The sequence below is a fragment of the Phragmites australis genome, chromosome 12 (assembly GCF_958298935.1).
Source record: "Phragmites australis chromosome 12, lpPhrAust1.1, whole genome shotgun sequence".
NCBI classification, from domain to species: Eukaryota; Viridiplantae; Streptophyta; class Magnoliopsida; order Poales; family Poaceae; genus Phragmites; species Phragmites australis.
Window position 1 is genome coordinate 20,030,690 of NC_084932.1, and position 72,089 is coordinate 20,102,778.

Consider the following 72,089-nt stretch of genomic DNA (forward strand, 5'->3'; position numbering starts at 1 on the left):
TCAATCATTTTGCATCTTTATCTAAAATCTTAGTACAAGTAAGTTATATTTATGTTAGATTTGATACTAAGTTTGCCCGATATACCGCGAGATGCTACAGATCTAATGTAATTGTATGGAATTCGCATGCTTAATTACATAATTAAGGTAATTATTAATGAAGAATGAATATTTTTACATTGTAGATGGCGGACAGAAGTTGTATGTACCTTGAGACCCGGACTTATCCGGAGTACCTGAACGGGGTGAAGTACTTCATGAGTGTTGCTTTGGCGGATATGAAAGATCATGGTAAAACAGCAATGTATTGTCCATGTCGTGATTGCAGGAATGACAAGAAGTTCTCAAAGCCAGACAGCATCCATGCACACTTGGTCATGCATGGATTTAAAGAGAATTATAGATGTTGGAATAAACATGGCGAGGAAGGCCTTAACGAAGGAGAGATGGATCGGGACCTCCATACCGATAGTGTGGATCGAAGACTTACACCCGGTGATATGGATCACGATCAGAGGGACGAGAACATATTATGTTTCAATGAAAATTATCTCATGGATTTTGTGGAGAATGTGGACCAGATGGTGCGGGATGTCAAGCGGGACGACGAGTACAATATTAGTGAGTTTGCTAAATTCCAAGAATTTGTGCGAGATTCTAAGGCACCCCTTTATCCTAACTGTAAGGAGAAGTACACACGGCTATTTGGGGACCAAAGCTACTACAACTGAAGCCAACCTATGGTTGGACTAGCAAGAGTTTCGATGCATTGAGGATCTGCTAAGGGACATGCTATCGGAGATAATTTGTCCTTTAGGACTATAAATAGAAAAAAAAATACATGCATGTAAGCATGATTGTATCTTGTTTTGTAGAGAGTATGCAGAGCTGGATCAATACCCCATTTGTGGAACCCATCGATATAAGCGTAGAAATGATGGTGATGATGAGGATGGAGGCAAGAAAAGTAAAGGTCCTTCTAGGAAGGTGGTATGTATTTTCCTGTAATTCTCCATCTGAAGCATTTGTTTGCTAACAGATTGAAGGCCCAATTGGTGGTTTGGTATAAGGAGGGTCGTAAGAACGACGCAATGATACGGCATCTGGCAGATTCTGCTCAGTGGCAAACCATTGATTCTACATTTAGTTGGTTTGTTGAAGAATTGAGAAATATTAGGTTTGCTATGAGCACGGATGGCATGAATCCATTCGGTAACATAAGTACCTCATATAGCACCTGGTCTGTTGTATTGTCGATCTACAACCTTCCACCCGGGCTTTGTAACAAGCAGAAATATATTATGTTGTCGATCTTGATATCAGGTCCGAAACAACCTGGCAATGATATTGATGTGTATCTCAGGCTTTTAGTTGATGATCTTAAGAAACTCTAGTCGGAAGGTATCACATCGAGGTTGCAAGAAGCCAGGTGCTTCCAGATGTCCATATCTTACATACGGTCCTGATATGTGTTGGCTATGTCGTGGTTATGGTGGACATGGTACGTAGCAATACCACCCATCATGTGTTGGAGCTCCCCCCGCCCTAATGATGAAGTCACAACTCTAGGTGAAGCTCTTTGTCAAAGGATCCAGTGGAAGAGGGGCGACATCGTGGTCTCCAATGCATCTCAGTCTGGACGAGCTTCAAGTGCACATTGCCACGCCCCTCACTTCCAAAGAAGATAGCTTCACTGCCTTCTCCTCCTCCAGAGAAGCTGGTTGCACTGCCTTCTCCTCCGCATCCGGCAGCCTCACTTCCTGCTCCAGTTGTCTGCCCAAAGAACCCAAAGAAGAAGGAAAAGGGAGTCTGTCGGAGGGTGAACTCCTAAAGCAGGGATCGGGAGGGACCCCCTTTGAGATTCGGCCAGGGGGATGATTCTGAATCTGTCTTACGGGTGAAATAAATGGACGTAAATGCGATGGCAGGTGGAATGATCCGATGCAGGATGCGGTAAATGCGCTGGGAGGGATTTTTAGACAGGTTTGGGCCGCACTGAGCGTAATACCCTACTCCTGTGTGGATGCTATAAATGCACTGAGAATGTCTCTCAGGGATGTTGCTGGTTACAAGAATATTTGTCTATCCTAGAGCTTCGGGCTTCTTGTTCTTCGGTGGTCTCAGATTCTGTGCTTGTACTTCTTCTGTCTTTGATCTTCGTCCGGATGTGTCAACTCGAGCGGTCGGATCCCCTCTCCTTCTCGTGTCCGCCGGCTCCCTTTAAATACTCACCGGCGGTAGCGTGCCCCGAAAGGGAGGGCACAAGTTCCAAGGCGCCATAAATGGAAAAGCAGCCATCATGGGCTGCTGCGTGAAGTGACGAGGGTGTTGAAAACGCGCCCCCGCCCGGTCTCGGTCGTCATGATGACGTTCCATAACGGGCGCGGCAAAGAGGGCCCACCAGGCAGCCACCGAGCAGCCCGGCGTGCCCGCTCGGTCTTGTACGCCTGACACAACAGGGCGGCAGGCGGGGCGCCTTGGGCCTCGCGATGCTATCCCAAGGTGCGCCGGATGACGCGGGATGGGACCCGTGCATTAAATATCCCCACGCCTCCCTGCCAGGCCGTGGCAGGGACTGACACTGAGCGTGGCTGGAGCAGTTGGAAGTGACGGGCCACGCGCCCTCTTAAATGCGGCATCGGGCCTTTCACTGGTTGACACCTCACCGCTGGACCTCTGTGGGGGCCACCGATGAAGGACTTTTGAGGCCGTTGGGGAACCAAGTGCTCGGGGGGCCACTGTTCATAGCCCCGAGCACTCTCTCCCAGAAATGCCCTTTCTTGGTCCTCGGGGAACCGAGTGCTCGGGGGCCACTGCTCGTGGCCCCAAGCGCTCTCTCCCGGAATTGACTATTCGGGTCCTCGGGGAACCGATTGCGCGGGGGCCGCTGTTCACGGCCCCGAGCACTCTCTCCCGAAACTAACTCCCTTGGGTCCTCGGGGTACTTGGGTGCTCGGGGGCCACTGCTCGCAGCCCCGAGAACACCCTTCCCGGTACTCGGCTTTCGTGGTCATCGGGGGACTTGGGTACTCGGGGGCCACTGTTCACGGCTCCGAGCACTCTCTTCCCGGCACTTGGTCTTCTCGGATCATCGGGGAACTCGGGCACTCGGGGACCACTGTTCATGGCCCCGAGCACCCTCTATTGGGACTTAGTCTTCTCGTACCTCGCGGAGATGATCCCTGTGGGGGGGGGGGGGCCACGTGGCAAGTTGCTGATCTGACCTCGGGACTCGGGGACCCCTGGTTCTTGATTCACCGACAGAGTCGGAAAGAAAGGCTCTAAGAAGCACCTGCCGAAGAAGTCGAAGACCATTATACCGGCGAAGAAGTCCACGAACATTGGAGCAGCGTGGACTAGATCCCACACGAAATTCCAATATGAGAAGCCCCTGATGACGGTAGATGACCTAACAAGGACGGGACAAGCATGTGTCGACCTACATAATTACTACATACAGACTTCTAGAGACACCAAGGCTCAATCCATAATCATACAGAACAGACAACATTACTTGAAGATGGCTACTTTCTTGTGGGTTTCAATGTCTTATATGACCTCTTCAACCTTGATGCCATAGACATATTGTTGTTACAGATCTTCACATTGTAAGTCCCTTGAAACTGGACATTCATTAATTAATATCACTAAGTCTTGAATCTAACTATATTCTTATCTGTAGACACTTGATCAAAGAAACAAAGAAGAAGAAGGAGCCCATTAGATTTCTTGACCCTGAGGCCATTTCAATTTCGGTCATCAAAACGCATGGCGACTACGTTGTGGACTATGTGACCAGGGCAATGCAACACTATTCTAAAAAGGACTACATGTTGGGCACCTATAATATCGGTGGTCATTGAATCTTACTGGTCATTTGCCTCAAGTAAAACTTGGTATGGTACCTCGACTCATCAAGACCAGTATGACCAAAAGGCAAACATAGAGAGCGTGATTACTTAGAGGCGGTTGACATAAAGAACCGCTTCTGAAAATCATCCGTATTACCAGAAGCAGTTCACATAAGGAACCGCTTCTGAAAATTGGTTGCAAAAATTTATAACTTTTTTATATGAAGTCAGATGGGAACAAATTTTATATAAAAATTGTAGCCCTCGACGAGATCCACAATTTTCTAGTTGAAAACTTTGTAGTCATAAATAGCCGCTTGTGAAAATTTGTTTCCACAGGCGGTCCGAAACGCAGGGGTCTGCTCAGGTGGTTTATTATTTTAGCCGTCTATGAAAAGATACCCTGAGTATCTTAAAAAATAACTTTTTATAGTGTTTGTGACTGAAAGGAATTGCAAATCAAACTGCTTTTGGCGAAAGTGCAAAGAAAAAATAGCTGTTATTTTTTCTTTTTCTATATAGCAGGCTATTGAATAAGTTCAATAGCGTCACTTTTTTTTTTTTTGAAAATTCAAACAAGATCTTGTTGCATTAGAAGATGAAATTGTACGGAACAGATATGTGATTTTGTTATCTCTTTTGCAGCCTGTGCCTTCTCGGGTTCGTTAACAGCACAAGCATTCATGTGGCCGCTTGCGCAAATAAACGATCTTCTCTTGGGATGCAAATAAGTGGCAAAATCTACAACTATATTATCTCATCATTTTTTTCTACCACTGCAATACACGAGTATTTAACTAGTTCTTTTAAAGTTGTGACTACCAATATCTTTCAAAATATAATAGGTTGCAAGTATGAAAATTGTATCAGTAAATTTATTTTCAATTGCACTTTTATAATATCATAATTTTATTGAATCTTATGACTATATAATAAAAAATAGTGATCGAAGCTACTCTTCCAAAAACGTGAAGACTGGATGGATTAGCATTTTGCGTGCTTACCACATTAATTGGTTACTGTTTCACGTCCCTGTTCTGACAGCTGCCTTCTTCCAACTCGGAAACTTCTTGTTTCAGACAAGTCGTCTCCCCCGACCCCCGAGCAATTTCACAATGAGTGACCTTTCGCTATTTAGTTGACAAAAAGATGCATATAAACGTATGTACACACGGTGCAGTGAAGCTGGTAATATTTGACCGATGAGCTTCACCCGGCTTTATTGAAAGCTGACTGCTATAGACTGATCGAATATTTTATCCCATCTATTCGGCGCCTTTAGCTTCTCCAAAAAAAGTTTCTCCCTTAATTCGTGAAGAGCAAAAGGGCACACGCCTTCGCGCACGCATACACACCATTCTACGCGCGATACTGCGAGGTGCAGGCTGCAGGGCATGGTTGGCGTAGGGGAGATGCTGGCCTCGGCCATCGTGAAGGCGGCCGTGAGCAAGCTGCTCTCGCTGGCCTTGTATACCGTCCAAGGTCCGGTCAAGAGGACCCTTAGCTTCAAGGAGGACCTCAAGGAGATGCAGGTGACGCTCATGTTCTTGGAGGCGGGTATCGCGGACGCAGAGAAGCGGTCCGTCAACGACCAGGTCGCTCGACTGTGGCTGAAACAGCTCAAGCAGGCAGCCTACGAGATCTCCGACATGTTTGATGAGTTCCAACCAGGCAAGCTGCAGGCCCCTCCTACGCGGTACGAGGTACGCATGTGTTCTTGACTGACGATCTCGATTCACTTGTTGATTTCTTCTGTGCAGCAGTACGTTTAGCTTGCCGTTATAATTGAACAGGATTGTTTCATTGTCTGCGTCTCGTTTTTGATTTACAGTAAGCTCAATCTCTGTTGATATTATGGGTTCTGTTAGCAGCATCTGTATAGTAGTACATTACTATAACGAAATGATCGTATACTCAATACAGCCGTGTAATAAGTCTGTCCGCGTAATTGCGCAGGCCAATTTGGCTAGTTATTAACGAGGATCAACGGATTTGTAGTTTTCTAACGTTAGGTCTAAATAGCATACCTTTATTTATTTTAAAAAACTTAGTAATAGTAGCCAATAGTTTTTCAATCCTTGAATAACTTTTAAGGCTTTCTAGCCAGGAAATCGTCACGGCCAAAATAGGACTGAAGGCGTGAGGTCCCTCACCATAGAAATCAGAGCAAAATTGGCTCTGGAACATGTACTAGTGCGGTTGGTGCGCTTTGAACCACTTGTGTCACTCTGGACCATTCATGTCAATTGAACCGTGTTTAAGCATTGAGCTTTGATTGCTGCTTGTGTGACGAGTCGACCGGACCTTCTCAACCCAGTTGTACGAGTGATGAGGTCCGATCTAAAGTCGCACCTATTGCTAAAGTGTTTCTTTTTCGGTTACATGAAAGACGCACACATATATAACTACGCTATTACACGCATACAAGATTTTACCACTAAAAGCACCAAGAGATATAAGAAATAGAGTGGGTACACTTCGTATTCGTGTACAAATGAACAACGTCAAGACAACAATACAACTTGTGATTTTGAACACGCATTAGGAAATGAGCCTGCTTTAGAGGAATCTGAACTGTTGGGCTAATACCACGGTACATTCAGACTCCGTCACTCTGTTAATTGATGACACTCTGATTTATTTGAACTAATTGCTGCTGGTCGCGCATATAGGGGCAATGCTCCTCAAAGTGCAACTACCAGGAGCGCGGTCCTCATGTCCCCCCCCCCCCCCAGGGATGGAACATGTAAAAAGTTTCTTTCACAAAAAAAAAACAGTGATGTCATGAGAAAAGGGGGAATTGTTCATGTAAATCAAATAATACAAGTAGCAGAAATTAAATAATAATAACTAAATTAACTAAAAAAAGAAAGCCTTTGTAACTATCCATTTGAACAAGAATGATGAAAGTACGGCTAGAGGTACGTCAGTACCATGTAGCTAATAGTTCGTGCACTGGGATTTTACTAAAGATATAATGAAGCACAAGAAAAAACAATAGATTAGATTATGAAGGTCACATGGGAGGCACACCGGTATAGATCCATCCTCTGCGAATCTTCGGTCCAATATAGATGAATCAACGTTGTCGAACCGTCGATCTTACGAATACGTGAATGGAGTAGGGGATACTCCATGTAGCCAAACCATACGTCAAAACACAGAGATTTATATAAGTTTAGACCTTCCGAAGGATAATAGCTCTACATCCTATAGTCTTATATGGATCTTCAAGACATATTACAAATAGGGGTCTTGGGATCTAAACCTAGCTGATGGCTCTTTGTGTGTAGTCTTGGCGAGATGTCAATGTAGATCGCGAGTATAGAAGGCTCGGGGCTTGTAGTGCGCTTGAGACTTCTGTATGCTTAGGCAATAGGCTTGTGTCTTCTCTTCGTAGGGTTCTTTGGCTCCGTATATATATGGGGACTGCCATGTGGTCTCCAGATTCCTCTCGGAATAGGATTATATTATCCTTAGTGATAAACTTCCATGTTTATGAGATATTCTGATACCTACGAGCAGTTTTCATACGTCTAAGGATTCTTTTTTTCAGATATGAACATATGTTTGAGAATACAGGATACCTAGGAGATCTAGATATATATAAGATACTCATATATAGTAGTTTTATACAACCATCGTCAAATGTCCTTCGGCGTTTGCTGCAACAGCGCTTCCCAGCTCTATTAAGTTATTTTTACGTAAATAGAAGGGGAAGTTCCTACTGGTATTTTTGTATTAATCTATGCTAAGGTTTTACACGGAATGATGCCTTAGGTGCGATGGTTATGCCGTTACTCCCATACAAGAGTATTCCTCTTATATCACTGTGCTCCCAATCACAACTTACCGAACCTATGGATCAAGCTATAGCTGTATCATCCTGGTCTACACTAGTATCACGCTACATGGTGCCGAAAGGCCCCCCAACCCTTATTCGACTACTCAGACATTGCAAGAATGATAAAAGCAAGTGTTAATAGAAAAGGAAAACATAATTGAACATCTCCGAACAATGGAGAAATCAATAATATAAAGCAAAAACGATGTTCCTCGAACAATGGATTCTATGGTAGAATGGTGTGGCGGTGAGGAACCCTAGATGTGGCGGTTGCAAATAGTGGTGGTGGCATCGGTGTGGTGTTTCTTTTCATCTCTGAAAATTAATTTGGCGTTACCTCTGGAAGGAATTTAGCCTTGGGCCCATAACGAAAATTGGAGTCTTCCATGAAGCCTTCATATGTACCTTCTTCCATGAAGTATTCAATATCTTCCCCAATTGAGTGTGGTTTAGTTATAGTAAATATGAGTATATATCATACACCGCAAGTTGTGAGAAAAAAGAATGTATATGAAGGCTTTAACAAAATAAAGCTAATTTGGCTCTTTTGCAGAAAAGTAGCATTTGTTTTAAAACACTTCAAAAGCAAGTAATTAATTAAGTGAACAATAGTAAATAACATTTAACCTCAAGATTCCAACTATCTTAAACATTAACTGACCATATCAACAAGGGTTCTCATCACCAAGATCGACCAAACCAAGCACCTTAATCATGGCTCCCATCGCCAAAGTTTACCAACTATCAAACCACCCTAACTACGGCTCCCACCACCATGATTGATCAACACAAACATCCTGAACCATTGTTCCCACCACCATAGTTGACCATACTGACCAACCATCAAGTTATAATCATGTAAAGGTTCCTTGCCGCTCTTGACCGTATACTCTACAGAGGTTGTACACTTTAACCACAAGTCATGATTTCTTGTTATGGCCGTGTCGGCGAAACACCTACACACTTCCGAAGTGTGCGGCTAGGAATCACTACAAAACATTTACAAAGTCACTCTCAACACGTGTCTACCCACTAAAATTTCACTGCTGTGAGTATACCCTCCACTCTGGAAACCACCTCTTGCGCCTTACGGATCCCAGAAAGTACACCCTTCCATTCTGGACCACCAAATGATCTACACCATACTGAGGGTAAAGAAAATTAATTGGCTAGGCTCGTCCCATAGCAAACTTGTGATTGTATTGTTAACTCGGAATAATTGCTCCACAAACTGGTCCTTAGATTTCAGCAAGACCACTACAAACCCAACTGTACAACCTATACCGGTCTCATCCAAACTACTTTCTCAAATCCTAATTTCATCATCTTTTATCATAGTTGCATAGGATCATTATCATATTCAGTTGAACCATTATCATTATCACCATCCCAAAGCAAAGCTAAATATCATCTACCCTTCCATAACCAATACCATAACCATGGCAATAAGAATGTTAAAGGAGAACTAGGGTAAAGCCTAACTTTGGATTCCCGGTAATATTATTAGCATGCATGCTTGTAAAACAAAATATTTTAAAAACTAGGATCAATATGGTCAAGAATACAACTTGCCTTCGTAATACTCAGTTGGGTTTTCGACGAAGTCTTGGTCTTGAAGTCTTGGTCTTGAAGCTGAGATGGCACTAACAGGCTACGAGGTGGCAGGATGACGTAGCGTCGACTGGTCAGACACATCAGTTGGTGAGGTGGCTCTGACACATGGCATAAGGGCTAATGCAGTCCACTGACATGGTTGGCTCACTGGGTCTAGGGTTGATAAAATCGCTACGGCCGATTGAGAAACGAACTCGAACAACTGATCTCTTACCTCCTTAGCCTCCGGCGTCCAGAACGACTGCGAGCTCTTCCCCGCAGCGGCGCTAGAGCTTTGGCTGACTTGCAATAGCGCCAACGACGGCAGAAGATGGAGGGCTCAGAGCTCCGTACCTAGGGCCTTTTTATTTATTGTATTTATTTAATTCCTTTTGTATAGAAAATAAATTGTTTAAAGGTCTCAAATTTGGGCTGTTACACAAGCCAAGATAACTCTTTTTGTCACTGAGTTCCTTGCCGCGACTTGGTTGCCTTCGTAGATATCACCTTTATATCCATATCCCATCCTGTGAATTTGTAGCCCAACAATAGAATGAAGGGAGACGAACCGATGCATTGCATAATTAATATACACCAAAGTGTTTTCCTGTTCTACACTTAAACTAGTTATCCTCAAAGGAAGCAATTGACCTTCATCAATTGGGTTCATCCACGAGACGAATTTGGAATGTTGTACTCCTTTTTCATTTGTTGACTTTTATTGTATTTGGTTTTCTCAAAATGAGAACTAAATGTAGTACGAAAATGATGAGAAATCTGGCCTATGTACTACTTAGATACATAGATGATATTTTTTGCGGGTTAAGAGAGAGCTTTATTTCTTACGTAACAGAGTTATCACAATCCCGAACGAGTAGCTGATGGAGTTTATTCACTGTGGTATATATATATATATATATATATATAACCACTGGGTTTCTCTATTTGCGTATGAATGCGTTCACTCCAAACTAGACACTGTGACTTGATGATAAATTGTTTCAGCAGGTATTGTTGAGTGGTGACATGGCCAAGAAAATGAAGAAAATGAATAAAAAGTTGAAAAACATAAGTGAGCAGCGCAAAAGTTATGGGACTGAGGGGCGGATATCTGAGTCCGAGCAAGATAAGATAAGTATGAGAAAAGAAACAACTTCAAGAATGGGATCAAACGTGATTGTCGGCCGAAGAGTTGAGAAACAATCTGTCATTAATATACTGCTCAGCTCTAATAACAAAGCTTCTGCAACTAGTACAGTTAGTTGCCCTCAAGAAAGTAGTAACTATACTGTTATTTACGGGCTTGCTGGTGTTGGTAAGACGGAACTAGCGAAACTGGTGTTCAACGACGAAAGAATCCAGGAGGCCTTTCCTCAGAGGGCATGGGTTTACTTACACCAAAATTCTGGCATAAATGACATTGGCAGAGCTATAATAGGTGAACTTGAAGGTGGAGTTTGTAAGCTTGAGAACCAGGAATCTATGCACCAACATCTTAAGAAGGTGCTCAGCGGTAGATGCCTCATTGTGTTGGACAATCTTTGGTATTCTGGTCAGTTGTCAGGATTGGAGGGTATACTAGGCAGCAACGACGTCACGATCTTACTTACTTCACGCACAGCTATTCACTTGAATACGGCCAAAGCCATATTATTCCACTTGGAAACTTTATCTGACAAATTTAGCTTCGATTTAGTGAAGCAAGTTGCATCCTCGTATTTTGGTGAATCCGACATTCCGGAAATTGCAATGAAAGAAATCGTGGAAAAGTGCAGAGGTGTACCTTTGGCTCTTAAAACAGTTGCCTCCCAGTTGAAGCCAGAAAGAGGTGTTAAGGAATTATTAAGTATCATAAAAAATATCTTTCAGCCCAAATCATATGGAATCATGGGTATCGAGCAAACTGTTACTGAATCCCTTAAGCTGACTTATCACCTAATGACACCGTGTCTCAAGTTATGCTTTGCTTATTGTGCAATATTCCCTAAAGGCAGTGAAATTGATCGGGAAGACTTATATCACCAATGGATTGCTCTTGGGCTAATTGAGGGATCATGTGAGCAGTCACCAATAACTAAAAAGATGTGCGCAGAGTACAATGTTCATCAATTATTGGACATGTCATTTCTGCAGGATTCAGGGCCATTTTCTGTGAGTTGTTTTCTTTTACATAATGTGTTACTCCCTGTAATAGTTTCCTGGTTTCTTTCTTAGAGTTAACGTCACCCCAATAGGTTAATTTATATAGTACCTCGATTTTCTCATGACCATTCATATAAAGATTGAAGACAAACTGGCCATACGCTCATTACTTCTCACCGGGAATAAAATAAGGAAAAAGAAAAAGGCAGTGGTACTTTACAACCATAGATTGTTCTTGCAGCAGAATCCATAAGGAAAAAGAACATCTCTTCTGTATGCTGAAAATGGCCTTTATGTCTTCATTGTGATCCGCTTCGTGGGTTTCTGTCCGGATTTTGTTTTGAGTACAAACCATGACGATTTTATTTGCAGCAAATAATTAAAAATGGAAAAATTATGTGGATACCATTATAAAAAATACCTATCTTGGAAAATACCATTGGGTATAAAGATGACCACATGTCATAAAGACACCAATGGTATTTTTCAACTTAGGTGATCTTTGCGATGGTATTGTCCAAATTCACCCTAAAAATGTGGTATTGAGCAGCTTAATGGTATGATAGTGTTGTGCATTGCCAAGTATGGATGAAGGCAAAGAATAAATAATGAAGAAATTCATGTAGGTGATTATTCTGTGTGCTTTAGGGATCCATGTCAGTTGAAGATAGGCTATTGATTCAGTGTTGATTAACATTTGCTTACCTTTCCTGTCCTCTTATATTAGAAGAGATTTGATATAAGGATATTCTTACACTTAAACGTACCTTGTCTCACCATATTGATTTAGCGTTTGCAATGTTAGAAGATGAGTATACTAGTTAAATTCTCTAGATTTAATTTTTACTAGGATTTGAATTACTAGTTTTAGATATATAGAAGATCCTTATAAAAGCAATTATAAGATGAGAGAATTTGCTCAGTAACTCTGGGAAATGTATAAATTGGAAAAATAGCATCCACTGCGAGGATGACATGGGCCTAAGTCTACATGTCAGTGTCACATTTGATGTTATTTTCCAATAATGACACCAAATTTTCTCAAAATTTGAAATTATTTGGCATGGAGAGGAGCGTAGGCACATGCCATGCCTTGGGTATACTGAAAGATATATTGGGCCTGTGAGACAGAGAAAGCAACAGAAGATATTGCATTCTTGTGAAAGAAATTACAAACATTAATTTGAACAACAATTGCAGTATGTAAATTTGATACACAACTGACAGACTTGAGCGTGTGATTTCATTGATCTGTTGTTTTTACTTCTTTTTTTCAGGTTACCAAGAGGAGCACTGGAGCTCCTGCCAAACTTAAGATGCATGACTTGGTACACGACCTTGCTGTGTCAGTTGCAGATGATGATTTGGTTGTTATCAATGGGGAGAATACAGAAGCTAAATTGTATAGATATCGTTATGCCATGCTTGTTGCTTATGAGAAGACAAACTTGCATAAGGATCTTCCAGCTGGGCTAAGGGCTCTGCATATTAAAGATTGTCCTAGACTGAAGTTTAAGTGGTATAATTCTTCATTGGTCAAATGCTTGCGGATCTTGGATATTAGTGGGTGTCGTATTGAAAAAATCCCATCTTCGCTTGGAAAGTTGATGCAGCTCAGGTACCTTAATGCTTCAGGAACACAAAGCAAAGAGCTTCCCAAAGCCATTGGCAGCCTTTCAAAACTACAATATTTGAACCTACATGGCAGTTGCATTTCTGGACTACCAGAGTCACCCACCAAACTGGGCCAATTGATGCATCTAGACCTATCAGACTGCGTGGATTTGAAGACATTACCCAAATCGTTTTGCGAACTCGAATGCCTCAGTCTGCTGACCCTAGAGAATTGCTCCCAACTGTCTTCATTACCTGACGATCTTGGCAGACTCAAGAATTTAGACAACCTAAATTTGTCTGGCTGCTCCTGTCTTGACATGTTGCCAGAATCCCTTGGTGAGCTGGAATCATTAAGACAACTGGACCTATCAGGCTGTAAGAAACTCACCATGCTCCCGTATTCTTTTGCTAGGCTTACTTGTCTCCAATACCTGAACATCTCAAGCTGTTCTGAGTTAGACATACCTGTTGATACTCTTAACAATCTTGTCAAATTGGAGTATGTAAATATGTCGTCTTGTCCGAAACTTTTAGGTCTTCCTCAAGAATTTTGCAGCCTTCAACATCTCCATACACTTAATCTATCGGATTGTAGTAAGTTGACAAATTTGCCAGAAAGACTGGGCCAAATGAAAAGCATCAGGTTCATTTTGCTCGATGGTTGTGCAGAATCGGTGAGGAAACCCATTCTACAACATGGACTGGGTGCTGGTCTGCAGTCTTTGCCAGCATTTGTCATTGAAACAGAGGTTGACAGCATCCGGAGCAATATTTCTCAACTTGAGCACGAGAAGTTCTCTGAGCTGGAACTATATCGCCTTGAAAAGGTGCGGACAGTTGATGAGGCTGAAGCAATAAAGTTGCCTGCCAGATCAGGACTACGTAGTTTGGGACTGATGTGGACCATGAATATTGAAAGATTCATTGAGGACGAGACACTGCTTCAGACGCTTGAGCCACCTGAAGATCTTCAGAAGTTTAGGGTGCAAGGTTACATGGGCGAAAGGTTCCCTACATGGAATGTGGAAATTGGTTCCTGCCGTCGGGGTCAGCTTGACGAAATTGCGTTCATGCATTTTCCGATGTGCAACAGTTTGCCGCACCTCGGGCAGCTTGCAAATCTCAAGAACCTGCACCTAAGCAGAATGCCCAAAATCAGGAGATTGGACAGAGAATTGTGTGATCACACTGGAGCACTCCGGACATTAGAAAAAATCACTTTGGAATACATGGAGAACCTAGAAGAATGGTACACTACCAAGCCATCAGGTAGTGGCCAACAGAAGCAGGAGGGATTCATGTTCCCTGCTCTTCAGGAACTGAACATATACCATTGCCCTCGGTTAACAATGCATCCATGTCCCCCAAGAAGCATAAAATGGGAAGTACGAGCGAGTAATAGACCAGCGCAGCTTCTTCTGAAGAAGGATGAGGTTATGCGATGGCTGGCGGACTACATGGGCATGCAGTGTCCCTTTGGTTACACCACTGAGTTGCATGTTAGTGGCTCCAGCAGCAGTTCTCCCAGTACTACCGATGGATGGAAATTCCATGGTTCTCTCATCACTCTAAAGGATTTGCCATGTGATAGTTGCAGTTTGATCGACACATTGCTAGGCAAAGGTAGCAGCATGCAATTTTTAGTTTATCTAGAGATTTCAGGTGTTGAAGACACGAAGAGCTTGCAGGAACAAGTCGACACAGTTGCATATTCCACCCGATCTAGCCTTGCCAAATCATGGCCGGATTGGTTTTCTCAGCAACCTAGTATAAATAACGGAGCATCACCGCATTTTATGGTAACAGGTTATGCCAGTTGTGTACTCCATGGTTGGATCGATGAAGTGACCTCCATTCTTGGGAACCTTATACGGATCAACATGGACGAGCTGCCGATGTGCGACCGCCTACCGCCACTAGGTCAGTTGCCAAAGCTGCAGGAGCTGCGGCTGAAAGGGATGCCTAAAATCAAAAGAATCGACAGGGACATCTGTGGGAGTGACTGTTTATCATTTGAATTGTTCTTCCCAAGGTTAACAAGGTTTGTCCTGAATGGTATGCCAAACCTAGAAGAGTGGGCCACTAAGGTGCCCAGTACTAGTGATCAATGCGGCCAAGAGGAATTCATGTTCCCTCGGCTAGTCAAGCTGACAATTTGGAACTGCCCCAAGTTGAAGCTGAAGCCATGCCTCCCAAGAGCAACGGAGTGGGACATAAATAACAGCGATCAGGTAATAGCATCATCCTATGACATAAAAAGCGGAGGTGAGCTAGCGACTACGCTGCAAGTATTGCTATGCAAGGTGCCTCCCAACCGGTGGAAATTGCTTCACCATCTCCCCGGGATCCAAAGCTTGGCGATTGTTAGCTGCCATGGGATGGAAGCCTTACCAGAGAGTGTTCGAAGCCTCTCCTCCCTCCAATCGTTGACCATAAGTAAATGCCATGTCCTGAAACACCTACCTGAATGGTTGGGCGACCTCACCTCTCTTCAGAAGTTGATGGTTGTGAGCTGCCCGGTGGAGTTCTTACCAGGGGGCATGCGGCGCCTCTCTTTCCTTCGCTCGCTCAGTTTGAACTGCTGTGATAGAATGACAGCATTGCCAGGGTGGTTGGGTGACCTCAACTCACTCAAGAAGGTGACAATTGAAGGATGCAATAGCCTTAAATCTTTGCCTCAGATTTTTATGCTGGAAGATCTACTCATTCGGTATAATGATGAACTAGAGCAGTGGACCGAATCAGAAGTGAACAAAGCTAAGTTTGCTCAAATCAAACGAAAGGTATATTCCCTGGCTGCAGTCTGCCTGTATGAATTTATGTTTCCAAAATATAGTTCTGCAAGAAATTCAGCTTGGATTGTCTTATTTTTTCACAATGCCATGTGTATTATTTCATTGTATTCCGTTTGTTTAACTCCCATGATTCATATTGCTTTACTTGTCTTGAAACAACACTTTTGCTCGTACACAGGGTTTCTGGCTGGAGAGTCATAGTGGGAGCAACAGCTACATCCAGCCAGCAAGATCGTTGCATGTCCTTTGGGGACATGATGACAGATACTGGAGGTTGCGTTCAATTCCTGAATCTAGGTATGATTTTTTTCAGAAATTAAAGGCCTGAATAATTCTCAAATTAGGTGCTTGGGTGCTCCCCACAAAATGAAAATCATAAAATTTTGAAGCAGACTGAGGCTTGCAAAATGAACAGACTTCAGTTATCAATCTCGGTACTTGTATTTTGATTTAATGTTGACACATATGCATGCCATTGCTTGTTTGGTTTGGTTATTAGGTTTGCGGTATCCATGGAGCTCTTAGAAGTCTGGTGGCTGGAGATCGAGGGCAGTGTCCCAGCACAGGCCCTCCCAATTAACACCAGCTACGATGTATACCTTGTCTACAAGCTAGCAGATGAGCACGATGGCCTCAGATGGGGGCAGTCATACGTCCATGTCAATGGGGTACACGCCAATGGTGTCCATGTTTCATTTGTCGATGAAGATGCCGTGCATTTGGATGGCGTGGCTTACCCGGTTACCCGCTCTGAAGGTTGGATGGAGCTCAGGCTCGGTGAGTTCGACAACAATTGTGGTGATAGCGAGATCAAAGTGGGCGTCACAGAGAAGACGAATACCTACGCCAAGAAAGGGCTCATCGTTGAGGGCATGGAGATCAGAGTGAAGAGCCTAGCTACTAGCTAGGTACGTACGTATTAATAATAAACTTGATGTTGGGGAACCCATCATACATTTCCCCTGAAAGTATGTTTTGCTAGGTTTGTTTTTTCTTTCGTTTTGCAGTTTAGCTTAAAACTGATGGGTGTAGTAATCTCATAATCTGTTCTGGTGTAGCATAAAACTCTATAACTCATTCAAGAAAAAAAGTGTCTAATATCCCTTTTGTGAGGGCGAATTGCAGCGGGTTCTTGTCAACCATGGAATAGTACACTATACAGGTCCTCCTGCAGTTACCTTAAAGCACTAATACAAGAACAATATCTAAATTCAGGAATTGTAGTACAATTGCAGTAAGATCTAACTTCAGGAATTGTAGGGAAATCACATTTACCACCCGGCCCCTTTCCCAATTTTTTCCCAAATCCGAAACCCTAGCTTTGAATCGGAGGGAATCGGGATCGGAAATCAGTACCTGTGAGCCTTGGCGTCGCCGGCGCTCCACTAGCCCTATGCAGTCGCTGCGGCCATCGCTGCTCGCGTGCGCGTGCGCGCTCTGCCGCTTCCCACGCACCGTCTGTGACGCGTGCGCCCGCTCTGCCGCGCCCGCCACCCCGCGTGCGCCCGCTCCACGCGCGCCATCTGCGGCGCATCCGCCTGCTCCGCCGCGCCTGCCGCCCCGGTCGTGCACTGTCTCCGCGCCGCCGCCGCCGTTAGCACCCGAGTCAGGCAAAAGTTAGCTTTCGTGATTTTCTCGCGTTGATGCGGTGGCCGAACAGAATGGGTACCTATAGGATTTTTGTGGGGTGGCGCTAAGTCTTTTCAGCCGTCCGATCGGATCGAACGGTCCGTGTGCGCGCACCGTTGCCACCACACCCATTAACATACTCAATGCTATTTTGACAAACTAGAGTTTCACCAGTATTTTCTATTTTGGCAATTTGTCCTTCTTTTTAAGGCTGGGAACACTTTATTGTGCTGGGAGTGGATAGTGGGCCGGCGAATTATTTAAGTACGGCCTTCGGACCGACATTAAAGTTAGAGTTTTTTTATTTTTATATTTTTTTAGTTAAAATTTAAATAAATAGATTCCCGGTGAAGATATTTGTAAAACTATGCGTTGCAGCTCTCTCAGGGGGCTGCAGTCCTTTGAGAGGGCGGGTACGGATCCTAACCGCCCCCTGATAGGGCCGAAGGCCTAACCGCCTCCACAGAGGGCGGGTGGGGCCTTTCCGCCCGGCCCAGAGGCTTACCGCCCCCTGAGGGGCGGGTAGAGCTCCTTACCGCCCTCTCAGGGGGCGGTAAGGGGTCCTCCCTGCCCGCTGCGCCGCACCGCCCGCTCGGCGCCCTCTGCTATAAAAAAGCCAAAAATTGACAAAAAAATCATAAAAATCTGAAAAAAAGAAAATGTTGAGAAGAGAAAGGAGAAGAGAGGAGATGAGAGGGGAGGAAGAGAGGTCGGCGAAGCCATGCTGCATTTGGGCCGCGGATTTGAAGGAAAATTTCGGGTAAATCTTTTTTTCCTTTTTATTGTTGTTAATTAGTGCAGTAGTAGTATATGACATAGATTTTAGACATTTATGACCTAGGGTTTAGAAAATTGTCAAATTTAGTTAGAAAATGGTACGATAGCAGTTCAATATAGAATATTATTTTTAGTATATTATTTTCAGTATGTTATCTGTAGTATATTATTTTTAGTATATTATTTGTAGCTGCGGACGTAGGAGGCAACAGTAGATGATAATTTGCGAACCTAGGGTAGCATTTAAAAATTATCTTATCCGATAATCAGAAATATAGTTTGTTGTCTTAATATGGGTTATGTTTGCGGGTGTTTCCAGGGATGGCAGATAAATTAATTTTTCAGATATATTATGGTGAGGGTGAAATTAGGTACGGTCCCAACGGTGTAGATCTGTCTGGATTTCGTCATGTCATGAAGGGGCTTAATAAAGCTAATGAGAGGACTATTGTGGGTGTGTGCAAATGGCTTATGCGGTTTTTCCAACTAGATCTGCAGCAACATGAGCTGAAGTTGAAAGCTGTCCTGAGCCGTGCTAGTCATGGATACTTTGGTGAGCTTGTTCCCATCGAAGCCACATCAACTTGGAGGCAGTATGTAGATATATGCTGTGAACGTGGCCTGCCGCTTGTTTTGTTAGCTGAGGCGTACCTGAAAGATCAAAATGAGGTGAACTCTGCAAAAGCAGTAGCAGGACCAAGTGAGGCAGTGGAAGATGAGTCAGAGGCGGCTAATGTAGGGTCCAGGGAGGAGGTTGGTGATGTTCCAGAGCTGCAACCGATGGGTGTAGCTGATGAAGGGGAGCACATCCCTAGCATCATTGAAGATATGGATTTGGAGGATGAAGAGTTGGAGGAAGGTCTTGCCGATGGGGATTCTTCTGATGAGGAGGGTAATGCTCTAGTTCCTGCAGAGTGGCGGGATTAAGAATTTTTGAAGTTGGTGGTTAGCGAGGCTGACCAGACATCGTAGTAGTACCATGAGAATGAGGTGTCACAGGGTGCTATGTACCCTACAAAAGAGGCAGTTATTGATGCAGTGAAATTCTGGTCGTTGTCTCTTCGTAGGCAATTCAAGGTTGTTAAATCAAGTAAAAGAGAGTATGATGTCAAGTACTTGGTGCCTCAGTGCCCTTGGCGGGTGCACACATTCAGAGGGAAATGGGCAGACTACTAGCAATGCTCAATAGTTAAGGAACATAATTGTCACATTGAGGAAATAGAATTCGCCCACCGAAACCTATCTTCTGCTTTCATTGCAAATGTTATGTATGGAGAGATTGTGGACAACCTAAGGTATGAGCCATGATCAATAATCCGTGCTATTGAGCAAAGGTTCCAGTACACAATAAACTATGCGAAGGCATGGAGGGCGAAACAAAAGGCTATTGAGATGAGGTTCGGTACATATGAAAGATTCGTATCACAATCTACCTCGTCAATTAGCCACAATTTGTGCAAGAAATCCAGACAGTTACTATGATATCAAGCATTACCCCTCTACTGATGTGGAGTACAGCGAAAAAAGAGTGTTGCAATGTGCTTTCTTTGCATTCGCTGCAACTATCAAAGCATTTAGATATTGCCAACCCATCATATGCCTAGATGGAACATTCCTGACTGGGTTGTGATGCGAAACAGTAGATTTACTCACCTCACGTGATGGTTGTGGTGCTCCTGCTGAACGCGCCTGAGTGTTGGAGGAGGGGGCAGCAGATCGTGTAGATGTAGAAGGGAATGTTGTTGCTTGTCCCGGTGGTACTCGTGAAGTAGATGTACTCCCAAAATTGTTCCGCAATTTCTGCACCTGTTGTCGACCCTGCAATTCTTTTTCTGCCAAGATAGCAAAATGGAACAACCTATTGGTAGTATTGTAATCTTTATAATCAACAAGGTCCTGAATTTCACATCTCAACCCGGAGTAAAAACGAATCATGGTATCCTCATCATCCTCTTGTATACTACATCGAAGCATAGCAATTTGAAGCTCTTGATAGTAATCATGGACAGATTTAGAACCTTGATTTAAGCGCTGCAATTTCTTTTCAATTCACGTGTATAATCAGGAGGAATAAATCTATTGCGCATGGCACGCTTTAGTCTAGGCCATGATTCAGGTTCTAAGCCACTAGAAACTAGACCATTCCACCAAATAATAGCATAATTCGTGAACTCACAAGTGGCTAGTCTAACTCTATGTATTTCAGGAACCATATGAGAACTATACTTTTGATCAACCGTCATTTCCCAATTCAAATAAGCATCAGCATCATATGCACCATCAAAAGGAGGCATGGAAAACTTAATCTTAGAATAAGGATCATCACGACCGTTGCGATTAACATTATTACCTCCATTACCTTGACGAGGTTGTTGTTGGCCACAACGTAATTGTTCAGCATGAGAACGTTGCTCAGCACGCGCATCTTGCCCAACAAAAACCTCACCATCTTCTTGGTCACCATCATTAGTATCATCATCATCATCATCATGTGAATGGTCATCATCCTGTGGTGGCTGTCGCAATTCAAGGTCGTTGACTCGCGTGACGAGGCTAGCAATGCTTGTTCTAATGTCTATCAATAGCCTAGTATGATCCTGCAAGGCTTTGTTGAGTTCTTCCTTGGACACACAATCCTTAAAATCCGACGGAGAGCCATCACCTGACATGGTTAGTAGAAAACAAAGGACAACAAATATTATCCCTATCAACTACTAGGTTGTGGAAGGTGGAATCACACAAACTCAAGCGTCTTACCACGCTCTTACAAATGTTCTTACCAACGCAGCAAGGAGGAACAACAGTGGAAGCGTGGGATGATTGCAAGAGTGAACCTGTTCGGATCAAAGGAGGTGGAGCTTGGAAGGTACAATATGGTAGCAAGGATTAGCAATAATTGTAATCAGAAGAGCAAAGCTAAATAAGTGTCCAAAGTATGAATCACAGTTGCTGGTCTATCACGTGTCCCTAGTCCTAGCACAACAGCTGAAACAAAGGTAAAAAGGATGATCAGAGAAAGACACAGCAAACAGCACAATTATCTGGGTGTTCTCTATGTGCTCCTCTTTTTTGTCTTTTAGCACTAGTAGGAATCACGAATTCTTTTTTTCGTATTTTTCTGATATTTTTTTTCTGAACTAGGAGCACACAAGCAACAACCACAGAAATTTTCAGCTCAAACGGATGCAAGATGTGGCCTACAGAAAATCAAGCACGTTCTCTGAAAAGCGTGCGAAAACTTCGCAGCTCGAATACTCAATCTTCCAAGCCGAATTTGGGAAAAAAATTTCGGCGGAACCCGGCACGGCCGGGGAGCAACGGATGTAACTTTTTCTGTAGATGTCCGTGAAAATTTTTTTTGCCTGATTCCGAGTCCGTATGAGAAAGTTATGGCTGTTTTACTGAACCCCTGTCGAGTTAGGGTTTTTTTCCAAGCAACTCTTGCAGAAATTGACCTCTTTAAGGTATTGCAAGCAATAGGATCGCAAGATGAACAAGGATGGCAGCGGTGGCAGGGCAATTGATACAAGGCGGCTTGCGACCTATCTAGGGTTGGCGTGGCGGAAAGTAACACAAGGCGACTCGCGGTGGCAAATCGAGTAATGTGGTGGCTCGACTTGTTGCTGGGGATGGTGGCGATGGGATAGCGGCGTGATCAAAACAGCACGGAGCGTTGACTAAAAACCAAGAACATGACTCTAAAACCAGCAACAAGACTCGACCACGGACACAAACTCAACAACGTGCAACTGAAAACAAAAATTGCAAAGGCACAAAGGGTTCTAGGGCAGCGGAAATTGACGGAATTTTTTTTGGCTTTTTCAGGACTCTAGGTAATGAAAAACAGACTAATCTAAAGGGGAAAACGAAATTACCTAACGGGCAACCTGAAAATCTGATACCAGTTGATGAGTAATGTTGGCCTGATCTTCCGATAGGTAGTGATAAGTCGGTGGGTGGAGAACTCGACGTTGATGATCCAAAGGCTTCGACCCGAACAGATCGTCTCCCTTGCAATCACTACACCACAGCTCCGATGGTTATCAACCGTGTCGCACGGTTGACCTCGCCAAGAAGGCTCAATCCCTGCAAGCGTACCGAGAACACAAGCAAGAACGTAGAAGATGCAATCTGAAATATTACGAATTGAATTCAAGCACTCGAAGTCGGGGTTCCACAAACACTTGCGGCGGCCTAGTCGGTCCGGAACAAGAGCGAAAATCTCACAACTGTGTGTAGATCAATGTCTAAGCAAAACCCAACTCTAATTAGGGCGGCGGCTACTGTATATAAAGGATTAGGGTCGGCCAAGGACCCCTGAACGCGTCCCTAATAGACTCCAACACGATACACGGGCCAACAGCCCAAAAGATGGTGGCGCAGCACCCTGATAGATTCTGGACGTCTACTTGTTTCGACGATTCCCGTTGACTCAGAAATAATTTGGATATGGGACTAGTCCCGTTGGAAAGCTTATCTCCTTATCTTTCCAACCATGTGCAGAACGTCGGAAACGGAGTCCGTATGCGTCCTGGGCGACGATTTTAGTGCGGACTGGTCCTGGACTCCGAAACGGACTCGAACTGGATTGGACCTCCACCTTGGCTTGGGCGCCCTTGCTGTTCTTCTCCCGTGTTCCTAAGTAGCAATATATCACAATTATTCAGTAGCATCCCATCCTCATCAAAATATAAAGGAACACTAAGGAACGAGCTCACCTCATGATTTAGTTGACGTGCACGAGCTCGTGTCAATGGACCTATTGTTGGGGGAATACTCAGTGTGTGTATCCGAAAGAGTGATGTCCTCATCAAGTACAAAGGGCAAATTTTGTCAGCAATAGGGGTCGACGGTAACAACCAAGTCCTGCCACTAGGGTTTGCGTTCGTGGAGAGTGAGAACGGGGACAGCTGGTATTGGTTCCTAGAGCGGGTTAAGCATGCAATTGTTCTTGACCGACCAGATGTGTGTTTCATTCATGATAGACATGCAGGATTGTTGCAGACTTTGCTGGATATGCAACATGGTAGCGTGCGACGGGGTGTACCAGTACAGTGGCCCGATCTCAAAAGCAGGTGGTGCATGCGCCATATGGGTGCGAACTTCTACAGATAGTTTAAAAACAAAGAGTTAATGAAGCTCTTCAAGAAGTTGTGCAGTCAGAACCAGCAACGTAAGTTCAATGCATTATGGGCAAGACTTGATGAACTGACTCTAAAATAAACTGCGGAGGCTGCACCTAATGACGATGCACCAATAGCTCTCGGTTCTCTCCCAACCGATACTCCGCAGATTGTAAGGAGATCGGGCTCATCTATTAGGAGCTTCTCACAGTGGATACGCAATGAGCCGAATAAAAAATGGGCTCTTCTGTACGACAGTGGTGGTGCAAGGTATGGAGTAATGACTACAAACCTTGTAGAGGTTTATAACTGGGTCATGCGAGAAATGAGGTCCCTACCACTAGTTGGAATTGTAGAAGGCATTTTGCATGGAACCTGCAAGTACTTTATTGATCGGTATGCAGCTGCTAAGGTTGTAATGGAGGACAATCGTATGATTTACGGGTGGATGCTATGTGAGTATATGGAGAAGGCAAATAAGAAGGCCCACATGCATCGCGCAAATCAAGAGGGCACTGCAGAGCACAGGTTCAGTGTTCTGTGTCGGGATAAGGGTCGGAGGGGGGTAGACGTGAGTGGCATGTTCAAGAGTGTGTGCTAAGGAGTGGGACATGCATATGTAGTTGTCAGAAAGCCACAATTACTCCACAAACCTTGTACACATGTCATAGCTGCGTGCGCGGAGCACCATATGCTTCCCAGGCAATATGTGTCACAGTATTTTATGAAAGATCAAATACTCAACACCTGGAACCAGGAGCTGTATGGTTACGGCATTGTTGACACTTTTACAAGTAACCCAGGGCTTGCAAGAATATATGTGCCTGATTTGGGAAAGATGAAGAATGCACCGGGCCGAAGACAAACTCGTCAGATTCGCAACGATATGGATGAATCCGAGGCTGGCCCTAGGATTAAGCGATGCAGTCAGTGCAATGAAGTAGGTCACACTTATAAATATTGTCCCAAAAATGCAGGCGGTGATGCACCTGTTGTCTAGGTGAGCTTTATGTGTGTTGTGCTAGTTTTGTACCATTTTAATATTCATTAATTTTGCATATAGTTAATTTGCATTCAAAGTATATTGTTGTTGTATTTATTTATCAATGTATTAATGTACATGTCTTTCAAATGCAGAGATGGCTCACCCTCCGACCCCCGAGCTTTTGGACCCTGCCGTGGACAAGAAGCATCGCAGCTTCTTATCCGCCGAGCACCAGACGGAGCTAGGAGTGTTTCGCCCACGAGGCCCTGGAGAGTTGCTGACGATAGACGAGCGATGGAATCACAGGTACTTAGAAAATTTGATACGAAATTGTCATATCACTGCTGTTGTTCCATATTATTGATATACTGCAACACTTATAGGTTGGCAGCGGCTGGACTCCTACCGCTTTGCCGGTTGGTCGAGGCCCGATCGACGGAGAACCCCGAGGTTGCGGCCCGTCGTTTCTACTTCGATTGGTCGCTGATAGCAGCACTGGTCGACTGTTGGAGGCTGGAGACACATACGTTCCACCTCCCGTGCGGAGAGATGACCCCGATCCTGCAGGACGTCTCCTACCTCTTAGGCCTTCCTTGCTCGGGAGCTGCGGTTGGGGTCATCGATATGCAGGCTGACTGGATGAAGGACATGCATTAGCGATTTGGCCCGGTGGAGCAAAAGGCGGACACACCCCCCTACGTGCCTGAGTTCTTATCCGATGCATGAGGGCCAACGAAGAAGTGGATCCTACAGTTCCAGGTACTGTAACATACAACCTATGGAATACTAACAAAGTATGTCGTAATGATCCTTTCTGACACCAGTCATATGTGCAACCGGCGTACATACACCGACACGCCAACACATACGCGGTCTCGAGACATTTGGAGGCCTTCCTGCTTTGGTTGTTTGGGTGGGTGATGTTCACTAGTGGCCAAGGCCACCTGGTTACCAGGACACTTGTGCCGTACGCCCGGTCGATAGTGGACGCTGATGCGGAGGACGTACCACAATTCAACTGGGCATCCGCTATTCTTGCTGCGATGTATTGGGTGCTCTGCGACGCATGCACGAAGAAGGAGGCACTAGCCACTTTCGCCGGGTGTCCACTTCTTCTTCAGCTATGGTCGTACGAGCATTTTGCCATAGGCAGGCCAGTGATGGACCGCTCCCCGTACCCAGAGGAATGGTACGGCGAGACGGACGAGGACGCGCCTACAATGGCCTCGATGTGGTGTCGTCATTGGGTACGTATTGTACATTAACAGTTTCCTTCGTATTGTGTTTCTCTCTAAATATTTGTATTGATGTTTGTCACTCAGCCACACTGGGCGCACGAGCAGCCTCGCAGCGCGTACGAGCATTTTCGTACCCAGTTTGACAGGCTATGTCCTGACGATGTGGTATGGGAGCCATACAGCATTCCGTCCGTGCAGGCGCGTGCAGGGTTGGGTTTGTCACCCTTGTGCACCCGTGACGAGGAGTACTGGCTCACGAAGGTGCCCCTTGTCTTTGACATCTACGTCGAAGAGTACTCACCGCACCATGTCATACGGCAGTTTGGCTGTCACCAGGCATTCCCGCTCGTCCACATCCGTAGCGTCCCCGTGCAAGTCCACAAGTACATTTGCAAAATTATAGTTTTAGCAACCTTCGTTTCACTGTGACTTACATTTACCGTGGTTTCAATGCAGGTACACACGGAAATGCCAGCCAGCTGGCAACCTCTTGGCGGAGCGCTTGGCCCCTTACGTGGCAACATGGGCCCAAGCGCTACAAGACGTCGTGGAGGAGGCTCGTCCACACAGCGAGCGGAACTTCAGGGAGTACCTACGGTGGTATGTACCACGTATGCGGACCCGTGTCACCTACACCCCTGAGGATGTCCAGCGCCACATCGCATCGACAACGGAGACATACCCGGTGCATTGGGACGAGGACACCGCTTTAGCAGTAAGTAACTTTTTGAAGTCCGTACTCCATATTGAATGAACATAAATGTATACTGTAATTGTTCACTTCTGTTCGTATCCGCAGACAGATATCCTTTATGACGTAAATAGGGATGCAGCTGCTGCCATGGAGCGCGTCCAGCAAGGGCACCACCTAAGTGCGTCGGATGTTGCGAGCTTCATTAAACGGGTTTTCGACAAGACGATACGCGCCTTGAAGCTCACCTCCTGCCGATCTACCACAGATGTAGCAGGGCCGCCTCCCAGATCGAGTAGTGTACACGCCGAGTCATCTTGACCGTCAGACGTGCACCGACGTTCTTCAGTGTCGGCACCCACACGACCCCTTCTACCACGTCATGGAGGGTCGGAGCAACATGGTACGAATTATACTTTTGAATAATGTTGAACAATATCCTTTACTTATTATTATTAAACATTCATTAGGTCCGCCTGCACAAGTCTCGATGTAGCCTCGTAGATCGAGCCCTGTGCGTCCACCCTCAGGTACTCCGGGCACCCTTCATCCTAGTTTCTAATACATTCAGCAAAATAAGTAAATATTGTGCTCAGGTTACTTCGGTGACGAGGCCGGTCCGTCTTCGACGGCCCCACGCCCTACCCCGCCCGCAACGTACTACGGCACGTCAACGTGGCCTTCTTCTGCTGCACCGTCGTACCACGCAGGTACAATTATACATTTTTTATTACTACTTTCAATACATATTGTTTGTATCTAACGTGATTATTTGTTCATAGGCCCCTCCAGCTAGTACACATGGACGCCTGCCGAGCCTTCACAGTCCTCCTACCCTAGTCAGGAGGATGAGGCTGGCCCCGACACCGCATACGACATCGTCCATGACTTCTTCGGGGGCACACCTGACTACGACGTCCTTCAGCGGTCCCAGGTTTCCAGTGCTCCCCTTCGGACACAGCCCACACAGGACGAGCCCTCGACACCGGTGGTCCCTACTAGGCCTACCAGACACGTCGGTCCACCCGACCCCCTCACCTACTCCAGGGGTCACGTGAGGGTTAACCAGCGGCATCGGGACCACGATGGGGCGCACGGTCGACGGCAACGAGGGAGGCATGAGTAGCATTTTATATTTTATGTAACTAACATATGCATATTCGCTTCGTGATGTACTCCTATGTATTAAGACACGTTTACTTTGTATGGTCGACTTAGTATTTCGTAAATGCATTTCATATTCAGACACGTTCAAAGAAGAAGTGACCACAGCACTAAACTTTAACCATGACTTGACAACACATGCCTCCTGCCGCAGGCTTTAAACAAGATGTGACAACACTACTCAGCTTTTTGCAATCAGTAAATGCCAACACGGGTACCAATAAACGTGGAATCTCTGACCATGGGCAATGACACAACTTTCCCATTCTTCAAGATGGAATCCGATGCTCATCCCACCAGCTACGCCCATGCCCTCACTCCTTTCTTCACGAGCGAATCCAATGCTCCTGCCTCCCCCAACTATAAATAGCCGAACCTCCTTACGGTGAAGCATCGCTCATTTCTCATATCTCTCAAGTGCAATGTCTTCCTCAGCTCCATCGAGCCCACTAAAGAAACATTGGGGGACTACCATACCTGAAGGTCTCGAACCACCAATGTGCTTCTGTGGTGACCTTTGTAAGCTCCGCGAGTCGCAGGACATCTCATACACCTATGGACTGCGCTTCTTCATGTGTGTCAACTACGAGTATGACAAGCCTCGTCATGCAACAACTGGTTATCGACCGGTACGGTAACAGATATCCACCTCATCTCTTTCGATTTCGCACCCTCTTTTACTAACCGCTCATCTTGTTCCATTTGTTCAGTCCCCTCCACCGCTGTGATTTTATTCAGTGGCTCGACAATGAGCAAAATGACTCACAGAAGCAGTGGGTCGACATGAACATGAGGTGGAGAAGGGAAGCGTACGCACGTTCGGAGTACGAGCAACAGCAAGAGGAACTTCGCCTCAAGCGGGAGGAAGAAGAGTGCATGAGGAAGGCGGCGCACGACCGTACCGTGGCTCAGGCTCGAGAGGCTGAGAGGGAAAGGAAGCGGGAGAGAGCCCGCCGTGCTAAGGCGGCAGGTCTCGATGCCCTCTGAAAGGGAAAGTATCCTAGATGCACGCAGTAGAGAGTACCTAATGTAACCCGACATACTTTCCCTCCCTAAGGCATATTATGATTAGGATCGACGCACTAATAAGTAGGTCTTAGTGCGAACCGTACATGCCACCTTTGTTTCCTCATCGTGTCGTCGCGGTTATAGTGTATTGTAATGTTTTCACCCTATGTTTAATACTATGTTTGTCCTCGTTCACATCCCATACCCATGTAAAATGCTGCGACTACTAATTATTGATTTTTTTTCTCCCGCTATTACATAACCTATTCCAAATTTAAATTCTTAATTTTCTTACACCCCTTCCTTTCTATTTCTTTAATAACAAAAAAAATACATTTTTAGAGGACAAAATGGGAAAAAAAATATTTTTAGAGGAAAAAATGTCCCTAACCGCCCCCTGAGAGGGCGGCTAGGGGCTAACCGCCCTCTCAGGGTTAGACCCTGAGAGGGCGGTTAGCCCCTCTTGCCGCCCTCTGAGGGGGCGGTTAGGCCTACCGCCCTCTCGGGGGGCGGTTAGGAACCGTAACCGCCCTCCCAGAGGGCTGCAGCTCCTTGAGAGGGCTGCAGGCGCCTAGTTTTGCAAATACCTTCGCCGGGAATCTATTTATTTAAATTTTAATGCAAAAAAATATAAAAAAAACTCTTAAAGTTACTGGATCGAGCACATAATGGTACGGGGTGCTGTTTATTTTTTTCTTGGGCCACGCGAGTTAGATGGGCACCAGCGCAGCCTATGCAGCTAAGCCGTGGTCATGGGCCCAAAGTTGTTTTGTTGGGCCATTCCTATTTAAGATTTTTTTTCTTCAATTGCATTTCTTGTATTTCTTTATGTATTTATTTTTTCTGTTATTTATTTTAATTCCATATTTATTTTAATGGGCTATTTACGCTTAATGAATATGTGATGAATTGTACTTTTTAATGTAATTTTAGATCTGTTTATTTAATTACTTTTCATTTAAATTAAATTTATGCATTTATGCATTTATGTACCATTGCAAATTGTGGTTATATGTTGATTCGATTTCTGAGGATTATTCTTTGCAAATTATAATTATGTGATGAATACGGTTATTTTCTGAGCATTATTTATCTCTAATTAAAATGGTACCAATGGAAAATTTTTATTAGAGATTCAAAATAATCTTAGGAACTTACGAAATTTAAATTTTAATGGCCATAGTTATATTATGACCAACATTGATTATAATTATGTGTCATTAATTAATTTCCCACCTAGTTAAATAATTTTGTTCTTTTCGTTTCTGCCCAATGGTGATGCGAATTTAAATTGTCATTAGCATGTTATTAATCTGACCAATGTTGGATTAATTACATGCCATACTTCATTTATTTTGTTGTGTGTATATGATTACTAATAATATTTTATCATTTAAATCACAGAAATGAACCATTCAACTGTTTTTGGGTATCTGAATGGCATTAAGCAGCCAACAAGGACCAACTTCCCCTCCTGGATAGAACAAATTCTGATTGTCCTTGGAGTGGTAGATCTTGATTATGCTTTACGAGAAACAGCTCATGTTGAGCCCGCTTCTGATGTCTCGGACCTCGCTGAGAAAAGAGAATCTATGAGGCAACTAAAGAAAAGTGGGAGCGATCTAACCTCATGTCCCTTATGATTATGAAGAGCACCATTATTGTTGGGATCAGGGGAGCAATACCCGGTTCAGAATGTGCTAATACATACTTGGACTCCGTAGAGGATTTGTTCAAAAGCTCCTCAAAAGTTTATGCTAGCACGCTTATTATGAAAATGCTGACAACCAAGTATGACGAAACTAACGGTGAGAGAGAGCATGTCATGATGATAAATGATATGGCCGCTAAGCTTAAGGGTATGGAGATGTAAATCTCTGAGGGCTTTCTAGTCCATTTCATAATGACTTTGTTTCCTTCTAAGTTCAAACCTTATAAATTAACTAAAAGATTCAGAAGGAGAAGTTGACTATTTATGACATTGTTTCCTTCTAAGTCCAGACCTTTTAAGATTAACTACAACACTCAGAAGGAGAAGTGGACTATGAGCAAGCTCACTGCTATGTGTGTCTAAGAGGAGGAAAGGCTGAAGGCTAAAAAGAAAGATTATGCACATCATGTTATTGAAAGCCCAGGGAAGAGAAAGTTCCAAGGGGAGTTTTAGTCAAAGAAGAAGCTTAATTTTACTTCCAAGCGAGAGTCAAGCAAGTCAGGGTCTAAAGGGCCTAAGTTGTATGCTACATCTACCGAACCTAATGACATCATATGATGCTTCTATAAGAGAAAGGGGTATGTTCAAAAGGAATGTGCAAGCTTTAAGGAGTGGCTTGCCGAGAAGGGAATTCATTTCCTTCGGGACGCTCCGAAGGGGGGGGGGTCTTAGAATGGTTAATGGGAAGGAGACTGAAGTCGAAGCAGTAGGAGATCTTTTATTAACGCTGCATAACGACTTTACGCTTCATTTGAATAATGTACTCTTATTCCCACCTTAAGTAGGAGCCTCATTTCTATTTCTATTTTAGATGATTACTGTGAGAAACCGTCCAAATTGTATTAGGATTTATCATTAGGATGATCGTTTGATAAGATGAGAGGTAGTACACGCGCGTCTTTTGACATGCCACGTACTAACCCACATCCTCACCACAACGTTCGCGACCAACAATGATTAACCAGAATCCAATTCCGGTAGTCCTGGCATGTGTTTTATGCCTAAGATCGGAATACACGCCTTTACAACAAGCTTCATCACATCGAGGCATAATAAAGAGCAAGTAATATAAATATATTACAAGTCCTTAAATTATTACAAGTTCAACAATTTATAGAACAACGAACACTAGGAGAACAAAATACTACAGTTTCATCTCCTAGCCGGTTAGAATTACTACACACTGAAAATAAAGTTTATGAATATCAAAAGATAGGTGGCGCCATTTGCCTTGAGGTACCACCCAAAACAACATGAGTAGCCCATACTACTCTTGCCCGTCACTGACATTGACGGGCATAAAGTAACTGTACACTATTTCTTTTTTACCTACAAAACTCAAAAAAAGCAAGGTGAGTACGAAGGTACTCACAATACTTATTCCATATTGGGTACATATAATAACTCAACTCCAATGACCATGCATTTGGGTATGCGTAGTAAAGAATCGGCCACAAGGTTAAATGAATTTATTCGCAAAAGCCATTTGTCGACTCAAGAGTGTGAGCATCTACACATCTTAACAACTCATACCCTCCTATAATGAGATCATAACCATAACATATCTGTCACCTAATCATACTCTTCTCAACATAACCAACAATAACCACTTTCCAACATACCACATACATCCTAATATCGGAATTCTACGATTGATGCGGATGAACATAAGCATGCCCATACGATTGATGCGGATGGACATAAGCATGCTCATAACTGAGAGCTCAGCACGTGTGAAGGTAGGCGGTTGAGTTTGGAGGAAGTCCAGAAAGTCATCATGTGTCCAACTCCATCTCTTCCTTGAGGGGACGTGTTACGCACGAGAGTTTTGAGAAGGGTGGTTTGAGCCTGGCAGCTTTGCTCGATTTGTATCAACACATCCGCCATGGTTGGCGGTAGGGGCGGTGTTGAATTGTTCCTGTTGGAGCTCTCAGGAAGGTCACTCCCAAAATTGTTGCGGGTCTTCATCCTGTTAGTGACGACAAGGATGAACGATCAATCTCCAATTTAGCAGAAACGGCATCGGTCGGACCAAGGCAAGTGATGCTCATGAAAGCATTCTATAATAGGGGGGGGGGGGAATGCATGTTCAAGGTAAGGTGCAACATGGGTATGCACGTAGCCTAGCTCACCGCTCTCAATGCGTTTTCTCAAGTGTCAGCAGTCGAACTGTAGGAATGTTAATCAGACCGCTGGCATCGGCGGTTAGACCACTGCCATGGTGGTCAAATCACTAGAAGGTCTGGTGCCAGGCAGCCTTTCCACCACATTCCACACACAACAAAATTTTCAACCATTAAAATAAACATGATCCAACAATCACGATCGTCCTCTTAATAATTTTACGAATACATAACACTTAGGGGCATAAAAAGAAGCTACGCCCTATTACATTTTTCTTAACTCCGACTAACCTAGAACCACCCGTGATAAGGAGTTCTAACAAAGTCCTCCATAAATTCATCCAAAAGATGAACTTGAGGAGAGCCCGTGTCGTCAGGAGCACTTGGATGTGTAAGACGCTACGATTCACCTAACTGCATTTCCCTCGTGGTATCCCAATTATGGAATTGGGGCACTTGTAATCCATTGGACGCTCTCGCACCTTGGTCATAGGGATGAGGTACATGTGTTCCTAGAACCATTGGAAAATAGTGAGACTGAGGTGCTCTCCCATGTGGCGTCATATGGCCCTCTCCATACAACACCTCGAGGTTCACAAATCCACGACGCACTTGCAAGTCTATCTCGTATTGCATCCTGTCGTAATGCCTTCGTGTCTCCCATAGTTCAGTCACCACGCAATGGTATGATCGATCCAAAGAGCGAACCAACTCTACCATGCAGTGCTCACTTAGTGGGGCGGCATCCGGAATATCTTCAAAGTTTTTGGCGTTGTTGCCTCCTTGAAAGGGAAAATGGATGGACGGCCACCTACTCAAAACTAATAACTCGCCACGAAGGGTAGCCACCGCCTTGTATGCCACCGCTTGAATTGCCATCTCTTCTGAAGTTCCATCTACTTCAAAGTAGTGAGAGTTGACTCCACCTTTAATGATACATGATTGAATGTCCATTATCGCTAAGTATTCCACCAAGTCGGGTCCAACTCCTTGAGCATACACCGCATACTCTGGTGCAAAGGTGAAGTTTGTGAGCCAAAGCATTTCGCGAAGGAGTGCGGGAAAACTTTCCACACCCTCGGCACGAGTAGCCATCACCAAGGCAAGAGCGGCTATCCTTAACCCATTAAGAAGGAGACAAGTTAGAGATCAAGATTAAGCATATTAACAACATGAAGAGGTAAGAATAGCTCTATGACAAGGTAAGGAATAAAATAAAGCACATATTTAGGATATTGAAATAAACTTTAGTGGATTTGCGTTAGTGAGGTTGACATATTTTATTAACCCATATCCTAAGTATTTTAGGCTACTTCATTAAATCTTGCTCTGATATCACGCTGTGAGGAAAACCATCCAAATTGTATACGGATTAATCATTAGAACAATCATTTAATAAGATGAGAGATAGCACACACCTATCTTTTGACATGCCATGTGCTAAGCCACATCTCACCACAACAATCACGACCAACAATGATTAACTAGAATCCAATTCTGGTAGTCTCGGTATGTGTTTTATGCCCAAGATCGGAACACATACTTTTACAACAAATTTCATCACATTAAGACATAATAAAGAGTGAGTAATGTAAATATATTACAAGTCCTTAAGTTATTACAAGTTCAACAATTTACAGAACAACGAACGCTAGGAGAATAAAATACAATAGTTTCATCTCCTAGCCAGTTAGAGTTACTACGCAGCAGATATAAAGTTTATGAACAGCAAAAGATAGATGGTGCTATCTGCCATGAGGCACCACCCAAAACAACACGAGTAGTCCATACTACTTTTACCCATCGCCGACATCGGCGAGCATGAAGTAACAGTACACTACTTCTTCCTCACCTGCAAAACTCAACAAGAGCAAGGTGAGTACGAAGATACTCGCAAGATTTATTCTATATTGGGTGTATATAATAACCCGACTCTAAGGATCATGCATTTGGGGATGCATAGCAAAGAATCGACCACAAAGTTAAATGAATTTATTCGCTAAATCCATTTGTTGACTCAAGAGTGTGAGCATCTACACATCTTAACAACTCGTACCTCCTATCATGAAATCATAATCATAACATATCTGTCACATGATCATACTCCTCTCAACATAACCAATAATAACCACTTCCCAACATACCACATACATCCCAACATCGAAACTCTACGATTGATGTGGATGGACATAAGCATGCTCATAAACAAGAGCACAACAATTCAAATTGATCTTACACCCTACAGTGGATACATCTTTATCCACACGACTCAGGTCCATCCTCTTGGCCCCCGAGACAACCTTTTTTATACCCGAAACTGTCCACTTGCGCATGCCCCTACGGCATCGGGGTTACCGCGAGCATGTCCCAAACACCTCCGACTCTCCACCACTTTGCTCCTCCTCATTATGTTTCCCTTACATGTCATAGGGTCGCAAGTCAAGGATTAGCATGGCGCATGATAAATCGGCTCATTCATACATTTATTGAACATGTGAAAGTACGAAAAGTGCTTAAGCCAATGGCAAACAATGCTCAGTACTTAATCGATGCAAGTAGTCTATGGCATTCGGGTTCCTCTCCCGACCTACCCTTAGCACCGCCCACATCTCGTCTCATCCTCACCAACTCTTTCATCCCAACTTTATTTCATTGTGAAACAATAATTAAGCCATATAACTCGTGAATGATGGTCGAATCACCGCTCGACTTCTACCGATGACTGTCGGAGGATGAACTCCACAAGCGGGGATCCGGAGGGACCCCCTTTGAGATTCGGCCAGGGGGATGATTCTGAATCTACCTCGTACATGAAATAAATGAGAGTAAATGAGATGCAGGTGGGTTGGATGATCAGATGCAGGAGGAAATAAATGCTCAAGGGATTTTTGACAGGTTCAGACCGCACGGAGCATAATACCCTACTCCTGTGTGTATGCTATAAATGCACTGGAAATGTCTCTTTGAGGATCTCTTGTGTTACAAGGATGTTTGTCTAAGTCTAGAGCTTTGTTAGCTTGTCTCGGTCTTGAAGAAGCCATTGTCTTCTGTGTGTCTCTACCTTTGTCGTCGGGACGCACTGCATCCTTTTATACCGTCGGGGGGCACTTGGCGTGCCCAGAAAGGATGGTGCAAGTTCCAAGGCGCCATAAATGGAAAGCAACTATCATGGGCTGCAGTTTGATGTTACGGGGGGAGGGGGGGGTTGAAAACGCGCCCCTGTCCGGTTCTGTCGTCGTCATCCCGCTTTTCAGCGGGTGCTGCGGGGAGGGCCCACCGACAGCCACCGAGCAACCCCGCGTGCCCGCCCGGTCAGAGTGAGCCTGACACAGCAGAGCGGCAGGCGATATGCCTCGAGCCCTGCGACGTTATCCCGAAACGCGTCGGATGACGCACGATGGGACCCGCCGCATTAGTGATGGTGAGTTTGCAAATTCCTGGAACTGGTGTGAGGCTCGAAGACACCATTTTATCTTGTCTGTAAGGAGAAATACACGTTGTTGTTTGCGGTGCTTGCGCTTCTGCAATTCAAGGCAACCCATCATTGGTCTGATAGGAGTTTCAAAGCATTGTTTCATATGTTAAAGGACATGCTACCAGAGGGGAGCAAGGTGTCCAAGACCATCTACAACGTGAAGAAGATAGTTTGTCCTTTGGGATTGGAGGTAGAAAAAAATACATGCATGTAAGGAGGATTGTGTCATGTTTCGTGGATGAAACCCATCTACAAGAGTAGAAATGATGGTGGCGACATGGAGGATGGCAGCAAGAGGAGTCCCAATTGTTGCGGTGGCACAAGGAGGGTCATAAGAATGACGCAATGATACGGTACCCTACAAATTCAGCTCAATGGTGAACCATTGATTCCACATTTGGGTGGTTCGCTAAAGAATTAAGAAATATTTGGTTTGCTATGAGCATAGTGGCATGAATCCGTTCGGTAACTTGAGTACCTCACATAGCACCTGGCCTATTGTATTGTCTATCTACAACCTTCCACCTTGGCTTTTTAAAAAGCGAAAATACATTATGTTGTCAACCTTAATTCCTGGTCCGAGGCAACTGGCAACAACATCGATATGTACCTCAGGCCTTTGGTGGATGATCTTAAAGCACTATGGTATAAAGGCGTGGAGGTTTGGGATCAGTACAAGCAAGAATAGTTCACCCTGCCTGTCATGTTATTTGTCACTATCAATGATCTACCAGTACTTCATAACTTCTCAGGGCAGAGTATAAGAAAAGGTGAAGCTTGCCCCTAATGCTTAGATGACACTGAGAGTATGTGGTTGAACGAGTCAAAGAAAATAGTGTACATGCGGCATCGACGTTTCCTTCCAAGGAACCACCGGTACTGGAAAATGAAGTCTCAATTTGACAACACAAGAGAGAAAGCGTCACCTCCAAGGCATTTCAGCAGGCAAGATATCTATGATAAGGTTAAGGATATCAATGTTGTCCTTGGCAACCAAAAATGATCCTCCACGAGTGATGAAAATGGAATGTGGAACAAGAAATCAATTCTCTAGGAGCTTGATTATTGGAAATACTTAGACATTCATCACTATATTGACCTCATGCACGTAGAGAAGAATATCTGCGATAGTCTCCTCGGTATATTGCTCAACATGAAGCGGAAAACAAAAGATCATGAAAACGCACGAGCTGACCTTGAAGAAATGGGGTTAAGGCCAGCGCTTCATGTTAAGGATATAGATAAAGGGAAATTCCTACGCCCATCTTGCATCACTCTATCCAAGAAGGAGACAAAGAATATTGTGAGTTCTTGCACGGTGTGAAAGTTCGATAAAGGGAAATTCCTACGCCCATCTTGCATCACTCTATCCAAGAAGGAGACAAACAATATTGTGAGTTCTTGCACGGTGTGAAAGTTCCGTCCAGTTATCGTCCAACATTAGAAGACTTGTTTTGGTGAAAGAGCTAAAAATGGTTGCCGACAAGAAAACTCATGATTGCCATGTGATGTTGATGTAGATGATTGCGGTTGAAATTAGAAACATGTTGCCAATTGGTGTTTGAGAGGTTATCATGAGCCAGTGCTTTTTGTTAATGCATTTGGTTAGAAGGTACTTGATCCGGAAGCGCTAGGAAAGCTAGAAAAAGATACTTCGAGACTCTATGTCTTCTTGAGATGCATTTTGTACCATCCTTTTTCGATGTCATGGTTCATCTCACAGCTCACCTTGTGAACGAGATTTATTTTCTTGGCCCTATGTTCCTGCATCAGATGTATCCATATGAGCGATTCATGGGTATTCTCAAGTCGTACATAAGGAATCGAGCTTTTCCTGATGGGTGCATCGCACAGGGTTACTCTACAAAGGTTGTAGAAGAGTTGTGCATTAATTACACGAACCCAAATATCCCAATTGGTGTGCCTCATTCTCGTCATAAGGGTAGGCTCACAGGGCAAGGAATTATGGGGAAACATGAAATTACTCCTGAGCCGAAGGCATAGAACAAGCTCATTTTGTTGTGTTTCTACAAATGAGCGAAGTGTCCCCATATATCGACGAGCACAAGCAGTTGCTTCTTCAGGACAATCCAGGGCGGACCGAAGCTTGTCTTGCGAAGCAACATATGCTAAGGTTCAACACTTGGTTTCAAGATGAAATCAATCAATCGAGTACTCCTACAAGTGATTTAATCAGGAAAGTAGCAGCAGGCCCTATATACACAATTACACCATATGAAGGGTATGATATAAATGGTTACACATTTTACATGGTTGCCCAAGATCAGAAAACCACATACCAGAACAACAGTGTCAGTATAGATGCTTGTGATAACAACATGCACAGGAGCACATACTACGGTCAGATAGAGGACATATGGGAACTAGATTACTTGGGATTCAAGGTACCCCTGCTTCGGTGCCATTGGGTATATAGGACAAAGGGCATTATGAAAGACAAGTATGAATTCAATAGCATTAATCTCAAACTTGTCAGATATAAGGATGAACCTTTCATACTCGCTAAACAAGTTGCCTAGGTGTTTTATGTGACTGACATGGCAAATAAGAAACTTCATGTGGTTCTTGCCGGGATTGTCAGAGTTAAAAACGTGGTTGATGAGGATGAGTACAATCAATTTGATGAAATCCCCCCTTTTGCTACTGCAATCATGCCATAGGTTGCACAGAATGAGAAGACTCCATACCTACGTTACGACCATAATGAAGGGATCCATGTAAAGGAAGCATGAAAACGGCTGCCACATGCCAAATGAATTTCACTGTAACCTCAAATTTGTAATATTCAGTTAAGTCTAAATTTCAATGTAACTCAAATTTGTAATATTTGTAATATTCAATCAAGTCTGAATTTCAATGTAACCTCAAATTTGTGATATGTTTGCATGAGAAGATGGATGGCAAATCCTGACTTTACTTCAGGATGCAGCCAATATACATGTAAATCTCTTAGAGGGATGAGCACATTAGTGAAGAGTGATAACTTCACGCATTAGTAAAGATATAGATAGTGATGGGTTAACTTACCACCCATCACTAATGATCGAATCCCAGGACGGAGAGACCAGATCATTAGTGACATGTTATATCTATAACCCGTCACTAATTATATGTTTATAAATAATAGGCCCGAGATCCTTAGCCTCCATTTACACATCCTAAGCTTCCTCCTCACCGCTGCACCATCCGCCCTGCTCCTCTAATCCAGCGCCTTATATGGCCGCCAACGATAAGGACCTAGCATCGTCATCCTCATGCCAGCCCCCGACGACGACTACATCGATTGGGACCTCTTGATGGTGGAGGCAGAGGAGGAGGATGAGAAGGAGAAAGCAATTGCCAATGATGAGGTGATTGCTTGCGCTGTCCATGAGGCGAAAACATTAGTGAAGCTGAGGGAACGACGGAGGACATCGTCAGTGATGTGGCCATCGCACACCTCTTGGCGGAGGAGGTGGAGATGGGCGGTGACTTTGACACCGACAACAACAAGGAGGAGGAAGAGGATGAGGATATGGGCGGTGACTCTGACACCGACGACGATGAGGAGGAGGAGGAGGATGATGGTGACTTTGATATGACCACGGACGACAGGAGGAGGAGGAGGAGGAGGAGGAAATGGCCAGTGCCAATGGGGTCTCCGACGATGACACTAATGAATCGTAGTCCATTACGTACCTAGGTTTATGGTGGTAATCCGAATTTAGCAATTTGGATTTAGCACCCTTCTTTTATAGTCCAGATGGGTATTTTTTGTGTAATCTGGACCTTCTTTTGTAGTGATGAACTTACTTACCCTAAATTAATGAAAATGTCAGTTAATTGGAAAAGTGTGTTAAATTGAGAATGCAAGTTAGACAGCTAATTGAGTATATTTTTCTCATCATAAGAGTATCCTGCTGCCAAATCCTGACTTTACTTCAGGATGCAGCCAGTATACATGTAAATAGATGGATGATCACATTAGTGGTGGGTGATAAGTAAGTCCAGCCTCGCCCACCGCCAGGAACCCTAGCCTTCGATTTTGCCTAAGTCTCGCTGCACCCGCCACCCATTCCTCCTCGCCTCCTTCTCCTGGTCATCCCTGAGGCCGCCGCTGTCTCCCTGCCATTCCCAGCCCCCTGCCTGATGCCATCTTCCCCTGCGCCCTCATCCCTGACTACCCCAATGTCGAGGAGCCCACACCATAGTCGTCTCCTCCCTGATGAGCACCCCGACACCAGGAGCACGCGCCACCATGCTCTGCGCCATCATCATCTTTATCCGTCGAGGTAGGCCTCCTACCATCCCCTCCTCACTAACGCCTGCCACCATCATCGTCATCCACCATTGTGTACTTTGTGTGCTGGGGGTGAATTCAAATGGTATGTAGGATTATATTACTCAATGATCATAGCGGCTAAGTGAGGTTGTGTGTGATAGTGTAGTCTACTTAGGCGTGACAATATGAACTTAGCAGTTTAACATAGATGAATTAAGCACGCTGTTATCTTATCCATTTAACACTTACTATTGAATACTTAAACACTATGTGTTCCTAATTTTGACCCTTGAGTTGCAATTTCTATATAATATTTACGGTAATATAAGAGATAGAGGGTATGTGAATCAATGGTTAGCAATTTGCTTTTCAATATGCATAAATATGGAGGCTGCTATGCATGTTGCTCTTGGGAATAATCTGAGAATTAAGAGTGCATTGTCACACATACCGATGATATGAGATAGCCAATTTGGCGTTTGGATGGCAACATCAGTCGTAACCCACTTTCTGAGAGTAAAACTTGATAACATAAACATGTTCTTGATCTTTATATGCTTGGCATATGCAATTTCCATGTTTACCTATTTTTATTCCTGCTTATGTTCAGTCCTGACAGCATACATTAATTCTTATTCTTGTTTATTGGTTGTTGTATATTCTTGTCATTAATGTATGGATATTGCACAACTAGTTCATGATGGTTAAAATTAAATTTATAAGAAAATCCCAAAAATGAATTTAGGTTGCATAACCCATTACGTTGTCTTCCATTCGGGAGTGTTTGATTATAAATATGACTTTGCATCTCGTCATATTTATAAGACGATGCTCCCGAATTGTCTACATACTTTGGATAGTTCTAGGATATGTGGCTCGTGTATTAGGATTCTGTTTTCTTGTATGGTTCTAGAGAGAATTTTGGTGGTAGAATTTTGGTGGTATCTCTGTGTTGTTCTCTAGATACACACCCTCTCGGCTCGTTATCGAGAGGTGTATTTGGAAAATAGTGGGGAGGAGCTACTGAAATTTTCTCCAGAACCGTACAAGAGCATGGAAACCTACTCATGCCACATATCCCCGAATGGGATTAGGACCTATCTTAGCCTATTAGAAATTACCTAGGGTCATTTGCTTTAGATAAGAAATACATCATATTTTCATAAATTCATATAAAAGTGAATATAGTTACTAAGACTTATACAATTGTATCTGCATATTTATATCTACTAGATGTCTACCAATGAGTCATCGAGATCCTCTAACGAAGCACAAGCTCCCAGTCAAAAGTCTGCGCAACTAGGTCCCAGTGGAGCAACAGTACAAAAGGCAAGGGCATAAGCAAAGTGGCTGACTGAAAAGGCTACCATCATGGAAATCGATGATGACAGCGTTCCAATGGAGAAGACGGCCCTATGAATGTTATGGAAGCTCGTAGGCCTTAATGCTCAAGAGAAGGTGCCATTGACCCTTGCGAAGTTTGATGACCTCACTGTGGATCAAAAGAACGCCTTGTTAAATGATGGTGTCAATATGTTTCTGGAGTTCCCAGAGAGCATGAAGGCGAAGGCTTGCAGGGCTACTATGAAAATGATTGCCGAACTTTGGAGAAGCCACAAGAGGAAGCTTGTGAACGAGTATATGGCAAAAAGAGTTAGAGCACTTTAGCAATTCCCCATATATTAAAAGAGAGGATTGGGAAGCTTTTGTGGCATTGAAGACCCTTGAGACGTTCCAAACGTAGCGTTTAGTAAAGAAGCAACTTCGGGCAAAGAACAAGCAGAATCACAACCTGGGCACAGGCGGGTACGTGGGGAAAAGGGATAAATGATAGGGAGAGGATGCAAAGTTAGCAAATGAAGGCCGCAAGAATCCTTGGTTGCAATTCCCGGGAGGATCGCAATCGTATTTGCGTGCGAGGGGTGCGCTGTCAGATAGTAGAGAAATCACCTTCAAATCCAGCGAAACTGAGATAGTTCCTCAAAAGGTGAAAGAAATAGCAACCCACTCCTTCGAAGGTTCATTCACCGGGGTCAGGGAACATGATGTGCTCTCCACTGCGCTGGGAAACCCTGAGCACCCAGGTCGCGTTCAAGGCGTGTCCAATTCTGAGGGCTGGAAGTTAGGCTTTGATGAGGACATCACTCTTTCGGATACACACACACTGAGTATTCCCCCAACAATAGGTCCATTGACACGAGCTCGTGCACGTCAACTAAATCATGAGGTGAGCTCAGCAGGAGCACCACAACCATCACATGAGGTGAGTAAATCTACTGTTTCGCAGGATCCAATGCCACGCTCTTCTTCAGGTGCAGCTACCACGGGTCGTACAACGGGCATTGTGTGCCGTCGCTGCCAAGGTATTGGCCATGTCATGAAGGATTGCCCAAGCCAGCGAGCATACTCTGCAACAGCAGATGGTGGATATGTTAGTCATAGTGATGTCGAGGAAGACTATGCATTTGAAGCTAATATTGCAGCCGATCATGACATGGATAGTGAGGGGGAGGAGATTAGTGGTACCGCTGCCACGGAGAGTTATGCAGCACGCACCTTCATTGTGAAGCGAGTTTTGAGTTCTCAAATGGGGCAAGCAGAGCAGCTACAACGCCATAATCTATTCCAGATATTCCTCATTGTCAAAGATGCACGTGTTCGTACCATAATTGATGGCGGGAGTTGCAACAACCTCTTGAGCTCCGATCTTGTGAAGAATCTTTCTTTGCCAACACGTGCACATCCTCATCCATACTACATTCAGTGGTTTAATAACAGCGGTAAGGTTAAGGTAACACAATCTGCGAGAGTACATTTTTCTATTGGTTCCTACCATGATTATGCTGATTTTGATGTAGTGCCTATGCAAGCATGTTCACTTTTGTTAGGCCGTCCTTGGGAATTTGATACCGATGCTACACACCATGGTAGAAGTAATAAATACTCTCTCATGCACAAGGGAAAGAAAATCTCTTTGCTTCCTTTGACACCTACTGAAATTGTGCAATGTAATAAAGCTTTAGCTGAAAAAGAAAAGAAAGAACGTGTTTTGGAATCTGAAAATCAGCAAGTAGCTCATTCTGTTTTTCCACCTAAGAAAGAAAAGAACACACCTAGGTCCGAAGGCATTAAGTTAAAGGGTGGTGTTATGCTTGCTACTAAAACTGACCTTGCTGAAATTCAAGATAATAATACTTTGTGCTATGCTTTCGTATGCAAAGAGGTTTTATTTTTAATTGATGATATACCTAGCTCTTTGCCTCCTGCTATCACTAACCTTTTGCAGGAGTATAAGGATGTCTTTCCAGCTGAGATACCCCCGGGGCTGCCACCATTGAGAGGGATAGAGCACCAAATAGATTTGATCCCGGGAGCTACATTGCCAAACCGCACTGCATATAGGACCAATCCGGAGGAGACTAAGGAAATTCAGCGATAAGTCCAAGACCTTTTGGACCGTGGGTACGTACGAGAGAGCCTTAGTCCTTGTGCTGTTCCTGTTCTTTTGGTTCCTAAGAAAGATGGCATATGGCGCATGTGTGTTGATTGTAGAGCCATTAATAATATCACAATAAGGTATCGTCACCCTATTCCTAGGCTAGACGACATGCTTGATGAGTTGAGTGGTTCTATTATTTTCACAAAGATTGACTTGCGTAGTGGTTACCACCAAATAAGAATGAAATTGGGAGATGAATGAAAAACTGCTTTCAAAACTAAGTTCGGTCTATATGAGTGGTTAGTGATGCCTTTTGGTTTAACTAATGCACCTAGCACTTTCATGAGATTGATGAATGAGGTTTTACGTGCTTTCATAGGAAGATTTGTGGTGGTGTACTTTGATGATATTTTGATCTATAGCAAGTCACATGAAGAACACATTGATCATCTACGTGCTGTTTTTACTGCTTTGAGAGAGGCACGTTTGTTTGCTAACCTTGACAAGTGCACCTTTTGCACGAATAGAGTTGCTTTTCTTGGCTATGTTGTTACTCCACAGGGAATTGAAGTGGATGAAGCTAAAATTGAAGCCATCAAGAGCTGGCCGACCCCTGGGACTATCACACAGGTGAGAAGCTTTCATGGACTTGCAGGGTTCTATCGGCGTTTTGTGAGAGATTTCAGCACCATTGCTGCCCCACTCAATGAGTTGACAAAGAAGGGCGTTCCGTTCCAATGGGGGCCAGCACAAGAACAAGCTTTTAATACGCTGAAAGATAAGCTTACGCATGCACCTCTACTCCAACTTCCGGACTTTGGTAAGACTTTTGAGTTAGAATGTGATGCTAGCGGCATTGGAATTGGAGGAGTGCTACTACAAGGAGGTAAACCCGTTGCTTATTTTAGTGAGAAATTGAATGGGCCATCTCTTAATTATTCGACTTATGATAAGGAGTTGTATGCTTTAGTGCGAGTTTTAGAAACATGGCAACATTATCTTTGGCCTAAGGAGTTTATTATTCATTCTGATCATGAAGCTTTGAAACATATTAGAAGCCAAGCCAAACTGAACAAACGTCATGCTAAATGGGTTGAATTTATAGAGTCTTTTCCTTATATCATTAAACACAAGAAAGGTAAAGACAATGTCATTGCAGATGCGTTATCTAGACGTTATACCATGTTGTCCCAACTCGATCATAAGATTTTTGGTTTAGAAACAATTAAAGGATTATATGCTACTGATTTGGACTTTAAAGATGCTCTCGAACATTGTAAAGAAGGAAGAACTTGGAATAAATATGTGCTGAATGATGGATTGCTATACCGTGCTAACAGGCTATGCATCCCAGCTAGCTCTATTCGCCTATTGTTCTTGCAGGAAGCGCATGGAGGTGGTTTGATGGGACATTTTGGAGTGAAGAAGACCGAGGATGTACTGGCTACTCACTTCTTTTGGCCTAAGATGAGGCGCGACGTCGAGCGCTACGTGGCACGCTGCACTACTTGCAATAAAGCTAAGTCTCGCTTGAACCCACATGGACTTTATATGCCTCTTCCTGTTCCTAGTGTGACTTGGGAGGATATTTCTATGGATTTTGTTTTAGGATTGCCTAGGACCAAGAGGGGGAGGGATAGTATATTTGTCGTTGTGGACTGTTTTTCAAAAATGGCACATTTTATACCTTGTCACAAGAGCGATGATGCTACAAACATAGCTGATTTGTTTTTCAGAGAAATCATTCGCTTGCATGGAGTGCCTAACACCATTGTTTCGGATCGTGATGCAAAATTTTTGAGCCACTTTTGGAGGACACTTTGGAATAAACTTGGGACAAAGCTACTGTTTTCGATGACATGTCACCATCAAACCGACGGACAAACGGAGGTTGTGAACCGCACATTATCCACCATGTTGCGGGCTGTTTTGAAGAAAAATTTGAGGATGTGGGAAGAGTGTCTACCCCATATCGAGTTCGCTTACAACAGATCAGTTCACTCCACCACCAAGGTAAGTCCGTTTCAGGTAGTGTATGGTTTTAACCCCCGTGCCCCTATTGATTTACTTCCTTTACCAACATCCGAGAAATTGAATTTTGATGCTAAGACACGTGCTGATTTGATTCTGAAAATGCATGAGTTGACTAAGCAAAATATTGAAAAGATGAATGAGAAGTATAGAACTTATGGTAGCCGAGGTCGGAAACATATTACTTTTGAAATTGGTGATCTTGTGTGGTTACATTTGCGCAAAGATAGGTTTCCTGATTTGAGAAAGTCTAAATTGCTGCCTCGAGCTGATGGTCCTTTTAAAATTGTGGAAAAGATCAATGATAATGCATATAAGCTTGAGTTGCCTGCAGATTATGGGGTCAGTCCCACATTTAACATTTCAGATTTAAAGCCTTACTTGGGAGAAGAAGATGACATTGCGTCGAGAACGACTCCAATTCAAGAGGGGGAGGATGATGAGGACATCACTCTTTCGGATACACACACACTGAGTATTCCCCCAACAATAGGTCCATTGACACGAGCTCATGCACGTCAACTAAATCATGAGGTGAGCTCGTTCCTTAGTGTTCCTTTATATTTTGATGAGGATGGGATGCTACTGAATAATTGTGATATATTGCTACTTAGGAACACGGGAGAAGAACAGCAAGGGCGCCCAAGCCAAGGTGGAGGTCCAATCCCGTTCGAGTCCGTTCCGGAGTCCAGGACCACTCCGCACTAAAATCGTCGTCCAGGACGCATACGGACTCCGTTTCCAACGTTCTGCACATGGTTGGAAAGCTAAGGAGATAAGCTTTCCAACGGGACTGGTCCCATGTCCAAATTCTTTCTGAGTCAACGGAAATCGTCGAAACAAGTGGACATCCAGAATCTGTCAGGGTGCTGCGCCACCATCTTTTGGGCCGTTGGCCCGTGTATCGTGTTGGAGTCCATTAGGGACGCGTCCAGGGGTCCTTGGCCGACCCTAATCCTTTATATACAGTAGCCGCCGCCCTAATTAGAGTTGGGTTTTACTTAGACATTGATCTACACACAGTTGTGAGATTTTCGCTCTTGTTCCGGACCGACTAGGCCGCCGCAAGTGTTTGTGGAACCCCGACTTCGAGTGCTTGAATTCAATTCGCAATATTTCAGATTGCATCTTCTACGTTCTTGCTTGTGTTCTCGGTACGCTTGCAGGGATTGAGCCTTCTTGGCGAGGTCAACCGCGCGACACGGTTGATAACCATCGGAGCTGTGGTGTAGTGATTGCAAGGGAGACGATCTGTTCGGGTCGAAGCCTTTGGATCATCAACGCCGAGTTCTCCACCCACCGACTTATCACTACCTATCGGAAGATCAGGCCAACATTACTCATCAGGCTTCCCCGAACACATTGGGATGTATAAGAAGAGGAAGAGGTTGGTCCCAATAGATATGGAAGCTTTCACCCAGTCAATTAGGGAGATCATTTATCAAGACGTCCTGAAAAGGTTTGCGACATAGGGAGTCATAATTCCTAGTGCACTAGCGGGTGGTAGCCCCATTGCTGGACACAAGAGTAGTCAAGCCTCCAGGGAGGTTGAACAACTTGTCTTCTCTCCATCTGTGGAGCCCTATACCATAGACCTTCTTGATAAGCCCATGCCATGCTCACTGGTTATAAGACCTAGAGGCTACTATATTGTGGTTACAAAGGGCTAGGTGCATCCAAATGTCCAGGTGTTACATACAGTCCTGATACGTCCTGGCTATGATGTGGTCTTCATGGATTTTGTACATGTCAATGATGTGGACACAGATTTCCCCATCCCCCCTAATGATGAGATCCAAAAACTAAGTCAAGCTCATCTTCAAAGGATCCAATGGAAGAGGGTGGACATCATGGTTCACACGGTATCTAGGAGTGATCTGCCTGGACGTTCAAGTTCCCTACCCCAACCTCAGCCTCGAGATGTGCTAGCTACGTCGCATGTGCCCACTCTAGTATCTATAGTTAAGCAACCTGAGGACAGCCCAGAGAAGAAGAAGCCATTGCCCACTCTGCCATCTACATGTAAGCAACCTGAGGGCAGCCCAGAGAAGAAGACGAAGTCTAAGCCAGGGTCCAAGAAGTAGCTGCTGAAGAAATCTAAGTCGTTTGGTAAGGACTCAATCGCCTTGAAGCGTTGGATAGGGGAAGCTTGGACTAAGGCAAGCCCAAAATTCAAGCTTGGGAACCCCTTGCTCCTGGCAGATCCACTTTGGTGGGCGGGACAACATTGTGTTGAGTTGCATAATAACTACCTACAAGGTTGTACAGAGAAGAAAGTTTCCATTGTCTTATATTGCCTAAATTGTCACTTCTTAACTAGGGACGGTTGCTTCCTCGTGGGCTTCAAATACTTATATAACCATTTCAACCTCGATGGCCTGGACGTGAGGTTATTGTGATGCTTTACATTCTAAGCCCTTTCAAACTAGACGTTCATTAATTATTACCACTAAATTCTGTAATATAACTAATTTCTTATCTGTAGACACTTGATACAAGAAACGAGGAAGAAGGAGCCCTTCAGATTCCTTGACCTAAAAAATATGACGATTTCTTTGAAGGAACAACCAAGGAAATTCGTTGCAGAATATGTGGCTAGGGCAATGAGCCACTTTTCGAAGAGGGACAACCTAATGGCTGCCCACAACATGGGTGGCTATTGGATTTTACTGGTCATTGCCCCCAAGTGGAACTTGGTATGGTACCTCCATTCATCAAGACCAGTGGTGTGACCTAACGACGAACGGGGACAACGTGACTATACTTTCGTTAAACAAATCCTTGACGAGTAAGCTCTTCATGACTTAGGTTACATATTGAACTTTTCAAACTTACACCAAATGTTGGCTATTGGATCCCTATTCGCATGTAGGCCTTTTGACATGTATATGCGTTGTGATCCAAAGTACAATGTGAAGGAGCCCCACACACTAACACATAAGACCGTTTTCACGGTAAGTGCTAGCAGAAATATTTGTAAATACTCTACTACTACATTTTTTTTCCTTTCAAACTGATATTTTTTCCCTCTCCAGTGCCACCAACAACCACCGAGCAACTCCTGCGGATTCTACGTTGCGCATCACATGCTACTATTCATAGCAGCAAAGGATATGAAATCCCTAGATGTAAGATAATTGCATAGTCTTTTCATAGATACTTTTATTCATTATAAATATCCGATGATAAAATTATTTTGCTCACGTTAATTTGATACTTTTTCCATAACTACTTTAATTCAGTAGGAATTCAGCTTACCAGATGGCAACATTGAGGAGTTTGCACTCTCTAACATTCGAGCATGGATCGCTTCATTCTTAATGACTGAAGTCGTCTCTCCGAAAGGCGAGTTCTATTGTAGGGAGGCAGGGCTCTGACTTACGTAATTTGTAGTTGCACTTTCAACTTATGTAATTTGTAACTATCTTGATCTGGACTTGCGAAGTTGTACGTTTCGAGGACTTTTGATTATGTAATTTGTGGTTGCATATCTCATGACTTGGTACCTACAATGTGGGAATATATCCTGAAATGAATGGTGATTGCGGCATGAATGTATCTTGATGTGTCTTATTTGCAAGAGAAGACGACTGCTAAATCCTGACATTGCTTCTGGATGCAGCCAGGAAACATGTAAATCCATTTGGAGGATGAGAATATTAGTGGTGGGTGTTAAACTCAGCCGCCACTAATGACCGAGTCCTAGTGATGGGTAGCTTTCCAACCCGTCTCTAGAACTTAGTCATTAGAGACGGATTGAATAGATACCTGTCAGTAATGACTCATAACACCCCATCGTTGATGACTCGGTGACCAGTGATGGGTTGTAGCTACCCACCACTGGTTTTAGATAATTAGTGACGAGTGGTAAATACACCCGTCACTAATGACTCGGTCAGCAGTGACGGGTAGTTGTTAGCACCCGTCACTAAAGACAGAGTCCCAGAGATGTGTTAGAAATCTACCCATCACTAATGACTTAGTAACCAGTAACGAGTGGTAACAACTTGTCACTGATGACTCGGATAGTAGTGATGGTTTGTGGTTAACTGTAACATCCTGATTTTTAGATTTCTCAAATTTATAAATTTTTTCAAGATTATTGAATAACTTCACCAGTAGAATAGGTTTGAAACCTATTTTCATAAACAAACAATCAAAATCTGTTATTATTTTGTATGCATTGCATGCTGAGTTTTGTTAGGAGCCAAGTAAATGCATTGGAGTTCTTTTTCTTTCCTTTACTTTGGTGTTTTGAGTGAAAACGATTTTGAAAAGGTTTTTACAAAACTCAATAGTGAATTAGTTAAGGATCTTAATGGTTGGAATTCAAAATTCTTGAATTCATCATCTATTCAATCCTTGATCATACATGATCCTTCTCTAGTTCAATTCAAATATTATCCAAATCCTTGTTTAAAACCAATCTCTCCTCTTTCTCAAATTCTACCCAAATCTAAATTCAAATTTTCTTATCTACTCCTATTCTTGTTCAACCTCATTTTTCGTTTCTCTTAAATTCACTCTGAGCTCAATTCAAATTCAAACCCTATTCAAATTTCTCTGCAAAAGTTTCTTTTTTTAAACCCTAGATATACCTAAAGTGTCTTTAGGCTCAATCTTGATCAAGTCCAAACCCTTAGCCAAGTCTTCTAGATGGTTCAACAAAGGATCCACGAAATCTGTAAATTTTGGCGGAGTCCTGGACAGCCTCATCTTCCCATAATGTTTCAGACTTTAAAACGTCCACAAATGCAAATCTTGACAATACCAAAGTTGTAGGTCTTCTCGAGTGCTTCTATTTGAATCTATGGAAGTTACCTTTTGGATAATGGAGCTAGGAGTTGTGCCCCCCGAAATCAGTGCTATGCAGATAAGTCTGAGTTCAAACAGTTTATCTTGTGGTGTATTTTTGAAAATCAAGATGGCGTTTTCAGAAGTTCCAATATATACCAAAGTTGTAGATATTTTCGAGTACTACAATTTAGAGTCTAGAAACGTACAATGTGGAGTTCGGACAATGGAGATATCATCCTCCGAATAGAGAGCTACGAAAAAGGAAACTCTAGTCAGCTTTTCGGTTTTTAAAATAATTCCTTTCTATTTATGACATCAGCATGGAATCATAAATTTTCTTTTCCAGTACAAAAATCATTCCAGAAAATAGCTCTTTTGCATGTAGACCCTTGAACTTTTCTGTAATTACCTAAGGGCCCCTGTCTATTTACAGATTAATCCCTAGACTTTTCTAAATTACAAATAGGTCCCTCTATTTTTACAAAAAGGTTCCTAAACTTTCTATTTTATTCAAGATAAGACCTTTTCTTTTTAAGATTTAACCTTAAAATTGTTTTAGCCATATCTTTTTCGTCGTAGCCCTTTTTTGAGCGATTATTACGCCATTAGATTCGTTTTTTCAGTGCTCTTTCTTTCTATATAAGTTTTGCCTTTTTGTTCTATTGTTTTGTGCTCTGTTTTTAGTGTATTTTATTTGTATGCTTTGCCAGTAATTGTGAGATTAGTCAACAATGCCTCAGATCAACTTGAAGAACATCAAGACCAAGAGCAAGAGTACACTGAGTAGAAGCAAGGAGAAGGCAAGTGTCCTTGATCATCTTGAACCTATGTTTTAAATTTTTTGTTTTACAAAATTGCATGAAATGTCTGTCAACTTGATGGGTAGTCACCTATGTTAGGGTTTACCTAGTTTTTCATTTACATTCCTCGAAACCTAAGTGGTAGTTGATACGAGTCTCTTAGGTAGAATTGCTTAGCCATGCTTATGGGATGTTGGGAAGTGTCATATACATGTATAGTGGATATATGCAGTGGTGATGATGAACTTGTTTTAGTAACATGGAACCCTAGGACTTGGGCAAAGAGTTGGTTTGATAATGGTGGTTTATGTGGTGGGCTTGTGGATATGTTCCAAGCAGTGCTGTTTGGTTTTGTTGGTTGGTTATCTCCCTATTGGATAGTCTTTGCCCAAGTATCACATATAAGGACCGGTTTATGGAGCGACAACCCAAGAATTACCGTACCAACCACGAGGCTGATATGGGTAAGGCTTAACATATTGGTTAAACACCTGGCTGGCAGTCGTTGTGATGAGGACATCACTCATTTAGATACACGCGCTACAAGTGATCCTCCGGTGATTGATCCATTACAAGGACCGATTACACGGGCTCGTGTACGTCATTTAACTCATGAGGTGAATTCGTTACTCGCTGTCCATACTACTAATTATTAGGATGAGATGCTACTCAATTTTTGTGAATTTTTGATGCTTAGGAATATGGGAGAAGCACCTATGGAACAGCCAAGTCGGACAGGGCTCAAGCCAACTTCAAGTCGGGGTCGGAACTCGGTTCGGATGAAGCAGACATCACCGCACTAAAACGACCATAACTACTTCATATGGAGTCCAAATAAGGTGTTCTTTGATGCATTGGAAAGCTAAGGACAATAGCTTTGTTTTGGTACTGGTACTAGCTCCAGATTCAGGGTGGATTATTTTGTGTCGTCAAAACAATGTGCTGTGTCACAATTTTGGGCCATATCGGGCCTTGTAAACGTGTTCTGGTCTAAGACCAAGTTGTGGACGCCCCCTGGTCGCCCAAAACCCTAGCATGCCCCTCTTCATATATCTAGCAGCTGTCATCATAGACTTCTTGGGTTTTGCTTAGATTAATCTATCATTGAACAGTTTCGCCGTCGTTCGGTTTGTGAAACCCCAACTCGTGAGCTTAATCATATTTGCAATTTCAGATTGTGTTCTTCCGTGTTCTTGCTTGTGTTCTCGATTCACTTGCAGGAATTAGTTTTCTTGGCAAGGTCAATCGTGTCACGCGCGGTTGATAACCAACGGAGCAGTGGTGAAGCGATTGCAAGGGTTGCGTTATGTCCTTATCGGAAGCCTTGGATTGTCAACGTCGAGTCTCCACCGATCGACTTACCATTACCTAATAGAAGATCGGGCCTAATCCTCTCATCAACTGGTATCAGATTTTCAAGTTGCCCGCTAGGTAATTTCGTTTTCCCCTTAGATTAGTTCTATTTTCATCACCTAGAGTCTACAAAAAGCTAAAAATATTTCCCTTGTCCGCTGTCCTACAACCCTTTGGGCCTTGCACTTTCGTTTTTGGTCTCGCGTTATTGAGTTTGTGTCCATCGTGGTCGAGTCTTGTTGCTAGTCTAGAGTAGTGTTCTTGGTCTTAGTTCAACTCTCGTGCTATTTGTCGCGCCGCTCTCCCACCACCCCCACCCCCACCAACAAGTCGAGCCACTACATCACTCGATTTTCCCTCGTGAACTGCCTTGTGTTAATTCTCTCCACGCTAGCCCTAGATAGGTCGCAAGATATCTTGTATCACTTGCCCTATAACCGCAACCCTCCTTTTTCATCTGGCGATCCGATTGCTTGCTTGCCCTATTTTCGTGGGCTTACCGATTGAGTAGGGAAGCTTTGCCCTAATTTTCCGCTGCTGTTATCATCCATAGCCCAGGGAAGCTTTGACCTAGGTGTGTTTACATCACTAGCAGAGTTACTTAGCTGTGTCCTTTGTTCAGTTGATAGGGAGCTTTGCCCAAAACCGACAGAAGAAAATAAGTGTGCAGAAATCCTAGTTTGAGCAGTGTTCACTAAATCGGTCATAACTTTTGCATATGAACTCGGATTTGGACGTTCTATATGCCGTTGGAAAGCTAATTTCGAGCCCGACATGAAAAAAGCAACTCATCTTTGACCTATTGCCCTGTTTGACCCCCAAATTCGTCTGTTTAGATCATCTTTTTGGGCCCGGAAGTTTCAGCACCCGTTTTTCACATCCTGCTATCTACCGCTTTGTGATCTGTTTTGGATTTGCTTGCTTCCAAATTTTGTGCCTATCCTTTTTAGACCCTTTATAAGTGTGTGCTACAACATTTGGAAAAGAAAGTGTTCAAAAAAAATAGAGAAAAAATATTGTGGTAAAAATCAGAAATATTAAAGGCAATCAGATTGTGGTAGCACACTGTGTTCTTTGTGCTTGGTCCTTTCTTTCAGCTTGTTGTGCTAGGTCTAGGGACACGCTAGGGACCAGCAACAATAATTACTTTGGACATTTATTCAGCTTTGCTAATCTGATTACGATTTTTGCTACTCCTTGCTACCATATTGTTCCGCGCCAAGCTACACTTTCTCTTGATCAGAACAGGTCATCTCTTGCAATCATACCCTTGCTCGACAAGTTATCAAGAAGCAACCGCCGATTGTTCCACCTGCCGTGTTGGTAAGAACACTTGTAAGAGCGTGGTAAGACGCTTGTGTGTGTGTGATTCCACTGCCTAATAGTGATAGGGATAATTTTATTTTGTCCTTTGCTTTCTACTAACCATGGCAGATGATCTGACGGATTTCAAGGACTGTGTCTCTAAGGGACAACTTAACACCCTCGTTCAGCAACAGAATCAAGCGTTGAACGACATGATGGGAAGACAGAATCAAACATTGAATGACATTGTCACAAGGATGAACAACATGAGAGCAAGCATTGTTAATCTAGTCACACGGGTGAACGACATTGAGCTGCGGGATCCACAGGAAGAAGATGCTTCTGATAATGATGATCCCAATGCTGGACATGAAGATGACGATGCTGGTATTTTTGTGGGACAAGATTGGAGGGCGCAACTTCAGCGCCGGCCGAACAACAATAACAGCAACTGTAACCACCTCATGGGAGGTAATGTTCGAGGTAATGATGATCACTACGCTAAGGTCAAGTTTAAGATACCCTCTTTTGATGGTTCATATGTTTGATGGTTCATATTTGGATTGGGAAATGACAGTTGAGCAGAAGTTTAATTCTCACATGGTTCCTGACATACATAGAGTTAGACAAGCCACTAGTGAGTTTACTAATTATGCAATTATTTGGTGGAATGGGTTGGTAAATGCTGGATTAGAACCTACTACTTGGGAGAGATTAAAGCATGCCATGCGTAGTAGATTTATACCCCCTCAGTATAAACGAGATTTAAAAAAGAAATTGCAGCGCTTCAATCAAGGTAGTAGATCTGTTAATGAATACTATAATGAACTACACATTGCTGTCCTTCACTGTGGTATACAAGAAAATGATGAGGATACAATGATTAGTTTTTATTTGGGGTTACGACGTGAAATTCAGGACTTGGTTGATTATAGAGATTATAATACCATGGATAGGTTGTTCCATCTTACTATGTTGGCAGAGAAAGAATTGTAGGGACATGAGCCAAAGTCACGGAACATTGGGAGTTCATTTTCCTCCAGATCGCAATCGGGCAAAGCCAAATCAGCCTCGTTCGCTCCAGCATGGTCTGCTGCCCCCTTCGATAATAGGGCGCATACAGCAGCACCATCACCACCAGCACCACATACAACCGAGGTGAGCAAATCTATTTCTGTGCAGCAACCAGTGATGAAGACCACTCCTTCAACTGGCTCCATGAGTAGTTCAACGAGTATTGTGTGCCGCCGTTGCAAGGGCATGGGCCATGTCATGAAGGATTGCCTCAGTCAACGCGCTTACGTTGCAACCGATGACGGTGGGTACATCAGTACTAGTGATGTTGAGGATGAATTTGTGCTTCAAGCTAACCTTGTAGGTGATCATGAGACCGATAGCAATGGTGAGAAGATTTTAGGTGCCGCTGCCACTGAGGATTACAAAAATAGAACATTTGTTGTACAACAGGTTTTGAGTGCTCAAATGGAGCAAGCGGAGCAGCTTCAACGCCATAATTTGTTTCAGATGTTTCCCATTGTGAAGGACTGCCGTGTTCGAGTTATAAATGATTGTAGGAGTTGCAATAACTTGGTGAGTTCAGATTTTGTCAAGAAGCTTGGCTTGGCCACTCGAGCACACCCTTGTCCATATCACATTCAATGGCTCAACAATAGTGGTAAGGCGAAGGTAACACACACTATTCGTGTTCATTTTTCCATTGGTTCCTACAATGATTATGCAGATTGTGATGTCGTGCCTATGCAAGCATGTTCCCTTTTGTTAGGCCATCCTTGGGAGTTTGATACTAATGCTACACACCATGGTAGAAGTAATAAATACACACTTATGCACAAAGGAAAGAAAATAACCTTGCTTCCTTTAACACCGAGTGAGATTGTGCAATGTGATAAAGCGATAGCTGAAAATGCGAAGAGAGAGCAAGATTTACAATCTGAAAATCAGCAAGTAGCTAAACTTGTTTTTCCACCAAAGAAAGAGCAACCAAGACCTTCTTCTAGTTCCACAGGCATTAAATTAAAAGGTGGTGTTATGCTTGTTACAAAATCAGACCTTGCTGAATTTGTTAACAACGATGTTCCTTGCTACGCTTTGGTATGCAAAGAGGCTTTATTTTCACTTGATGATATACCTTTCTCTTTGCCTTCTGCTGTCACTAACCTTTTGCAGGAGTATAAGGATGTGTTTCCAACCGAGATACCCCTGGGGCTGCGACCTTTCAGAGGAATCAAGCACCAAATTGATTTGATCCCGGGAGCGACTTTGCCAAACCGTGTAGCATATAGGACCAATCCGGAGGAGACTAAGGAAATTCAACGACAAGTCCAAGACCTTTTGGACCGTGGGTATGTACGAGAAAGCTTTAGTTCTTGTGCTATTCCTGTTCTTTTGTTTCCAAAAAAAAGGGTAGTTGGCGCATGTGTGTTGATTGTAGAGCCATTAATAACATTACTATAAGATATCATCATCCTATTCCTAGGCTAGATGACATACTTGATGAGTTAAGTGCTTCTATTGTGTTCACAAAGATTGACTTGAGTAGTGGTTACCACCAAATAAGAATGAAATTGGGAGATGAATGGAAAACTGCTTTTAAAACAAAGTTTGGTTTATATGAGTGGTTAGTGATGCCTTTTGGTTTAACTAATGCACCTAGCATGTTTATGAGATTGATGAATGAGGTTTTACGTGCTTTCATTGGTAAATTTGTGGTGCTTTATTTCGATGACATCTTGATCTATAGCAAGTCACATACACAACATATTGATCATCTACGTGCTGTTTTTGATGCTTTGCGAGAGGCACATTTGTTTGCTAATCTTGAGAAGTGCACCTTTTGCACCAATTGAGTTGGTTTTCTTGGCTATGTTGTTACTCCATAGGGAATTGAAGTGGATGAATCAAAAATTGAAGCCATCAAGAGCCGGCTGACCCCAGAGACTATTACACAGGTGAGAAGTTTTCATGGTCTTGCGGGGTTTTATCGGCGTGTTGTGAGAGATTTCAGCACCATTACTGCGCCCCTTAATGAGTTGACAAAAAAGGGTGTTCCATTCCATTGGGGTCCAGCACAAGAAGAAGCTTTTAACACGCTGAAAGAGAAGCTTACACATGCACCTCTACTCCAACTTTTGGACTTTGGTAAGACTTTTGAGTTAGAAAGTGATGCTAGCGGAATTGGAATAGGAGGAGTGTTACTTCAAGAAGGTAAACCCGTTGCTTACTTTAGTGAGAAATTAAATGGGCCATCTCTGAATTATTCGACTTATGATAAGGAGTTGTATGCTTTAGTTCGAGTTTTAGAAACATGGCAACACTATCTTTGGCCTAAGGAGTTTATTATTCATTCTGATAATGAATCTTTGAAGCACATTAGAAGTCAAGCTAAACTGAATAAATGACATGCTAAATGGGTTGAGTTCATAGAATCTTTTCCATACATAATTAAACACAATAAAGGTAAAGACAATGTCATTGCGGATGCATTATCTAGACGTTACACCATGTTGTCCCAACTAGTTCACAAAATCTTTGGTTTAGAAACAATAAAAGGGTTGTATGCAACTGATTCGGACTTTAAAGATGCTTTTCAAAATTGTAAAGAAGGGAGAACTTGGAATAAGTATGTACTAAATGATGGACTTCTTTATCGCGCTAATAAGCTATGCGTTCCAGCTAGCTCTGTTCGTCTTTTGTTTTTACAGAAGGCGCATGGAGGAGGTTTGATGGGATATTTTGGAGTGAAGAAAACTGAAGATGTGCTGGCCACTCATTTCTTTTGGTCAAAGATGAGACGCGATGTCGAGCGCTACGTGTCACGCTGCACTACTTGCAATAAAGCTAAGTCTCGCTTGAATCCACATGGTCTTTATATGCCTCTTCCTGTTCCTAGTGTACCTTGGAAGGATATTTCTATGAACTTTGTTTTAGGATTACCTAGGACAAAGAGGGGGAGGGATGGTATATTTGTAGTGGTGGATCGTTTTTCTAAAATGGCACATTTTATACCTAGTCACAAGAGTGATGATGCTACACACATAGCTGATTTATTTTTCAGGGAGATTATACGCTTACATGGAGTGCCAAATACCATTATCTCTGATCGTGATGCAAAGTTTTTGAGTCATTTTTGGAGGACATTATAAAATAAATTGGGGACGAAGCTGCTGTTCTCTACTACATGTCATCCCCAAACTGATGGATAAACGGATGTTGTTAATCACACATTATCTACTATGTTGCGGGCTATTTTAAAGAAGAATTTGAATATGTGGGAAGAGTGTTTGCCTCATATTGCATTAGCTTACAACAGATCCGTCCAATCGACCACCAAGGTAAGTCCGTTTCAGGTAGTGTATGGTTTCAATCCCCGTGCTCCTATTGATTTACTACCTTTACCTCCTACTGAAACTCTGAATTTGGATGCTACACAACGTGCTGAATTTATTCTGAAGATGCATGAAACAACTAAAGAAAGTATTAAAAAATGAATGAGAAATATAGAACTTATGGTAGCCAGGGTAGAAAACATTTAACTTTTGAACCTGGTGATCTTGTTTGGTTACACTTACGTAAAGATCGATTTCCTGAGTTGAGAAAATCTAAATTGATGCCTCGAGCTGATGGTCCTTTTAAAGTTCTTGAGAAGATTAATGATAATGCATATAAGCTTGAGTTGCCTGCAGATTTTGGGGTTAGTCCCACATTTAACATTTCAGATTTAAAACCATATGTTGGAGAGGAAGATGAGGTTGCATCGAGGACGACTCCAATCCAAGAGGGGGAGGATGATGAGGACATAACTCATTTAGATACACACGCTATAAGTGATCCTCCAGTGATTGATCCATTACAAGGACCAATTACATGGGCTCGTGCACGTCGTTTAACTCATGAGGTGAATTCGTTACTCGCTGTCCATACTACTAATTATAAGGATGAGATGCTACTCAATTTTTTTGAATTTTTTATGCTTAGGAATATGGGAGAAGCACCTATGGAACAGCCAAGTCAGACAGGGCTCAAGCCAACTTCAAGTCAGAGTTAGAACTCGGTTCGGATTCAGCAGACATCACCGCACTAAAACGGCCATAACTACTTCATATGGAGTCCAAATAAGGTGTCTTTGATGCGTTGGAAAGCTAAGGACGATAGCTTTGTTTTGATACTGGTCCTAGCTCCAGATTCACAGTGGATTATTTTGTGTCGTCAAAACAATATGTTGTGTCACAATTTTGGGCCATATCGGGCTTTGTAAATGTGTTCGGCTCTAAGACCAAGTTGTGGATGCCCCCCTGGTCGCCCAAAACCCTAGCACGCCCCTCTTCATATATCTAGCAGCCGTCGTCATAGACTTTTTGGGTTTTGCTTAGATTAATCTGTCATTGAACAGTTTCGCCGTCGTTCGGTTTGTGAAACCCAACACATGAGCTTAATCATATTTGCAATTTCAGATTGTGTTCTTCCGTGTTCTTGCTTGTGTTCTCAATTTTCTTGCAAGAATTAGCCTTCTTGGTGAGGTCAATTGTGCCGTGCGCAGTTGATAACCAACAAAGCAGTGGCGTAGCGATTGCAAAGGTTGCATTCTGTCCTGATCGGAAGCCTTGGATCGTCAACGTCGAGTCTCCACCAATCGACTTACCATTACCTAATAGAAGATCGGGCCTAATCCTCTCATCACGTTGGAGTACCAGGACCTAATCAATGGACAATGTTTTGTAGTGATCTCCTGGCGGCACACCACTGGTCTGTGTTAAGTGTGCCATGAACACGACATTATAGAAATCACGACTTGTGGGTAAAGTTGGACAACCTCTGCAGAATGTAAAAACTGTTATAGCAGTCGTGCCCACGGTTATGGGAGACTTGGATCCTCACAGGATGGTATAACAATTGGTTTTGGTCATGGTCTTGTTAGTACAGGAGTCACTGGATGGGGATAGTTTTGGGATGGTTACCTTTGAATGGATAGTTGTTCGGTGGTTTGGGTTACATACACTTAACAACTGCTTAATGTTTTTTTAATTACATTACTGTTTTATTTACTCACATTTATGCAAATATATCATGTGTTAGCCAATTCTTGTTATAAGCCTGCATGTCATTACTTTACCACACTTGCTGAGTACTCCATGTGCTCACCTTTGCTACCTCCCCCTATACATATGCTACTCAGTGGAAGACATTCAAGCCTTTCAAGACGACGACCTGGTGTTCTAGGAGTGTGTTCCCCAGTCGGTGCCTGTGGAGTGCTTGGTCGCCGAGGTTTTCGTCCCTCTGACGTCAATTAGATGCTATCGTTTAGTTATTATAGTTGTTTAGGTGTAGTCTATTTGCAAAAGATTAACGATTGTAAGTTAAAGTACTGCTTTTGTTACTTCACCTATGAGGTCCTGATGTGTGTTAAACTTCCTGGGCACACATAAGCCGCACTTGGTTTTGTCCATTAAAACCAGATGTGGTAGTTGGTCATCTTGAAATCTAGGCGAGCAGCGAATTGGACTTGTTGGCCTATGGGGGAGATGAGGACCGCACCGGCTCCAGCTCCCATGGAGTCGTATGCTCCGTCGGTGTAGATAGTCCAGATGTCTTGGGGAGGGGTAGCGACGGGTTTGACGGGCACCGAAGTCCATTCGGCAATGAAGTCTACCAAGATTTGGGATTTGATGGCGGTGTGGGCCACAAACCTTACCACGAAGGGGGCTAGTAGCCCATTTGCCGATGTGTACTGTCGCCTCCCGGTTGCGAAACATATCCTCAAGTGGGTAAGAGGTTGGGACAGTGATGTCATATGCGAGGAAGTAGTGCTGGATCTTGCGTGAGGCTATCCGCAGGGCATATGCTATCTTTTCGAGCTTGGTGTAGCGTGTCTTTGAAGGTGATATGCCCTGGAGGTAATCCTAGAGATAATTGTATCACACGTCTATGTTCATGTACTACCGAATAATGTGTTATTCCAAGAATGACTATCATTTACATTGATTGGCAAGTATGTGACTTGTTCATGAAGCTCTTTGTTTATATCATGATGTTATTCTTAGTCCAAAACATGTATTGATTGATGATCACGTTTTATGGATCATAGGTATAAAGATACCAGGTCGGTAATGTGGACATTTATGTTAGAGAACATGATGTTGGATAGACCCACCTTGAGATACTCCTAGGATTGTTATTTATGATGTGACATCAGATGTTATCTCAACTGATGTACCTGCAGGATTCTTAGACCCGAGATCATCATTGATTCCCAGAATGTGTAGTGGCATACTTTGAGGCTGCCAAACACTATTCCGTAACTGGGTAGTCATAAAGATAGTTTTCGGGTTTATCATGAAACATGTCATGGGGTATGAGCGATGAAGATGGAATTTGCCCCTCCTTGATAATAGGAGACATATCTCAGGGCCCCTCGAGGTAGTTGGATTGAGAAAGTGCATGGCCATGCCAATATGATTAAAGAGTTAATCATGATGAATCCACTACATGATCGAGTGAATGGTCGAGTTATCACAAGGGTGGCACGTATCTTGCCTTGAGCTTGACTAGTATGGTGAGGCGAAGGGATCGGTGCATGTGTATATCAAAGTTCAGCTAGTATGATCTTTTTTTATACGCGTGAGTCAACATGTACTGCTAGACACCGCTATTGATTTTGGTTTGGAAAGGGTTTCCAAGTTGTAACAGTTTGTACATGAACCTAACGGGTCACACACTTAATGGGTTGGAACAAAACATGCGAATTGGATTCGTATATGGGTTTTGATTGGATTGTGATCCATGAGAAGTTAGAGTCCTAAAGGGCTTCCAACATGGGAGCCCATTGGCGAGCTCTATATAAGGAGAGGCGTCCGTAGGGCGTGCAGAGGTTGAGCCACTCCGAAACCCTAGTCGTAACCTTCCACACAATTTCCCAAAACCCTAGTCATGCATGCGGTGCTAGCACATCAGCGCTCGACATTTCTGCCCAGTACGTGTGGATACCACAGAGGCGCTGCTGCTATTGCGGCACTGATCTTCTCGACGAGTCGAACGGGAGTTGGTCAAGGAGCACGACCACCTGCTCGGAGTTGGTCGAGGAGTAGACCACCTGCTCGGAGTTAGTCGAGGAGCATGACCACCTGCTCGTAGTTAGTCAAGGAGCATGACCACCTGCTCGGAGTTGGTCGAGGAGCGTGACCACCCGCGTGGGGCTGGTCGCGGATATGATCGAGAAGCTGCTCGAGGAGTTGATGCGCACGACATTAGATCGGTCTACTCCAACTCTTCTTCCGTTGCTCGACGCGTCAAGCGGTAACGATCTATGATGTCCTACTAGCATGACTTCTTGGGTGAATGCGGTAGAAATTTTTTTGTTTTAGGCTAGCATAGCCTACCCGTTCCCCTACAGTCTTGGCTCCGGCTAAGGCCTCCGAGACATAGTATACAGCCCTTTGGGTAGAGTGACTGTCACTTTTCTCCTCCCTTACCAGGGCAACGCTGGCAGCAGAGGTAGAGACAGACAAGTATAAGAGGAGCCCTTCACTGGGTAGGGGCATCGTGAGTGTTTCGAGGTGGGAAAGGTGGGCCTTGAGGGCCTCGAATGCCGCCTGGCACACTAGAGTCCAGTTGAATGGTTCAGAGCCCCTCAGCGTTTTGAAGAAGTTGTGGCTGTGCTCGGTAGATTTGGCGAGAAAGTGACTGAGGGCTGCGAGGCGGCCGGCCAAGCATTATACTTCCTTTGGATTGGTGGGAGATGACATTTCTGTGATAGCATGAATCTTGCCCAAATTGGCCTCGATGCCTCTTTGGGAGATGAGATATCCCAGCATCTTTCTAGCCTTAGCGCTGAATACACACTTCTCCAGGTTCAGCCGCACGCCTATAGCCCAGAGGCTATCAAATGTTTCTTGTAGGTTGGCAACGTGGTGGGCTTCGAGCTGGCTTTTTACCATGATATCATCTACGTAGGCTTTGACATTGTGGCCCAATTGCTGGCGTAGTACCTTGCGCACTAGGCGAGAGAAGGTGGCTCCAGGATTCTGAAGACCGAAGGGCATCCGGACGTGTTTACCCCGAAGGGAGTATTGAAGCTAGTCTTGCTCTCATCCTCCATCGCCATTCACACCTGGTGCTACTCGGAGTAGGCGTCCCGAAAACTTAGCAACTCACAGCCGACGGTGGAATCCACTAGCTGGTCGATGCGAGGAAGGGGGTACGGATCCCAAGGGCATACTTTGTTCAGCGATGTGAAATCGATGCACCTACGCCACTTTTCATTGTGTTTCTTGACTAGGACAGTGTTGGAGAGTTAAGCAGAGTGGATGACCTCTCGGATAATACCGACCCTTAGTAGCTTCTGGACCTCCTCTTTTGTGGCTTCTGCCCGCTCTAGGGACAGCTTGCGAAGCCCCTGGCGTACAGGCCTAGCCTTCCGATCGACCCGAAGAGAGTGTTCGATAATGGAGTGGTTGACTCCCAGGACATACTACGGGGACCACGCGAAGGTGTCGAGGTTACCATGTAGGGCGGTCAAAAGCTGGGCTTCTTGCCCAGAGGTCAGTTCCACCCCAATTTGGAAGGTCTGGTCAGGATGGTCTGGATGTACGGGGACATGCTTTATGTCCCCCTCCAGTTGTGGCCTTGGAGGGCAGCAGTGCCCGGGATGCGCCAACGGGGCGTCCTCGGAGCCCTCCCGGGTCACGGCGTGGATGTGGCAGCCGGGGAGCGGAGCATGGTCCCCGTACTCGATGCGCCTAGCCAGATCTTGGTCGCCATGGATGGCTATTAGCCCCTGGGGTCTGGGCATCTTCTAGAAGAGGTAATTGTGATGGGGTACAGCTCTGAATCTGTTCAAAGTTCCTCGTCCCAAAATGGTGTTGTAGGTGTAAGGTACGTTCACAACGTCGAAGGTGATTACATCAGTCCGTGCTGTGGGGTCCTTGCCGAAGATGATCGGGAGTTCTATCTGGCCTAGGGCATCGAGGGGGGCCCATTGAATTCTTGGAGGGGCTGTGGCGGTGAGATTCGGAGCTAGTCGAAGGCATGTATGAAGAGGAGGTCCGTCGAGCTGCCTCCGTTGATCAATATTCTCTGGACCTCGACTTCGGCGATGTTGGTTGAGATGACTAGGGCATCGCAGTGGGGAAATTTCACCCCTTTGGAATCGTCGATGATGAATGTCACGGGGGCGTCAGCCCATTCGGGGGCCTACCGATGGATGCTGGTTTCTCCGATGTGGTGTACCTCGCGTGCATACTCTCACCGCTGTCGTTTTGAAGTACAGCTGGAGATCCCTCCACTGGTTATAGCGAGGATGATCTGTGTAAACCGTGTCCCTTTATCGTTGTACCGCTCTACGGATGATTGGGGCGGAGAAGGTAGAGCAAGCTACGGAGGGTTCTGCATGGCCAGATGATCGACCCGCTGGCTAGCCGATGGCCTGTGATCTTAGGATCGCTCCTTGGTAGCCCCCTCAGTCGAGGCGAAGGCTGCCTGCCTCCCGAGGCACTCTTCTCAGAAGGTGGTGAGGGTCTGGTAGTTGTCGGTGTTATGTCCTCGTCCTAAGCCATGTAGAGTGCACCAAGATTCCTCCTCGGACCACCGGTTCGAAGCGCAGCTTCACTTTGGGAGGCCTTCGGGTTTCCCCGGCTGCGTCCCCTGGGGTGGTTTTGGTTTGTAACCCCGCGACTTGGGCTGATGTTTTTGATGTTTTGGCGTTGTCGTTGCCGCCTCCTTTGGGACCCGGAGGTATGAGCCTCCTCGAAGCCCCTCTTCACTGGGAGGGAAGGGGTGTGTGACGATTCTGCCTGTGAATGTGACTTCTCAGGGTTGACATGGGAAGTCTCGGTAGCTTGCAAGCGTTTTTGGCAGAGTTTTTCCTTCTCTGCCCGCGCATATTCCTTGAACTTGGTCATGATGATTTCCACCGTGTGTATGGGACGCCAGTTCAGTCGATTGTATTTGGGGCCTTCGGCCAGGCGCTGGGTTGTGGCATCGATGACCAAAGAGTCCGATAAGCCCCTAATCTGGGCCTTGATCCGGCTCCTGTCTGATAGTTAAGAGGCTTCCGAAGGTTACTGGCTCAACGAAGGTGCCCTAAAGGTTTTTGCAGAAGAGGTCTCAGAGTTGGGACTAGGCGTGAATGGCACCATGGTCCAGTGCCCAAAACTAGCGTATGGCCACCCCTTTTAAGGCGAGAGGGAAGCACTTAGCCATGGTGGCCGGTCCGCCCCCGCTGGCTTCTATGGAGAGGGCGTAGGAACGGACGAACTCATCAGAGTTCGAATTGCCCTTGAACATAGGTAGCTTTGGGGTCCGAAAGCCCTCCAGGAAGGGCGTAGCCTGTAGGGGAGGGTCGTAGTCTTGCAGGGGATCCTTGTAACACCAGCCCCAAGGCTCCAGAGGCCGAACGTGCAAGGTCCTGGTGTCGAAGAGTTCATCGGCCTGTAGGGCTTGGGTCAGAATAGGGCCGATCATCAGGGGGGCGGCGATGGTCATGCGGGTAGTTTGCTGCTCGACCCGTAAGGCCGTTTGCAGTTCCTCCATATGGGTCAAGAGCGTCACCAAGCGTGATTTACGCTTGATTGGAATGGTGCTTATGGCGGTGGCCTCGCCTTGACGTAGCGGGGGCCTCGCCTTGCTGCTGGGTCTCAGAGGTAGAGGGCCCTTCAGTGCCAGCCGTAGCTATGGTCATGACTGGGCTGTTGTTAGTGTGGCCTGTGTTTAGTCGCCTGGACTGTCACACGGGCGTGACCGGGGGATCGGCCACCGTTGCAGCGGCCTTGGTGGTTTTCTTCTTGGGTGGCATCCTACCTCTCTTAGCACTTCTGTGTTTGAGATCCGCACGGACGGCCCAATGTTAGAGCAAAAGATCGTCTTGCCCCAGCAAGTATGGTTAGAGTTTCTTCTAAGGAGGAGACTCAAGCTTGGAGACAAAGTTTCAGAGGAAGGAACACCACAAATGTATTTATAGTAGAAAATGGATCGGTCTGGGGGGGGGGAGTATCACAGCGTGGTTTACTGCTTGGGCACCTCTGCGTCCTGTGTGTTACCTTGAGCGTTCTCCTTGTGACCTCTTGTTCCCCACATGACCACGACCCCCTATTTATAGGGTGGTACGTAGCTTAGTGTACAAGTTATTATGATGTATAAATATCTAGGACCTGACTGAATTACTGGAACTTATCCCGAATAACTACTTTTTACCCTCCATAGAGGATAAATATCTACTATAGTAACTATTGTGGTGCCTGCACCCTGAGGGGTGAGCCAGTCGCCAATTACGGCCTGACGCTGCGCTACCAGGGGTGTTAGGATAATCTCCATTGTACTGGGTGTCTGGACGACATCCACTAACCTAGCTATTTAATGCCAATAAATTCCATGCAGGCAAAGGATGACCGGCGTTCCCCTTCTGGCCGATCTTTCTTGAGGCTTGATGACTCACCATGTAGCCTTTGGGAAGCCTACCCAAACCCCGAAGATGGGGGTTTGGGAGATGGAGGCTTCCGAGGCATGGCTTCGGGAGATGGAGGCCTCGGGAAGCATGCACTATGTAAGAAACCAGCAAAGGAGACACCACATTAGTGACTGCTGCTCAACACATGTCACTAATGTCCTATTAGTGACGGGACCAATAAGGATGCGTTACTAATGTCCCTTCTGATCAGAACCAGATATAGACCCGTCACTAATGAGTGGTCATTAGTGACGGATCATAACATGACCCGTCACTGATGATAATAGTGACGGGTCAATTTGTGACCTGTCACTAATGATAAGGTCATCAGTGACGGGTCATTCTAGGCCAGTAATTAGTAACGGGTCACAACTTGACCCATCACTAATGATCCACTCATTAGTGACAGGTCGTCCTAGGCCAGTCATTAGTGAGGGGTCACAACTTGACCCGTCACTAATGATCCACTCTTTAGTGACGGGTCATCCTATGGCAGTCATCAGTGATGGGTCAATTTGTGACCCGTCACTAATGATAAGATCTTGAGTGATGGGTCGTCCTAGGTCAGTCATTAGTGATGAGTCACAATTTGACCCGTTACTAATGATCTACTCATTAGTGACGAGTTATCCTATGCCAGTCATTAGTGACGGGTCAACTTGTAACCCGTCACTAATGACCAACTCCAGTCACTAATGATGGTATTCGCAAAAAAATTATTTTTATTTTATTTTTGCTCACCTCAGCAAAACTAGAATTGGAACCATTGTACATTTCTGGTCAAGTTTGATGTAAGGTGTGGCGGCGATGGACGCAAGCGCGCGTTCCAAAAACGGTGTAGAAACTTTCGGGGGCAGAACTCAATCTTCCAAGCTGTTTTTGGCCTCGAAAAATTATCCGAACCCAACAACATCAGGGAGAAATGGATGCAACTTTTTAGATGTCCGTAGAATAAAAAAACGTCAAAATTGGAGTCTGTATGCAAAAGTTATACATATTTTACCGAATGCACTCCAGGTCACCTATCAAATTATAACCCTCGACGTAATTTGGTAAAATTAGTCATTAGTGATGGGTCATGGTTATGACGCGTCACTAATGACCTTTGGCAAAGAAGGTTAAAAGGATAAAATATTTGGTTTCTATTACAACTACGTGGTAGCAGAGGTCATGGGTTCGATTTTCATGGAACACAAACTTGAAAATAATGTGAAAAAAGCATGGCTTGTGAGGCATATGGGATGAGCCTGCGTTGGGATGGCTCGGGTGAAAAAAAATATTTTTTGACTTTTTTTGTGTCTAAAAAATACGAAAAATATTCATCAGTCATTAGTGACGGGTCAAGATTATAACTCGTCACTAATGTTCAGTCAATAGTGATAGGTCATAACCATGACCTATCACTATTGACTGAACATTAGTGACGGCGGTTATGACCCGTCACTAATGACCTTATTAGTGACAGGTCATCACCCGTCACCAATAACCTATCATTAGTGACGCGATAGGAGTGACGGTACAGGACCCGTCACTAATACCGGTTATCACCCATCACTAATGACTTTTTTCATATAGTAATGGCTCCGGAAGATGGAGGCTTCGCGAGGAATGACTCTATAGGCATGGGCTAGCTGAGCCATAGGGCCATCGGGGGTCCTTAACAACGACCCCCTACAACACTGCACTGAGTTGCAACTCCGTACCCTGTCACAGAGAACAACAACATACAACGAAATCAGAAAGTAGAGGTTATGGCCCTATGAAATTCATGTATATGATCTCTAGTTATCTGTGTCACCCTTAAAGCATTTCAGATTTGTTTTGAAAAGTCCTTCGATTCCTTTCCTTTCAAATGTTCCACCAAAAATTGATGACTAAGCTATTAAAATCTCGGCGAAGCTGTTTGTCAATCTTTTTGGATGCCACCTTATACCAACCGGATATTGTCTGAAACTGATTAAAATTTGGCAAATTGTTTTGGTCCAATCAATTTGAGATGTGCATCAAAACTTCTTTTGTGTAGACACAATCTTTGCACAAGTGTATGATGGTCTCCCTTTCTTGGTCACATAACCGGCAGTTGCTAGGTAAATCATTGCACAATAAACAATGCTTTCCGTAAACATAGAACTGATGTATCTGAAAGAAATTTCATTGAGTGATGTAGTTCTTGAAAAATATATCAGTATTTAGTGCGTTACTGGCACCTCTGGAGCCTAAAAGTCATACTGCCTCCAGCCCAGAATAGATTGTTGGCCTAAGCAATCAACCTTTTAAATCTTCAACCACAATGAAAATTTCCACATGAAGATGTTATTAAATTTATCATCAAAACTACCATGTTATCACATTTTTATTTATTTTTATGCTACAAAATGTTATTAGAAAGAGTAAAGGTCAACATGTTTGTATTGGGACCATGCTGATGCCTTGAAGTGTAACTGAATGGGAGTGGAACAGTTGGTTTCATGCTAACATATGGTATTTCCCGTCCTTTTCCAAATGTGGCGGTTGCCGCTAATACCGTGGCATTTTAAAATTTTGGCCGTTGCCGGCAATAGTAAATGGTATATTTATAGACACACACATATAAATTTAATTTATGAGACATCATGTTTCATCGCAGCATATGTACACAAGAACATATAAATTTCAATTTTAAAACATCAAGTCTTGTCACAGTATATATACAATGCATACATATGAGATTTCATTACATCGAAGGTTCTGAACTCTGCTTTTTCTTGATGGATGAAGGTAACGAGAGAGAGGAGCCAAATTCATGGAACTCATCGGTTGAACTAATGACTTCGTCATTGATGAACCCGACAAGTTGTTCTTGAAGTGTGTTGATTTCAATGGCCAATAGTTGAACGCTGGATAGCACGAGGACATCCAATTTCAAGAATTGAAGAAATCGATCCTTATGAACACGTGTTCGACCAGAAAACTAGTCATCAAGATGTATGAAGAATACCTCAACATCGACCACCTGGTATGATGCATCTCCGTTGAATCCGTGCATGAATTCCATTACATAAAAACCACATAAATTATAGCCCAGGCCCTACTTTCTACAAGGAAAGTCATATCGGACACTCCATTCTTTCGCGAATTGTCGGTGTCTAACACTCTTCTCTATGTATCATAGGTACACTCTGCATGTGTGTGATTATTACCGTAAGTCGACTTAGATTTAATCAAATCAAATATTACAAGAGCAATAACGAAATGGTAGAGTTTTACCTTCAATTTGTAGCAAGTCAATGATGGGTTGGTAGGTTTCTTTTGGATTATTTTGTGAGTCGAAGACAACAATCTTGCTAATGTCTGGCTGGATGACGAGGATCCAATGATTACTGCACATAGGTCACTACAGGTTAGTTGGTCCTAATTTCTAACTATGTATTGCTCAAAAAGAGTAGAACATTTATGAAGGGAAACACATACCCAAAGTGGTAGGGTAAAAGTATATATTTCTTCAATCGTAGCTTCAGAATACACTTCAATGCATAGTCCTTGGTTCCTTTTGGATTGGATTGCATCATTGTCAGGTTTACATGATGTGGGTTGATCAATCCCACATGGTAGATGCCCTCCGTGTTGCATCTTTGTACCCCCATTCTACATAAGGAATAAATTAAGACATTCAATCCAATGGTACATGAATGTATATTATGAATTATACGTATACGACACTTATAGAGTCCAACAAGTCAAGATAGACACGTCGAGGGCATCTTGCAGGTACATTCGATACATTTCCTCAAATAATACATAAATAGAGCCATCCACGTGGAGGAAATCTCGATCCTTGTATCTTGCCTCGAACATTTATCAACAATCCCGCGACTCCTTCATGTACCACGAATGGAATTTCCAAAGTTGATATGTCAGTTTGTCCCACACGTTGGGCGTGACCAAGAGTTCGCCCAGCTTAAATTGCCATCTCTCGACTGCTTTTGGTGTCAGGGACTCGTCTAGAAATTGCCCTTTCTGGCCTGAAAGAGCATTAGGAAGACTAGATGTGGGCATCTACAATTCTTTGCATCACTTCCTGTTCTTTGTCACTTTTGAAGATTAGGGTGACATCTGCCGACAAAGTCATCCCTCTCGCGTACAGATAGTGCTTCGCTCGTTCAATCCAGTCGGCCGTCTGAGGTGTGGCACCAACACGGGTTACTTGTTCTTCCATCTCTTCCTACTCGTCGTATTTCCTCACGTACCCACGCGAGCCAGTTATGTAGGGGTACACGTTCTTGTGGGAGTTGACCTTGTTTATCTCACTTAATCGTTGTGCTTCCTCTGACCGCCTGTACTCTATGAAATCATTTCAAAATGGTTCCACCGTCAGATAATCATCCCATTTCGGTCTTCGGCCCACCAAGTAATAATTTATCCACAGCTTACCCTTGAAATTTTTAAACATGATGACCAATGTTGATAGGGAACGACGCTTCGCTTTGGCCATATTGCATCCTTCAGGTATTCAAACTTTGCCATCAACTTGCCCCACATAACATCCTTGATGTTATCTTGAACCACCCACAAGTCATCTCGTCTGCCTCTCCAACTTCTATATGCGATTGCAACATGGTCCCTCACTAGACACCCGATTGCTGTTTTGAATAGCCCCATAACAACTTTAGGTCTCGTGGGCTCCCCCGATTGAATTGACCTCTGTGATGATGAAATGTCCCTCGAGAATCCTGCTAGGATCTCTTCCACTCCTCTCTTCTCCTATCATCTCGTCACCCTCCGGAGCATCAGCATCAAGATCGATTTGACCCTCCAGAGCATCATCTTTGTCCCTACCCTACGTAGTCTCATCTGTTGTCTTCAACTCAAACTGATCCATGTTCAGGTACGCACTCGGACTACCGCCTCCCATCTGTTCCAACTCCTTATTTGTAGGTTCATCTTGTACCGAGGCTGGAGCCGGATCTAAGGAGGGGTCTTGTATCGAAGGGGGACGGGACAGGGCCGTGTATGACGGTTGGATTTATACGTGCCATTCCTGCATAAATATTTTAGACACAAAAAGCACTTAATTTATAGTTAAAATTAATGAGATATGTATTCAAATTATATGGTCAAGAAGGTACAAACATGCACTTGATTTTGACTTAGTAAGTTTATCGCTCCACTTATTTTCAATTTGAAGAAGGTACAAACATGCAATATATCTTTTTCCATGCCGCATTCTTATGACTCACTTTGATTCTTGATTTCTCAGCATTTTGAATATGTGTTACATGAGGACCTTGACCAAAGACATAGACATGGTTTGCCTGAAGTGAAAATAACCTGCTGACTCTAGTCAAGAGCATTTTTTTCTTATCCGCATCTTTTCGTCCAATGGTTTCATTGCCAATCATTAACAAATACTATCGATTCCAATGACCTATACAAGAGCTGGACTCTGCACATACCTTTTAGCTATTTTATGAATGATGCATTCTATTTTATGAACAACTATCTTATTATTGATTTAGGATTTCCTTTTATCATCTTAAGGATCTTATTTTCTTGTTCATTGGAGGACAAAATTTCTTATATTTTTGTCTGCATTATATTAGCAAGAATCTGTTGCCTTTTCTTTTCAAAATCAAAATAGATTTCATTCTTGTAGGTTTGTTACAGTTCTTGGTTTTCGGTTGCAATCAAAACTTTTAGACTTAGTTAGTAACAAAAAGATTTTTAAAAATACTTCATGAATTCATTAAATTTGTGGGCTCCGTGAAACTGGGCTAACTATCATAACACAAGTCTATCATTTCATAACAGAAGTTGATAATATTTACATCTATCATTTACTTCACATTATTTTGGTCACAAGTCTATAATTCATAACACAAG

General features: G+C 43.8%; 1 protein-coding gene across 7 annotated transcripts; it reads left to right on the forward strand.

Annotated features, from left to right (window-relative positions):
• The first annotated feature begins 5,028 nt into the window (after positions 1-5,028).
• On the forward strand, positions 5,029-48,646 carry LOC133887398 (putative disease resistance protein RGA1). 7 transcript variants are annotated; one of them, XR_009903548.1, is made up of 13 exons: positions 5,029-5,554; positions 10,294-11,439; positions 12,708-15,830; positions 16,021-16,139; positions 16,342-16,750; positions 24,509-24,662; positions 24,740-25,603; positions 25,679-25,977; positions 26,051-26,309; positions 26,394-26,688; positions 26,756-26,815; positions 26,882-26,995; positions 27,068-27,514. XR_009903548.1 is itself a non-coding variant. In XM_062327336.1 (6 exons), the coding sequence occupies exons 1-5, from the start codon at positions 5,246-5,248 to the stop codon at positions 16,748-16,750; spliced, it is 5,106 nt and encodes a 1,701-aa protein (XP_062183320.1). In that variant the 5' UTR covers positions 5,029-5,245; the 3' UTR covers positions 21,390-21,822. The 7 variants fall into 7 exon arrangements, 4 of the variants coding, with proteins under 4 accessions (XP_062183320.1, XP_062183319.1, XP_062183321.1 ...); XR_009903549.1 differs by lacking the exons at positions 24,509-24,662; positions 24,740-25,603; positions 25,679-25,977; ... (3 more) ...; positions 26,882-26,995; positions 27,068-27,514 and adding exons at positions 48,004-48,472; positions 48,554-48,646; XR_009903550.1 differs by lacking the exons at positions 24,509-24,662; positions 24,740-25,603; positions 25,679-25,977; ... (3 more) ...; positions 26,882-26,995; positions 27,068-27,514 and adding exons at positions 48,391-48,472; positions 48,554-48,646.
• The last annotated feature ends 23,443 nt before the right edge of the window (positions 48,647-72,089 follow it).

Excerpts from the sequence above, each read along its gene's own strand:
- LOC133887398 (XM_062327336.1), top strand. The coding sequence starts at position 5,246 with ATGGTTGGCGTAGGGGAGATGCTGGCCTCGGCCATCGTGAAGGCGGCC. Across the intron at positions 15,831-16,020 it reads TTGCTCAAATCAAACGAAAG|GGTTTCTGGCTGGAGAGTCA; the intron begins GTATATTCCCTG and ends GCTCGTACACAG. Across the intron at positions 16,140-16,341 it reads CGTTCAATTCCTGAATCTAG|GTTTGCGGTATCCATGGAGC; the intron begins GTATGATTTTTT and ends TTTGGTTATTAG.